This window comes from Sceloporus undulatus, chromosome 6 (assembly GCF_019175285.1).
Source record: "Sceloporus undulatus isolate JIND9_A2432 ecotype Alabama chromosome 6, SceUnd_v1.1, whole genome shotgun sequence".
NCBI lineage: Eukaryota > Metazoa > Chordata > Lepidosauria > Squamata > Phrynosomatidae > Sceloporus > Sceloporus undulatus.
In genome coordinates, this window is record NC_056527.1 from 83,384,203 (window position 1) to 83,456,291 (window position 72,089).

Sequence of the window (72,089 nt, forward strand, 5' to 3'; positions counted from 1 at the left end):
CACCAAGATGCTTTCAGTCTTTAACCAGATTTGCCTCATTCAAAAAGAAACTGTTTCTTAAGCACCCATTGATTTTAGCCCCTTCAGCTGTGATGGGGAGGAAAATCTCCTTTCCAGGTGCTAGCAGTCTCTTCTATTCAAGACATGCAAGAAAATTTCCTAGCTATTTTATCATTATTAGCTTAAAGCAAGAAAACTTAGCTTAAAGTAATAGCCCTCCTGGGCTATTAACATTTTTTTTTTTTGTCATATCCAAGGCTTGGAGGAGGTTTTACTTTATGCCAGAAACTGTGTTAATCTCACCTGGCGTACTCAAATTATTTCTTATCTTAAGAGAATGAGATTTGATGACATTCAGGGCACTGGGTTGCCCGTTACCTTTAACATATATTCTGTTATAGTATATACAGATTTCCCAGGTGATAAGATTTAAACATTTATCACTGCTTTTTTGACAAAAAAATTGGCCAGGCAGCTCAACATTTCTTACTCTGACTGGCAGCAGCTCACCACAGTTTCAGGCAAAGTGAAGCCTTTTCCAATTGTGTTATCTGGGATCCTTCAGCAGTAGGTTGAACCTACAGGCTGCTCCACATGTAAATCCCATGCCGTGCTACAGAGCTTGAACTACTTCAACAGTCATGGATATTTGAAACATGATCTCTACATGCTTTTTCTTTGCTTTCTCCCTTTTTAGGAGGCTATGTCTGAAGCCACGTCAGCAACATAGAAAACTTCATCTGTCAGGGGCACTGGATGCATCTAAGAAAGACCAGGCTACCTCCATGTCCCAGATCAACCTGATCTGCACGAGCCACATGGAGACAGCTTCATCCAATGGTGACACAGATGTACACACTCCCATTCTCAAATCGGCCTTCTCCTCATCCCGGGAGTTTGAGAGCTCCCGTGAAGAATTCTTCAGGCAAGTAACAAACCAGAAGGGGCGTCATGCCAGCAAGACCTCCACAGCAGACACACTGAGCCAACGAGGAGGCACAAAGGAAGACTACCCTCGAGGCATGGAAGGCTACTCACTCAAGACAGCTCGCTCCATGGATGCCCCTGGCACGCTGGAGCCTCCTCTCCTGGAGGACTACAAGCGCAGCTATTCACATCAACGTGTCGAGGAGAAGAACAATGAGGCACAACGCAAGCAGGCCCGCAATGACAGTAAGGCCTACCTGCAGGAGCCCCCATCACCACCGCCTCTCCCACCTCCCTTTGACCACTATGTGGGTCACAAAGGGGAGCCCAAGCCCCCCGACTTCATGATGTCACAGTCAGTAGACCACCTTGCCCGTCCCACCTCACTGAGCCAACCTGGGCAACTCATCTTCTGTGGTTCTATTGACCACATGAAGGACAGTATGTACCGAAATGTCATGCCAACCCTTGTCATTCCGGCTCACTACATGCGCCTGGCACCATCTGAACAGCCTCCAGGAGGCTCTGAAAACCAGTCTGACATGGACCCAGCTGGCATGGGACTCCCTCATCAATTTGGACCTCAGGAGCAGCGGCAGCAGCAGCAACTCCTCCAGCAGCAGCTGCAACACCCACAGTTCCAGCTCCAGCAACACCAAGTAGAAGATGGTGATGGGAAAGGTTGGGGCCCCCACACACAGTCAGTCAGTGGCTCAGTCACCATCCCAGTGCTGCTGAATGAGTCCACCATGGCCCAGTTGAATGGTGAGCTGCAGGCACTGACTGAGAAGAAGCTAATAGAGCTTGGGGTGAAGCAGCACCCACGGGCCTGGTTTGTGTCACTGGATGGGCGCTCCTCCCAAGTCCGCCATTCTTACATTGATCTCCAGGGCAATGAGAGGAACCGGAGCAACGATGCCAGCCTGGACTCGGGCGTGGATGTAAATGAAGCCAAGCCACCTAAGCGCCTGAAGGAGGAGCGCCTGGCCCCTTCTATGGGCCCCACTTACTCCAAGCTCGTCTTTGCTGATGCTGACACAGAGCAGAGCAGCAGCGAGAGCCGCACCGCCATTTGCTCTCCAGAGGACAACTCGCTGACACCTCTGTTGGATGAGAATACTGACCACCGTGCTGCGACTATTCCTCGGCGTGGGCGCAGCCGTGGCAACAGCTCACGCAGCAGCAACAGCAACAGTGAACTCCGCCGTGACTCCATGACCAGCCCAGAAGATGACAGCAATGAACCCTCTGAAGGGACTGATGACCAGGGGGACAAGAAGAGCCCCTGGCAGAAACGTGAGGAGCGGCCACTCATGGTTTTCAATGTGAAGTAGCTGACAGGAGGATGGGGTCCATCCTCATGGCACAATGGGACAATGGGGCATGGGAGGAGTAGAAGTCACCAGGACCATGGAGAGCATTATTCCATGTGTGTCTAGCACAGTTTCCTATTCTCTCCATCTATAATCAAGTGCTTGGCAGAACAGAAACCCTGGATGTCTGACAACAAAAATAAATGGGACATATAGCAAGAGGCAGAGTGCAGTCAAGCTGTGCTCCATTCTTTTCCCAGCATGCCCTATGATCACTCCAGATGCCTGCCTTGTCCTGGGAATGTTATGAAGTGCCATGAAAGCAGCCTAAGAAGGTCCTTTTCCAACACCAACCACTGTGAACCAGGCAGTATGGGCCTCCAGGAACTGCAGAGGCTGCGATAATGGCAACGGATGTTTCACAGTTCTGTAACTCTCTGTCAGTCTCTAGGAGGAGGACAAGCCTTGTCCTGTATGGTTCCAGTTCTATTTGAAGAATCCCGTCCAACTTGGCATTGCCAGAACTAGCATTGGCCCTATGCCCTAACACATTGGGAGTTGAGGTGAAATGGAAGGCATTTAGTGGAACACTTTAGCCCCACCTTGCACTTGTGGGTGAGGAGGGCAGCTTTGTACAGTTCCTTTTAAAAATTCAGTCCTGTGGATTTTCCAAGCCGTAGCATGGTTTGGGGGGAGGAAGGGGCAGGTGCCCAAGGGCTCCAGGCTGATGCCCGTCTTTACCTGTCGTGCCTGAGTGCCCCAACAACCTGGGTTACAGTACAGAGCCCAGATGAGTGGGGAGGGGGGAGGGTTGGGGTGCAGGGGCACTGGTGTGACTAACTGTACATATGTGTGTGCATGCGTGTATGTTGGGGGGTGGGAGTCTGAGCCATGGTGTGTGTGTGTGCGTGGGGGTAGGTGTGTCAGTTGTGTCTGACCTCACTGCCAAATGAACTCCCAGCGGAGTCATCTCTGTGCTCCCTGCTTCCCCTTTTTTCCTTGTGCCTGCAACTCCTCTGTCTCCTCCAAGTGCCTTCCATCCTCAGTATCTCCCTCCTACCCTCCCCATCCAGGCAGCTGTGCATGAAACCTTGGATGCCCATAGAGGGATGCAGACATGCCATCTGCTCAGAACTGTTCAGATCTTCCTTTCTGTTTAATCCCTTGCCTATTCAGCAATGAGTACTTGGGAGCCTGAGGAGAGGGAGGGAGGGAGGGAAGAGTGGAACTGAAGGAAGTGGTAGCCGTTATCACATCCCGTACTTGTAAGCCCAGCTGTGCCAACTGGCTAAGCCACTGACAGAGACATTCTGGGGACCTGCCCTACCCTGGAACATGGTAGTGACGAGTATCCCAGATGGAGATCTTCAGGACCAAATATTGGGGAGAGGGTTTGTCTGATGGTGGTCTTGAAGTGTGTGTCGGCAGTGATGATCTATATCACATTTCATGCATTGGAGGAGAGGGGTATTTGAGGTGCCTCTTGAAAAGTTCCAAATGGACCCAAGGAGAACATTTGTGAAAGCTAGTGATGCTACTCTGAGAAGGAAAAAAGAGGCCACAACCCTGCCACACACACAGCTTTTGGTCAGCCAAACAAGATGGGAATAAACAGGCATTAGGGCCTTTATGGGTTTTTTTTTTCAAAGGAAGGTGGGCTTTGGATGGGACTCTTTTTCTCTAACTCAGCACTACACCACTTGAAGATAATAAATATACTTTCCAGTGGGGATGAGGAGAGTGGGGGTGAGGTGTGTTACGTTGTAGGCTCTGTACCTGCAGTGGATAGGTTCCATCTTTTCTTGTCCTCTTTCCTGCCACCCACTCAATTGTCTCCCTTCCTCAAGCTGCTGGGGTTTGCTCTTAGCATGCTCTTGCCAGAAGTCTGAATGTGATCGCTTACAGAGAACTTCATCCCATTCATTCAATCACCCCATATGTTCTGACTCCCCACTCTTTTTATTGCTCTGCCCATTGCTCAGTTTCCCTACATTTTCCCTCTCCCTCTTGTGGGCTCCTCCCATACTCATAAAATTAGGTTATGGATTGCAGGGTGTCTACTCTTTGTTTACTTCAGTGGTTACAAACACTGTTCTTAAACACCTAGGCTTCAGGTGCATTTGGGAGTGGGGGACCAGAGAGGCACTTCACATATGCTCAGAAGCACTGTTCTTTGTTCACCTGTTCAGGGCTGAGCCTTAGCAATGAAAACAGGTCCTGGGGCTGAGCCCTAACTCAAATGAAGTCCTTCTCCCACTGTAGCCCCATTTTTCAGTTTGACAGTTGTTGGCCTGGGGCACGTTTTCTCTAATTTTCTTTCTAGATAGTGCCCACTTTTGTCTTCTCCCTCATCGTTTTTGAATCCTTTTAAGGTTTTTGTAAGATTCTCTCTTTCGCAGTCCCCCTTTTCTTGTCAATCAGCAGCATTATATATAATCAATACCTGTGGAACTTCCTGCTACTTCATGTGATTGATGGCAAGATCAAGGTTCTCCAGAGATGGGACCAGCAGCCATCAACTTACACAAGATGAAGTTTCCTGCATGGAAGTCTTGTCAAAAACTGCAGAAATTCTGTGTGTGGTTTGTATGTAACTTGTGTGTCTCTTTCTCAAACTGTCCATGTAATGACTTCCGTGTGGAAAAATTTATCTTTTATAAATCAGCTCTCAGCCTTTTCCATCTGCAGAGGGAGTGACATGGGATGACTTGGAACATACTCCAAGGTAGACTGGCTGCTTCCACATCAAGCTAATCTCTTGACAATATCTTTGAGGAGTGAGAGTATCCCATACCTGTGTGTGAACTGTCAGGCCAGCAAGGGAAAGCAACAGTGGTCTTTTACTGAGATGTGGGGTAATTAATGCACAAAGAGAATCCACTGAAAGAGTCCATAATGAATATTTTCCACTTTGCAGGGGTTGTGTTAGAGCTTTATCCATTGGCCAAACAAAAAGCTGTTTCACATTTGTATCCATCACTGCAAGTGTATTGCATGTTTGAGTGTCCACTATCATAGTTTTGAAGAGGACAGTGGCATTATCTTTTCCACATTATAGGTCATGGCTGAGTAGAAATTAGTGTGCATTCAGTCTCTGATCTGTACCAGCAAACTGAGCTAAAGTTGCCATAATGTGAGGTATCTTTTAGAACAATACACATCTGGGGGAAATTAACCCCATGCAAAGATGGCACTCTAGTCAAACATACAGGTAGTTTTAAGAAAAGGCAGTGGGAAGCCACCCACCACAATCAAGATCCCAGAACAAGATACCTCTTCTTCTTTCCCCATCCAGTGCACAATGCTGTTTTCTACTACTTTTTATAGCTGAAATAAAACCTTGCACAAAAGGGAGGGGGCTAAGCAGAGGTGCTCTCTGACAGTGATGCATCTTTAGCTGTGTGGAATGCCTTTGCTTTCTTCAGTAACCTCAAACTTTCTGTCAAATATTTTGAGGAGTTTTTTTTTTAAAACCAAACAAATTAGATAAAAAATGTTGGGCAAACTTGGCAAAACTGGACACTTGGTGGCTACTGTTGGTGAAACCTTCTGCTTGTTCTTTAGAATGGTATTAATATATAAACCCTCTGAATTTATCAAAGAGGCATTGCTATGTGATGGTTTCCTTTTCCAGGTCAGCATATCCCTTCTCAGCTTGGTTGATTCTGGCTAAATTGAGGGCAAGGGATTTCCTAGACACCCAATTTGGTACAAGAAACAACCACACAGATCTCTTTGAAGGACGTACAGGTCTGATGTTTCACCTCATTTATGACCAAACTCTTCACCGATGAAGCAACAGGGTAGAGGTCAACAATTCCAGTCTTTTCTGGTAGGGAGATAGTGTGTAAGGGCTGTACACTGCCAGGGGGTGTAAACAACCTATCAAGGAAAAATAAGCTCAACTTGCAGTCATTGTCCCCACAGCTATACTTAATATGTTATAAAATGCTTGCATTGAAAATGAGGACCCTGTTCAAAGTTGAAAGCGCAAATGTTTTTGCTTGTGCAAGAGTCAGAGTACTTTCCGGTCTGCGCAGTATGGTCCTGATGGTATACTATTGTATGGAGAAAGAAAGGGTAAAATTAGATTGCTCCTTCAGGACTTGGTTCTGAGCCACAGGCTGAGCAGCTGCGATGATGCAGGTTGTTAAAACATCCTAGAATCATAGAGACCACAAAGGCCATCCAGTTCTATCCCTTGCCATGCCAGAACTGCACCTCGACAGACGGCCATCCTGTCTGTTTAAAAACCTCCAAAGAAGAAGACTCCACCACTCTCCAAGAGAGTTTGGTCCACTGTCAAACAGCTCTTACTGTCAAGAGTATCCTCCTAATGTTTAGGTGGAATCTCTTTTCTTGTGGCTTGCATCCATTGCTCTGGGTGCTATTCTCTGGAGCTGCAGAAAACAAGCTTGCTCCATTCTCAATATGACACCCCTTCAAATACTTAAACATGGCTGTCAGATCATGCCTTAATCATCTCTTCTTCAGGCTAAACATACCCAGCTTCCTAAGTCTCCTCTTAAGGCATGGTTTTCAGATCCTGCTAAAAGAGTGAAGGGTTGAGGAGAGGAAACGGGGTAATTCACAATGAGCTAAAAATCAGTGCAGTTGCTGTCAGGGAAAAGAAAGGAGCCAAAGGTCAGGAGGAACCACATGGAAGTTAGGAGCAGCAGAGAGCAAAGGTGGCCGAGGAACAGTTTGATAGTGTACTTATGTGGTCTTGTGACAGCAGTGTAATGAGGTAAGCATGGCTGAGTTTTCCCCATGACTACACGATAATACAAGGCTGCAGATCTTTAATACTTGGCTGCAGATCTTTAATTCAAATGCATACTTTAAAACACAACTGTTAGGTACCAGCCTTGAAACAATGAAGCCATAGGGAATAGAAGGAGAAATTGGGACCCATATTCCAAAGACCTCTTCTCATTGTAGTCAAACCAATGGAAATCCAGCCACTAAGAAAATGGAAACAACGTGTGTGCAGGAATCTCAAATGTCAAACAAATTTGCAGTTTAAAAAAACAATAACATAAAAGCTGTGGAGACAAGAAAAATGAGAACTGAATGGCTGATGTTGAAACTCTTGGCCTAACTCCAACTGCTAGCTCCAACCGGAGTGTGTGTGAATGTATGTATGTGCCTTCAAGTTGCTTTTTATGATGACCCTATAAATTTCATAGGGGTTTCTTTGATGGGAATACTCAGAAGTTGTTTTGCCAGTTCTTCCTTCTGAAATATAGCCTACACCACCTGGTATTTGTTGGTTGTCTCCCATCTTAAGTACTAGCCAGACTTTACCCTGCTTAGCTTTTAAGATTAGACAGAATCTGATGCCTTTAAGGTACCGGTATTTAATAATATAATTTAGGCCTCCCAACTACAGCAGATCCACAGAATCAAATTCTGAATAGTAAATCAACACTTAACAGAAATCCCATTGATTCAACTAGAGCTAGCAATTGGATTTAGACCAGAGTTTGATTCTGTATCCGATTACAGTGTTAAGATGAAAAGTGGGAGCGGGCTGCAGACATACAGATTGGACTTTGTCACAAGGGTGGGAGAACATGTGGCTCTGCAGATGTTAAACTATGACAACTATTAGCCGTAGCCTGAAGTAAGATATAGTAGATATGGTTTGGCAACATCTGGTGGATCATATGTTCCCCATCCCCCACTAGAAGATACAGAGATGGTTTCAATTTAAGTGAAACCTGGTAGAATGTGATTTGACTGTCTGCAGCCTCTCCCACGTGACTAATCAGATGCAGACTTCGTGGCTTAATACCAGGCATCCCTCCCAACCACCTCTTTTTTGCTTTCTTTACCATCTAGTCAAGGAGAAAGCAAAGTGTGGCTCTGTCGATGTTGTGGGATTAAAACTCTTAGGAATAGCCCATGGTAAGGAATGCTGGGAGGTACACTCCAACAACATATGGAAGGCCACACTTTGTCCACAGTAATTGAACTTGATGGATGAGTTCTGCAGTGGTTTAAACGGCATTTCGTGAATGCCAAACTGGTCTGGTATTTTCGGTGACACAAGCAAAGTACTTGCTGGTATTTCTCAGATATGCAGAAAAAGACTAGTTTTTACAAATAAAATTGTCCTAACAAGGAACATAGGAAACTATGAGTCAAATAAATCACTGGTGTGTTTAAACAAGGAACTTCAAATCACTGGACCACTTAAATTTGGGCAGGGAAATTGTGGCTCTCCTGTTAAGGAAGGAACAGAAGGGAAAGAGTGGCTGATAATTCAAACCATGAAGTTTGCATCTGAGTACACTCAGGTTGGAGGGACTGTAGATAAGTCAATCAAGCTCTGCCAGGCTCAGTTTAAAACTGGGGAGGGGAATAGGATCATTTGACGGGAGGGCGCAAACAAGGCTATATCCACACATCAGGAATAATCCAGTTTAACACCACTTTAACTGACATGGCTCAAGTTTTATCCGTGAGCCGCCTTGGGTCCCTCTGGGGAGAAAGACGGTATATATAGATGCTATTCAGTTCTAGGAGTAGTAGTTTGGTGGAGCAACCACCAAATTACCATTCCTAAAATTGCATAGCATTGAGCCACGGCACCTGAAATGGTGTCAAATTGGATTATTTCTGCCATATGGATGCAACCTGAGTCTCCCATGGGAAGGAGTTCCACAACTTGGAAACAGCCACAGAGGAGGCTGTTTCCCATGCCTTCACCAAATGTACCTGTGACGGCAGTGGGATGGATGGAAAGACCTTCCCCCAAAGATCTTAAAATCTGGGCAGGTTTGATATCTTGTCCATGGCAGACAGAGCTAATGGGAATTGCACAGCAAGCACATCAGGAAGGCCACACCTCCCCCATCCCATACCTAACTCCAAACTGACTAGCAGTGGCTGGCCTCCCCAAAGCAGGAGTTTTCTCCTCACCTACCTGGGGCTTCTTAGTAACTCCCAGGACCTACCAGATATGGAGGGAGTCAGGGATGGTGTAGTGGTTTGAGTGTTGGACTATGACTGGAGTCTGGAGACCAGCATTTAAATCCCTGCTTGGCCATGAAAACCCGCTGGGTCACCTTGGCCAAGTCACACTCTCAGCTTCAGAGGATGCCAAGGGCAAAGCCCCTTTGAAGAAACCTACCAAGAAAATCCTGTGATGGGTCATCTTAGGGGTTGCCATAAGTCAGAAACAACTTCAAGTCAAATAACACCCCTGCAGGCATGGATGTACAACCTTATGAGGTTAAGGTATTTCCCTATCTGACCTGTATGGAGATGCTGGGTAAGAAAAGTTCCCTTTTCCATGCTAACACCAAACATTTTCCCTAACCTGATGTAGGGGCTGTGCACACTGACCATAAAGGTGGCGGAGTCAGGGTGTGGCGTCCATATGATGCATGCAACAACTCCCTCCCGGGGTGGTGTGATGCCAAGTGTTGCTTCACACAGTGCATGGCATCACAGCACTCCACTGGCACTGTGTCATGTCAATGCGAGTGGAAGATTGTCAACCATTTATATAAGAAGAGGCTCATTCCTTACTCTCAAACCCTCTGAAAATCTTCATGGTAGTTTGTTTTGTAATAAAAACTGCACACCACCATGATGCCCCTCTGGTCATAAAAGGGTGTCATAAAGCTGCACTGCCACTGCTATGGCACCCCTTGGAGGGCGCAAACAGAAACCATTTTGATGGCTCCTTTTTGTGCTATCCAAAGGCGGGATCAGGGCCCTGGTGTGAGGTTGCTGCTGTCCTAATCTGGCCGTATAGCCCCACAGTCAATTCCTGAAAGCTTATTGGAACAGGAATGTTTCCACTTGCCTGCAAAAGGACAGCAAGAAAAGCACTTTCCTAGCAGACTTAGAATGGAAGTTTCAAAGTCTAGGAGCAGCTACCAAAAAGGTCCTGTCCCTTGTTCCTATCAAGCAAGATTGGGAAGGTAGAGGAAGAGAATCATCACCGTCACTGACACCAGAGCTCTCTGAGAAAGAATGGTGATTAACTCACAAAACTACAAATCCCAGAATTCCATAGCATTGAGCCATGGCAATTAGTGGTGTCAAACTGCATTAATGCTGCAGTGTAGATGCAGCCTGAAAGAAAATTTCCCAGCAGTCCCCCCAAATCTGGAAGGGGCAGCCAGGTGGCAGGAGCACCCCAACGGTGGCCACAGCAGGTAGAGGGCCCAGCTGGGTGACATCTCCTCCTCTGAGGTGTCACCTGGTGTCCACACTCCCCACACCTCTCTGGTGATGCCCCATGTGAGGACAAACAACAACACATTTCTGCACACAGGAAGCTACTGCAGTGGGGAAAATAAATCTATACACCATTTGTGAACCAGCCTTGTAATATAGTGAAGTGGCTTTCCAGCCTCACCAAAGGTGTGTCCCCCCTTCCACACCTCCCAAGCATTAGTACAGATTGTGGTAAACCAGACTTTGGCTTTCTCCATCTCACTCATCCTCTGGTCAGATCTGGCCTGATGTGTCAGAAACAGGATAAAAAAATGAAAGCAGACAGATGCCATTCTGATACAGATCAAGAACTTCTTACCCAGCACCTTGCCCATTTGTGCCACCATGCTGCTCCATCTCACCATGCCCACTCCTTGGATGCTAAGCTCTGCCTCCTGTATCTCCGGGTGCATCTACACTGAAGAAATAATGCAGTTTGACACCACTTTACTGAGTTTACTCACATTGACTTGAGCTGCGGTAGTGTTATAAGCAGGGGGGACAACTCAGATATCCATCCCCAACACTACTACCCTGAGCGTACCTGGACTCCAGGTTTTCACCCTGAATCTGTGTGCCAAGATTGTTATCATTGGCCAAGGAGATTCCCTTCCTCCATAACAAAACAGCCCATCAGTCTGTACCAGGAGCACAGAAGAACAACTTTATTGATATGATTACAAAATGCATAAGCTTGCAAGGTGATGTTACAGATGATTAAAAAACCCATGCATACATTACAGAGGGTCCCATGACTTCATTTGGTGCATGTGTCTACTTGGTGTTAATTTTTAACTAACATTTATCTAAGAGAGATAGCTTTCATACTGGAGACTGCAGTCTTCCTCTTCAGTAGTCCAGCAGCTGCAATTGTATCTCTGTCAGCATCCCTGTTCAAGGTTGTTTCCCAATGACTAGGACTGTAATATGGCTTTATTTTGGTTTGTTAGTAGATTCATGTTAGGAAACAGAGAAAAACAAGGTTGGGGTTCTGGGGGAGCATCCTAGTATTGAGATTTTGTGGGAAGTTTGGGATCCACAGGAAAGCCAAAAATCTCAGCCCCTCAGTAATAAGCCATGACATTGTAATAGCAGATTACATTGCAGGGTTCTGCTTCAGTGGTGGGACTGAGAGATTCTGGTAGTACTTTCTAGCAGCCCTGATTTTCCATTGTTTTATAATACCGATGGAATGAATAGGCATGTTCTCACCACTGATCTCAATACTTTCAGATAAACTCTGCTGCAGTGATGGGGAGTCATAGACCTCCAGATATTATTTAGATGACCATTCCCACAAACTTTGGCGATTGGCAAGGCTGGTTCAGGCTTCTGGAAGCAGAAATACAAAATATGTGGAGCCGTACTACTTACAATTGTGGCTGGACTGCTACTGGCCTGTGAACATTGCCAAACCAATAAGAATTCTGCGCGGCCAAAGGAGATCTACACTGCAGTATTAATGCCTTTCACACCACTAACTGCCATGGCTCAATGCTATGGACTCCTGGAATTTATAGCTTTGTGAGATAATAAGCCTTCTTTCACAGAAAGCTCAGGTGCCTCCTGCAAACTACAAATCCCAGGATTCCATAGGATGGAGCCACGGCAGTTAAAGTGGTGTCAACCTGCACTAATTCTGCAGTGTGGCAACAGCTTATGTCTCCAAATTTCTAGCATTGCTGAGACATTGAAAATATTTCATACCTTAAACTCTTGCATTTGCTGTTTGCATTCCTTTGTGAACTTTGCCTGCCTCTTTTCTTTGGATGCCTAAACGTCATTTCTAAATGGAGTTTTAAGTGACTGCAATGCTAGAGATTTAGGGACTGAAGGAAATGTTCTTGGGAAGGGCAACATTTTTATTTAGAGGGGCAATGTCCCCATTTTTGCCTGCTCATAATTACACCTCTGTTGTAGCCAACAAGCATAGATATACAGTAGTCCTGGATTAAGGCACATATGTGTGTGTGTGTGTCTGTGTAAAAATGAAGAGACAGAGAGAAAAGAAAAGATGGATAACAGGAAAATACAGGACTGCAAAGGGAAAACAATGCCGTATATTCCCTTGTAAAATTATATGAAGGAAACTGGACAACGATAAAAGTCTTGTCTTAATACAGTGGGCCTTGCTTTATCCGGAGGATCCGTTTCGGACCCTCCCCCCCCCCCCAGCATAAAGCAAATAATGCATAAGCTTGAGCCCCATTATATCCTATGTGGCTATACCTCTGTGAAAAATATTAACAAAATGTTAGTAATAGTAATAGTAAGAAGGTTAGGTTAGGAAGCTGGCAGCATGAGCTTCTGTAGACTTCAGTCTACTTATTCAAAGCATCTGAGGAAGAAGACTGAAGTCTAGGAAACTCGTGCTGCCAACTTCTTTCTTTCAGTTAGTTTCAAAGGTACTACAAGGTCTTTCTAAAAATAATAATACCAAATCCATCTGAGGAAGTAGACTGAAGTCTAGGAAAGTGCATGCTGCCAACTTCTTTCAGTTAGTCTCAAAGGTGCTACACATACATGATGATGATGATGATGATGATGATGATGATGATAATAGCAACTGAGGAAGTAGACTGAAGTCTAGGAAAGTTCATGCTGCCAACTTCTTCCTTGCAGTGAGTCTCAAAGGTGCTACAAGGTCTCTCTACAGTCTAGAATACATACTGATTCTACAGAATAACGTGGCTATATCTTTGAGTAACAGTAATAATAGTTGTTGTTGTTGTTGCTGTTGCTGTTACTTACCTCCTTCTCCCTATGGATCAAGGCGGGGAACAACAGACAAACAACATCACTTAAAAACACATCAATGAATGAATGAATTATGCTCTCTCTCTCTCTCTCTCTCTCTCTGTGTGTGTGTATACACACACATACATACACGCCCTCTAGTGGTCAGCAGGTGCATGACCACCTGTTGTCCTTAAAATGTTCCTTGTCAAGAAGGCAAGAGAATGAAAGAAATGGTGTATCAGAAAGAGGAACAAAGGATTGCACAGTGTCACTCTTGTTATATTTAAAGAGCTGTCAAAATGTTAGGGGAGGGTCACTTGCTTCCAGTGCATGCTTTGGTGTGATGTATGTTTATGGCTGCAAGCACGCAGTTATGAAGGCTATTTCAGAGTCAATGACAGCCAAGGCTGCAAGTGAGGCTAATATACACTAAAATAAGCTACTTTGGCTATGATCTGAACCAGAGGAAAAACAAATATCGGGTGTATCCCCTGCCTAGGGAATATAGTGATGAAACCAAAACTACTCCACCCCTATTTTGACTTGACCTTCTGCAAGCAGAATTGTTTTGACCTTGGAAAAGTAGAATTAAGTTACATAAGTAAGTGGTGGAAAGGCAGATAAGTAATGAAATTATCAGAACACTTTGCACTTGGTAATGCACTTTTATTGTGTAGTCCTGTGGTTCCCCTAATTTTACAAGGGAAGGAGCAGCTGCAAGCTCTCTGATGCTTTCCCAGTATTTGCATATTTTTTTCTTTCCAGAGAATATCCATTAAGGGAGGATGACAGCATGACTACTAAGAACTGTTCCTATTGATGCCCCTGAGTCTCCAGGATTAGATGAAAAGTGTGTGGATGTTACTGCAGAGCCACTGTCTGTAATTTCTGATAATTCTTGGAGAATGGTTGAGTTGCTGGGTGAATAAAGAAGGGCACATACTGTTCCTCTCTTCAAAAAGTGGGGAAAGGTAGGTTTGTAAAGCCACAGACATAATGCTGATATAAGGTATGTTGATATAAAGCATAGGTATAGAAAAGAAACAATTGGTCCATGAATCTCTTTTCTAGGAGGCACTGAGTTTATCAAAACTATGCAAGAACCAACCTCCTCTTTTTTTAGCCAGGCTATAACACTGGGCCAAAAATGCACAAGCTTTCTCGCTCCACATTTGCAGCTTTGACTTTTGCACATCTGATTATTCAGATTTTATTTGTGTGTTCTCTTTAGGAACATCTAAGTCCTCCAGCACAATTCTGTGGTCAACTTTAACCAAAAGTCACACTGAAGGACCTAGAGATTCCTAGAGAGAACACTCCACTAGGCATATGTAGCTCATCCAGCGCAATTCTATGGTCCATGTCTGAGACGTTGACTACAGAGTTGCACTGGAGGATCTAGAAATTTCTAGAGAGGTGTTCTCTCAAGTAAAAACATAGTGTTTTTGTTATTTGTGTTTTTTTCCACATTCATGGGGATCCTGTGTCCCTAATCCCAGAGAATGTGGAGGGTTGAGTGCACTGGATCAGCTTTCCATGAAATCTTTATTGTTGCTGTGTGTCTTCAAGTTGTTTCTGATTTATGCCAATACTATGGTGACCCTATGTTTGGGTTTTCTGGGGCTGAGAGTGTGTGACTCATCCAAGGTCACCCAGTAAGTTTCCGTGGCCAAGTACAGTGTCTAGATCAGGCGAAATAATTGTTTAAATATTTTAGTTCCACTTCAGGCCTTATTGGAAGTGAAGTCAAAGGCTCCCCCCCCCCGCATGTGCAACAGAAAACTTTTATTAGCATTTATACAAACAAGTCTAGAGGTTATAGAAACCTGCATTTACCTTACAATATTTAAGACAGTGCAAACAAATGCTATTTATTGGCAACTTGCAAAGGTGTTTGTAACATCAAGCCGTCAAAGGCTTTCACGGACGGCATCCATAGTTTTTTCTGGGCTATTCGGGCTATGAGGCCATGTTCTAGAAGAATTTTCTTTAGGCTGAAAAACCCACACAAAATGTATTGGAAGTATTGTGTCCCATTCTGGATGTCACATTTTAAAGAAGGATATCAACAACTTGGCGTTCAGAGAAAATTGACCAGAAGGTGAGGGGTACCACATTCAATGAGGAATGGTTAAAAGAGTTGGTATAGGAAAAGGAGAGATTTAACTAAGAAAATTCATAATGACATCAATCATCACCCCACTCATAAACATTTTGCCTGTCATTGCTGTGGAGGTACAGCCATTCTGAACTACAGTGCCTGATATCCCAGTTCCTCAGTTTAAATAATGGATATGTTTGGCTTGGAAAATTTAATGAAATGTATGATAGAGGTCTTCAAACATACGAATGACTGTTGCAGAACAAGATGGAACAGACATGTCCTCTGTTGCTTTTGAGAATGGAACTAGAACTAGTGACTGGAAATGTCAAGGAAAGAGATTTAAGATAAGTATCAGGGGAGCCTTTCTAAGGGCAGAATCTGTTAGACCAAAGGTGGCAATTGTGGTCTTCCTAATGTTTTTGGCCTACAACTCCCATCAGATTTTGGCCTTGCCAGCAATAATGAGGTGTTATGACAACTAAACTCCAGCCATCTTAACAGGCAGTGGCTTAGGAGGAGGCGAGTTCTTCTTTGCTGGAGGTGCATGAACTCCTTGAAAGGGAAACTGCAATTGCCTCCAGCATTACAAACCCTGCACTGAACAGAACCCTGGATTAGATGATAAACCTTTTTTCAATATTGTTATCTGTTTATAATGTATTTTTGAGTGCTCAATTTGTTCCATGGCAATTTCTTCTAATGCTTTTGAATGGGCATTTGTGTTTCATGTCATTGAATTAATGTGTTTTGAAAGTCTATTAGAAAACTTTAATCCCCTTTGCACTCTTTGCAGGATTTCATTCCATCGCATATTAAAACATAGAAATGTCAAAGCAAGTTGTGAAAAAAATAACACAACATTCCTATAGATTCAGCATAAAAAAGTTTTGATAACCCAGTTTTGCAAATAAATCATAATTGTATTTGTAATAATAAATAAAAAGTTTCAATACCAGCTGCTTTCTTTTCAAAACCAGCTGTCTTTTGACTTTCAAAACACTCTATCTTCTTGGCAAAGCTAAGAAACATTATCTTTTACGTTGACCATGTTGGCTGTCAAAAGTCCAGATGTTGCAATCCAAGAAAATAATTTTTCCAGTTTCCATTGTTACTGTTGTTTTGCGGTCTTTGGTGAGAAAAGGTTACTATACGTTTCTCTCTCTCTCTCACACACACACACACACCTATTAAAACAAAACAAATAGAGGCCTGATAAATGAAAACTCTTATCAAGTAATTTGGCAACTAACTTAATCCTATGTTTGAGGAGTAGCTTTAAATTGAGATTGCAAGGAAGGCAAATATTTCTTCACAAGCTTAAAAAAACTGGGGCAGGGAAGAATCAGGGAAATCCAAAAAATCTGGCCAAATGGTGGAGCCATGTTGGCTGCTACTGCTGATTTCTGCTTTCCCCATCAGCTGTTCCCAAACATGGATAACATTTGTTTTTGCGTTCATCCACTCAAAGGTGTTATTTGATTTTTGATCGCTCTCCATTTTCTTTTTTTTCTTTTTTTTTCCTTTATTTATTTATTTGCTCAAGACTTAGCAAAAATTCATAACCTCCGAAATATATTTGTACAAAGATTTCCAGCGTCTTGAACTTAATCTTTTTCTTTTTCCCCCCTCTCCATAAATAAACTCACCCTATGCCCACCCCCTCTGCTATACAATGTTTTCTTGAGCATTAATTTCTTATCAAGCAATGCTGAAAAAAAATAACCCTCTTTTAACATTGTCTTTATCGATCTGTGTGATTTGACTATTATCCACGACTCTGTTCTCCGTAAACATTTCCCTTCCAACCGGAGATATATACTTAGTATACTGGAACGATATACATTACAATCCTGATAACATGTCCCATATATAATCTTTACACAAAAGTTTTATAATCAATAATCATAGTCCGTATCCACTAACTTACTTGTATTTACCTACAAACTCATACAGTTTTTCCCAGTCATTTTCCCAATCTTGAGACCATCTATCACTTCTTAACAAAGTTAGTTTATCTAGCTGAGCCATACTTAACCATTTTTTCCAGCCATTCCAGCATTGTAGGGATATTCTTATCTTTCCATTTCCGGGCATAACATAATCTCGCTGCCGTATAAGCATATAATAGAAATTTCAAGTATCTACGTTCTTGTTTTTCTACAATAATATTCAAAAGATAACTCTCTGGTTTAAATTTAATCTTAATTTGTAAAATTTTTTGTGTTAAATCATGGACTTCTTTCCAGAATTTATTAACTGATGGACATGTCCACCAAACATGATATAATGTAGCCTGCTTACTTTGACATTTCCAGCAATTACTCTCCATTTTCAAAGAAAGCACCCCAGCATCCAAAACTGGGGATGCTGCCATACTGCAGAATTAACACAGTTTGACACCACTTTAACTGCACTGGCTCAGTGGTACTGGGATTTGTAGTTAGTTGTGGCCCCAGAGATTTCTGACGGAGAAGGTGAAATGTCTTCCAGAACTACAAATCCATAATTCCATAGCACTGAGCCATGGCCATTAAAGTGGTATTGAACTACATTATTTCTGCAGTGCATTGATGCAGCCATGGGATTCCATGGAATGTTGCCATTAAGTTCAAGTGGAATCATAGAACTAGAATTACAAAATAACTAGAAGTGCAAAAAAAATTATAAGTAAAGTAATGGGTCAAATATAACATACTGTATTGACCATACGCCAATACTGAAAGCAGACGAAGCGCCATACAATAAGTATTAAAAAAAGCAGCTTTGAGCCATGGCAATTAAGCGGTGTCAAAGTGCATTAACAGCAGTGTAGGGCTGCATACACACTGCAGAAATAATCCAGTTTGACACCTCTTTAACTGCCTTGACTTAGTGCTATGGAATTCTGGGATTTGTAGTTTGTTATGGCACCAGAGCTCTCTGACAGAGAAGGCTAAATGTCTCACAAAGCAACAAAACTAGAGTCTAATCCGCACTGCAGATATAACCCAGTTTGAGACCATTTTAACTGCCTTGGCTCAATGCTATCAAATTCTGGGATTTGTAGCTTTGTGAGACATCAGAGAGGCCTGGTGCCACAACAAATGACAAATCCCAGGATTCCATAGCATTGAGCCTTGGCGGTTAAAGCAGTGTCAAACTGGATTATTTCTCCAGTGTAGATGCAGCCAAAACTTGCTAAAGCTTGGAATGTTGCTTTTCTAATTTAGGAGCCACAAATGGCTATTGATTGAGTGACTAACTGATGGAAGAAGAGTCTGGGAAATTGGTGTTTTTTTTGGGGGGGGGGGAACCACAACAATCCCATTTGAACAAAATGTCAATTTACACACTTTCAAAAACACATGTATGTATTTATTTAGTTATCTAGTACCACTTCCGGGTCGAAGCCCAAGAAAAAACTACTTCCGGGTCGAGAGGCGTCACGCGCACGGGTCACGTGCCGCGAAGCACCTTCGACCTGGGCCGGGTCACGCGCGCCTTCGAACACATTGAGCAAGAGCGAGCAGTCATATGACCACCGCCGAGGCCGACTGTGGTGGGCGTGACCTAGGGAGGCCCGCGGAACAAACCGACCAATGAGTTACAAAAGGGAACCCTTTTCACCGCCCACGCCACGCCCCTTTTGGAGGAAGCGGCCAATCAGGTTGCGGCAAGGAGAGTACTTTAAACCCAGCGATGCTGTTCAGGGCTTTGCTTGCCTGGCTGAGAAGGAAGCAGCTGCTGAAGGTGGTAAGTTCTGCCTGGTGCTGAATCCGCACTGGGCAAATAAACCGGTTTGAGACCACTTCCATTGCCATGGCTTCATGCTCTGGAATTCTGGGAAGTGTAGTTTGTTTAAACAATATTTTATTTTATAATAAATAACTATAGTATAAATTATAATATAAAATTCTATTTTATAATATATGTACTATAAACATATTATAAATTACACTATACTATATATATATATATATATATACACAAATTATAATATAAAATATGTAATAAAAATAATATTGTTTTTAGAATAAAATATAATTAAAATTAAAAATAATTCTTTTAAAAAATGGCAGTTCAGGTGGTCTCAAACTGGATTATTTCCCCATTGTGGATGCAGCCTGCACCCATTTATGGGCCTTGCTTTGAAATAGGGAAATATGGCTTGGGGTGTGGTGGTTTGTGTTTGACTAGGACCCTTGGGACCAGGGTTCGAATCCCACCTCAGCCATGGAAACCCACTGGTCAAGTCACACTCTCTCAGCCTTGGGACGGCAATGGCAAACCCTCTCTTGCCGAGAAGACCCTGTGATAATTTCACCGTAAATCAGAAATGACTTGGAGGCACCAAACACAACATCCCACATGGAATACGGCTGCAAACATACCACACAAAGTGCATTTGTGTTTACACTGGTGTTTTTAGCTTCTGACTTGCTCTACCTTTTTCTTGAAACATCTTCCATTTTGAGGAGCCTTGTCCTCCTCTGAGGTCAGGACATCTAGGTCCAAAACACATTACAGAAATAATCCAGTTTAAGACTGCTTTGCCTGCCCTGGTTCAGTGCTAGGGAGTTCTGGGAAATGTAGTTTTGCGAGACATTTAGCCTTCTCTATCAGAGAGCTATGGTGCCACAATAAACTACAACCTCCTAGCATTGAGCCAGGGCAGTTAAAGCAGTCTCAAACTGGATTATTTCTGCAGTGTGTTTTGGACCCTAGTCACCTTACTCTAGTTTAGTATTCTGCCTCCAACCTGGGATTACCTGGAAGTTGGAGAGAGGGAAAGCAGCTGGAGTTATGGTTGTGTGCCTTCAAGTCGATTTATGGCGACTCCAAGGCAAACCTACATGGCTCCATGTTCTAGATTTCAGGGAAGTGTGTATTTCCTCTATAGAAAATTTGCCATTGCTGTCCTCTGAGGCTGAGAGAGTGTGACTTGGCCAAGGTCCTGCAGTGGATTTCCATGGCAGAGCAAGGAACTGAATCCTGGTCTCCAGAGCCACAAACCAACACTCAAGTCACTAAGCCATGCTGGCTCTTATTCTGTTATTCTACGCAATGTTATTTTAAAACAATTAGGGTGACAGGCCTCAGCCTCAGGGGGAAGGCAATGGAAAACCTCCTCTGAACAAACCTTGCCAAGAAAACCTCATGATAGGTTTGCCTTAGGGTTGCCATACGTCGGAAACAACTTGAAAGCACAGAACAACAACTAAGCGACCGTACTGTTATGTGCAGAGTAATTTTCCTATCAGGCTGTTGAATAGTTCTGCGTTAGGCAAAATTTTTACATGATTTCAGCTGCTTTCTGTGACTTCCTCAAATTGCACAAGAGAGTTACACCAAGACTGTTCCTTCTGTACTTACTCATACATTGCCCCTCAGAGCTAAAAATCTGTTCCCCTTCCCTTTTTCTCCATCCTATCGAAGTGGCCTGCCGGTCTGGATTACTTGTGAGTTATGTGTTGTTTCTTCCTTATACCTGTGTGTACCTGATTTACCTTCAGTGTTTTCAGTGTAGCCTCCTTTTTCAAAACATTCTGCATTAATTGTATCTGTCTCTGTCCATGTGTGTGTTGTGTATATTTGAGTTGTTTCCGACTTATGGCGACCCTAAGGTCCAAAACACACTGCAGAAACAATCCAGTTTGAGACCACTTTAACTGTCGCGGCTCAGTGTTAGAGAATCCTGGGAATTGCAGTTTATTATGGCGCCAGAGCTCTCTATGACAGAGAAGGCTAAATGTCTCACAAAACTACAATCCCCAGAATTCCCTAGCTTTGAGCCACGGCAGTTAAAGTGGTCTCAAACTGGATCTATCATGGGGTTTTCTTGGCACGATTTGTTCAGAGGAGTTTTGCCTTTGACTTCCCCTGAGGCTGAGAGCATGTGACCAAGGTCACCCAATGGGTTTCATGGCCAAGCTGTGAATCGAACCCTGGTCTCTTGAGTCATAATCCAACACTCATGCCACTTCAGGTCTCTGATTGTGTCTCTTTGTCCATTTTTCACATGCAGGCCATTTTGCATAAAGAACCTACCAATTCCTCTTTCCCCCCCTGACATAATTGGTCTTCTACAGGCTTTGGCTTATCATAGGGCAAACTCGTGACTTCGTGGGATTCATCAGGCGGCGAAGGAGGAGGAAGGGAGGCAGAATGGGACAAGCTGTGAACTAACTTGGCTATTTCATTCCAGGGGACACATGCCCTAATAGGTGTTACATACCGAATATTTCTTTGAATATGTGTGGATTAAATCATGTAAGAGGAAGAAGCGACTGCTTCATATATTATGCTTCAAGTGCGTAACCCACAGTTGTGAAAAACATTAATAACAGGAGCAGAGAAGTGTGTGGTCTTCCAGATGTTGAGCTGTGCATCTCTTATTAGCTCCAGACAGTGGAGAAGGCTGTTGGGAGCTGCACTCTAGCATTATCTTTAGGGCCACAAGCTGGCCACGCCTGCTTTATTGGAACCGGCCCAAATGCTGCAAAAATGTGTGAAATGGTTTTTGTTTATTAGCTGATAACTATTTTTACTGTCTAGAACTTTTCAACAGGCTATTCAATGGTAAAAAATATTAGGTGGGAAAAGAAAAAACAGAACAGAGAAGAGTCCAGAATACCTGGCTGCATTTTTGGACTTAGGGATTTCTTCCTCTCCCTCGATTCTTTGTACCTTGCATCTCTTATCTTTATGTCAGGTGACCCACTGGTTTAGTCCCGTGGATGACAGAGAGGAGAAGAAAGTCCAGCTCCTGGAAGCAAAATATTTTTCCCACCCTCCTTCTATGGCTTGGTATTTTGCTTAGGTAGTGAATTTGTACTCTAGAATCCTGACTGATAGCTAGGTTTTTCTGATGAGGCACACATTCACAGCCAGATATTTGTCTACTCTACTCTGTTTGTTTGTTTAGTTTATATCCCACTTTTCTTCCAAGATGGGGTCCAAGGTAGCTTGCATTATGAGCTGCAATACAGTTAAAACAGTGGATAGTACAAATGTTTTTAAAGAACTGAATAGCAATATTTAAACCATTAATTTAAAACACTTTTTAAAAGGCTGGTTTAATTATAGACACACACGCATGTATGTAATATAGAGAGAGCAAGAGTAGCATAGTGGTTTGATCATTGGACTGTGACTCTGATCAGTCACGAAACCCACTGGGTGACCTTGGGCAAGTCACATTCTCTCAGCCTCAAGGGAACGCAATGTTGAACGTCCTCTGAACAAATCTTGCCAAGAAAATCCCATGATAGGTTTGCCTCCAGAAACGGACTTGAAGGCACATAACACAACACAATATAGAACATGCCCCAATTAAAATACCTTCTTCAAGGGAGAGTTCTGTGTTCACTGAAACTGCTTGTGATTGGGGGAAGGTATATCAGAACTATAATGAGAGGTTACCCTCCCCCTCCCCACTTTTATGGTTCAGTTTTCCTCAAAGAAGACTCAGGGACAAAAGCTTTAAGGAAAAGAATGGAACTAGGAAGTGTTAAGGACAGGAGAATAAATAGGACTCCTTGGCTTCTAGAATCCTACCTTTACAGGAGAGCCTAATTACCTTAAAGGCACCAGATCCTGTCTGATCTTGGTCAGCCCTGGCTGGTACTTGAATGGGAGACTCCAAAGGAATACCAGATTCTGTAGCCTATATTTCAGAAGAATTAACTGCAAAAATCAAAAATTCATGCCAAAGAAAACCCTATGAAATTCAATGGGTTGCCATAAGACAGGGCACACACACACTTTACCGGGGGCCTCTTGACTTTTCAGTCTCTTAACTGCTTCACTTTGCAGTCACTTGCGCATCGCTCATCTGTCACAGCTTCATCTCCAGCTTCTTTTCAGGCTAGACACCTTTAAAAAAACCATTTTTATTGCTACAGTTTTATGGCTGGCTCATGCTGGCCCCAGTTTAAGGACAGCCAAAAAGGCACGCTCGCCATTCTCTTTTTCCGTGGTACACATAAGGAACTGCTTGTTTTTCAGAGCAAATGAAAAACAGCAGCTGTCCCCTCAGGAGGAAGCCACCACCATGGCAAAGCTGGGAAGGGCACACTCACTCCTCCTCACACTTCAGCAGGATTGCCCAACCGAGTGTCACCCATCTTCTGAGTTGTCACCCGCTGTGGGCCACAACCCCAGTACTGTACTCCTATAGTGATGCCACTGAAAAAAGGGTACAATGTTCCCTTGGTTAAAAGTGCTTTCTTCAACATCAAGTCATTTTCTAAAAGCTGACCTGAATGGGAGTTTTGTCCACCACCAGAAGGATAGTTGGGAGGGTACTGTCCCAGCTTTCCTTGTGCAAGGAGTTCCTAAGGCTAGCAGCCACTTGGGGGGGGCCAGACAAACTGTCTGTGCTTTGCCAGACAGAATGGCAGAACCTTCTTGCTGGAGATGCAAAGGGTGAGCATAGATGTTCACAGTGGATACCAGTCAGCAATTTGGCAATAATGCCAATAAGCTCACGTTTCCAGTTCTACCCAGGTGATGGTGTAACCATGCTGGTTGGTGCTGACTCCTTTGATTTTCTGCTTGAAGTTGATGAGCCTCTGGTTGTGCAAATGCAAAGTCAGCACAGCAGGACATCTTCCTGAGACGAGTCTGGCCTCCCTTCTTTTCTTTTTGAATTTCTTCTCTTCACCCTTCCCCAGTTTCTTCAATGCAGTGGGTGGTCTGGACTCCAGTAGCCTATCCCTTTTTCTCTAATTTGAATTTGGATTTAATACATGGAGTGGGGGAGCAGCAATGGTGGAAGCAGTTTGTATGCCCTTCTTACAGGCTTATTTGTTTTAGTGGTGATCCAGAGTGGTGTTCAGGTGCTACACTAGCATTCAATTAAAACCAAGGGTTACTACTTGCTCAGGGTTCCTGAGCTCTTTTAACTGAGAACCAAGGAGTACAAATAAGATACAGGAAGCCAAATTCAGCCTTTTACATGCAAATGTTTCTGTGTTGCCAGCAAATATGTGTGTGCACACTTTCCATGTTTTAACTTCCCTATGTGAAGCTGCATGTGATTTATTTTTCTAAAACTGAATTTTAAAAAAACAAACAGGCGGGGCATTGCTTATTCTTCAATTTGTCTTGAAGTTAAGAGATTTGGAAAGGTAAATCACTGTAACTGGAAAGGTATGTTCTCTGCAACAGTGATTTTCAGTATTTGATTCTCTAAAGGTTTTTGGACTTCAGTTCTGAGGGCCAAACACCAGGGATTCTGAGGGGTGAAATACTAAGAGCCTTGACAGACCTGCCATTAAGGCCAGCCTGGGGGCAGAGTCGCATCCATATGATGCATGCCCTGACTCCAACCCTAGATCAGCATGATGCCATGCGCCACATCACATGGCACACAGCATCATGGCACTTCTCTGGCTCTGCATCTACATGACGCAGCGCCAAAGGAGTGCAGAAAAGCCACACGCCAGTGGCTATGGTGCGCTTGCCAGGACACAAAAAGGAGCTGCTTTTTGCAGCTCCTTTTTATGCTGAGGAAAGGTGAGATTGGAGCCGCAGCATGTAGTTGCCAGGGCCCTGGTCTGGCACTAAAAGGGTTGGCTACAGGCCTCCCCTTCGTCTGTACAGCTCCTAAGACATTTGGAGAAGTAAAGTCCAAAAAGCGCTGCTCTGAAAAACAAGTAGTTCCTTATGTTTACCATGGAAAGACACCACCCAAAAGCACAAGAGCAGTGTCTTAACTTTTAAATGAGGCAATTGTAGAATACGCACAGCTGTAGCATACCTTGTTTTTAAGTCTTGGTTTCATCACTTTGACATGTGACATATACCAAGGAAAGCTGATGAGCCAAGAAAATTTGGGGATAATGGGTGGGATCCTACAGTGTACGAGTGCAGCATAGTGTTTTTCCTGTACGCTTCTTCATCCTTCCCCCCTCAAAATTTCAAGCACCAGAGTAGGGTGCTACAGTAATTTACTGTCTGGGGAAGGGTGGGAGATGTCCATTCAGCCGTCTGCTGAGAGAGTTGACTTAGTCCTCCCAGATTTTCAGCCAGAGGGCTGGGAGGGCAATCACTTCTCCTGACTGCAGTGAGATGTTGCTTGGCTGCCTCCTGACCCCATTCCTACCCCAGTGTCAAGCCAAGGAGGATATGTAGTTCAGAAATCCAGGCTTCAGTAGTTTAAACTCAGGAAATTTTAAAGAAACTATAGATCCTATCCAATGATGTGCATTGTCAGAACTGACCAGCTTCATAGTTGAGGGAGGCTTAATTCTTATTTGATATAACTAATACATCTCTTCTCTTTCCCGTACCACCTCCTTTGTTGTTACAGAAACAAACTTTGTCACAGAAACAACCTTGAATTGTCTTGCTCACGCTTGCCTCCCTTCCAGTATTATCTCATTACCATGATTGAGATTTCCATGACTTACCAGTGCCATTTCTACTATACAGCCCATCCCACCTAATTCCCAACATTTTGACAGGCAACTTGCCTATGCAACTCTTGACATCCTAACTAGTAGTAGTGTGTGCTTTAAAGCTGCCTTCAGAGATTTGAAAGCTGCCTTACTGAATGGAGAGGAGTGTTTAGCAAGGAGGTATTGAGAATCTCCTCCTGCAACTTCCATAAAAGAACATACACTCATATATGCTTATGGGAGTACATGTCACCAGGGCAGCCAAGGCATCGCATCTTGTAGCAGCGGAGTGATTTGGATGACCACCTAGAAATCCATTCCCACTCAAATGAAGAGGTCTGTGCTGTCTGTTTGCTCTGACTTTCTTTTTCTCTCAAAAGGTTTCGTTTCATTTGAAGCCACTGGAGTGTGGAGGGGTGGTAATGGGGAAAGAGGATGCAAAATACTGGGAGGGTTTTTATACTCTGTTCTGCTTTGAGTTCTGTTTCAGTTTCTAGTTCCTCTTCCATTCCAACAGTTCTGCTTCTGAAAAGCCTTGTATTTTTTCCTGCTGGAGAAGGGAAACGGAGTCTTTTCACTTTTTTTACCAAGGGCTGGGTATGGAGCCGCTTGTTTGCTGGAAAGTGTCTAGTGGCCACACGTACACACACATTCTCCAGAAGCTGCAGTGCTAGGGAATGTTTCCTTGTCAGATGGCCATTTCTTGTGGACAGAGAAGAGAAGCACCATGGAAATGTAACTGGAAGCGGTTGCTGGTTCCCAGTTATTTATCCCCATAGAAGTCTGAAACGGGTGAATGAATAGTCCCAATGAGAAACTCATGTTTACATGTCCCTGTGTCCCAAAATAACTCATGTTCCTCCATGATGACGAGATGGTCCCCTTCAAGATTCACAAGAATGTTCTACAGTCAGAATGATTTTTTCTGGAGTGTTTAGTACCTATTGATCCCAGATGACTCAAATAAGAAACACCAAACTAAGCTTTAGGGTACGACAAAATATATACCTGCACCTCCAACACAATGTCTTCTGTGACGTAGCCCAGCATTGCGTCTATCCCAATGTTAGGTTTGTGTTTAAGCTATTGCCATGCTGATAACAGCAGAAATTGGAAGCATTGTTTGGGACTACATTTTCCAGAATCCTCAGTTGTCATAGTAGTTTGTGATACCTCCTGGGGAGTTCTGGGAGCTGTGGTCCAAAAGTGAATTTTAGTAAACTCCTCTGAAAGCATTGTATGTAGAAATCAGATGAGGAACTACAAGTATGAACTCCACATCAAGCTTTGGGCTACTTCAAATCATGTGAGGACAGAACCAAGACTCTTGTAATACAATGTTGTCTTGCATTGTATGTGTGTAAACAAGGGTTTTAGATCACATCCCTACTTGTTAACATTTTTCATATGCAGTCCTCCTCCGTTTTTGTGGATTTCGAGTCTACAGTCTTGGTCTTTCACAGAGCGGCAAGTGGGGAGGGTTAAAATGGCATGTGTCTCATGTGCGGCCATTCAGATCAATGGGGCTTGAATATGTGTGAATGGATACCCTGCGAAAATGGAGGGACAGCTGTATTAGCTTTCATTGGCCTGGAGGGTACTGCATCTGACAGTATCTTGAGTGGAGAAAACAAACTATTGAGGTGATTTTAGTGTGTGAGCCTCTTGAGGGTGACATTCCCTTGATCCTGGTAGTGTATGATAGAGATGTGGACCATGTGGCCTTCTAGTTATTGATAGACTGCAGTTCCCATTAGCTTTTGCTACCATAGCCAGTGGTGATGAATCATGGGAGCTGTAATTCAACAATGTGAGAAGAGTCACACGTTTTCCATCCTTGGTGTATGGTTTATGGTCACCCCAGTCTTTCTCACTCATTTCTGCAGATACTGGCCCTTACTGGCAAAAGCAATGTTTTGTTAAGAAATGGACCACTGAGCTGGACATGGCACTATGGTATTGTGTAGAGGATAATTTTATGATAGTGTGGGTCTTTCATTTGAGGTGGTCCAACATTTATTGTGACATGGATACCCACAGATACTTGTTCATTTATAAGTAAATTGGGAATTATTGTTGCAGCCCTGACACATTTGATACTATCTCATTTAAAACCAAAATGTTGATTCAGAATTAATGTTGGAGTGTGCAAGATACTCTCCTGCAAATGTGAGTGTATGACCTATGGTGACCAAAGCTAAATTTGAGGAACACACTCCTAACTTGCTTAACTTGTAAATTATTTCAGGGTCAAACTTTTCAAGAGTGTATTTGCTTGTAGATAATTCTTGTGGGTCTCAGAGAGGATACTTTCCCAATCATGGAGATATTTTATATAACCCAGAGGTTATTTGCCGTTTTAAAGGCATTTAACTCACATTCCTTATTGATGGTACACATTCAGCTCACTGATTAAAATAAGAAACTTGGAACAAAGTTGAACCTCATACTTCAGAAAAGATAATCACAGAGCAAATGCTGCTGCACGGGTTGAGCCAGATTGCACTCTCACAAGAACAGATTGTGGGTTTTCAGAAGGTTTGCCCTAATTTTGCATGGGTGCTATATTACTTCATAGTTTATTTCTTGGCCAGCTTTCAGCCTAACAAGGGCTCCAATTGTTTCAAAAAGGTAAAACTCTAAAGACAAGTTCAAACAATGTGTCTTTCAAGGAACTGAAAGAGAGACATATCAGTCTCTTTCTTTTTACAAATCCATGAGAAAGAGAGTGAAAAGGAAATAGTAGTGTTTAGAAAAGTTACTTTTTGGATGACAGCTACTAGAATTCCTCTGTTAGCATTGCTTGGTTGGCTGGGGGACTCTGGGAGTTGTACATCAAATAAATAACTTTTCCAAGCTCTGAGAGAGGTTGGATAGGGGTTCTGGAATATTTGTGATACCAGCCCTGGAAGCAGTTTTGTTTTTTAAGCCTTCCACAGATGTATCTGTTAAATATTTACTTTTATCTGGTTCTAATTTATTGTATGTATATATGTATGCGTGCGTGTGCTTTTAAACTGCCTCGGGAACTTTGGGCAATCTGAATGTATAATAACTCAGTTACATAAATGATAGTAGGCATTTCAGAAGTCAAGTTATTCCAATCCTGGCAGGGAAGGCCACATGCAACCTGGGCACTTTCTCCTGCACAGCTGCTGTCTCCATTTTGGACCAAGGCAGCTGTCACAGAGGAATTTCCCTCTTTGAGACTTCCCCCCACATGGTACTCTTTTACTGATTTTGGGACTGTCCCATGAGGCTTTCAGAGTCTGTTCACCCAACTGATCACCCAGCTCAGATACATAATGATCCTGTTGCTGCATTGCTTCACTTGATGGATGCCTTTTGGTATCACTCCACCTTGAATCGCAGGCATTTCACAGAACAGCAGAGTAAACTTCACTTGTAACTGACTGCTATGTCTTGTCCTTTTTGGATCCTTCTCATTCCAGGTTTACATTCAAGATGTGGGGACCATTGATAGTGTGTCTAGTGTTAGGTGGGACGGTGTTTTCTCTTCGGTGCCCAGATGGAAACCGGTGTGAAGGATCCTCCATTTGTTGTCAGCGCCCAGGAGAGAGTGGATATGCCTGCTGCGACAAATCTCAGGTAGGCACTTTTACTGGATGGCATGTCTTCTGGTTTAAGCATTTCTTACAGACACTATAAATAAATATCCAATTTCTGAAAAGGTAACAGCTGCTTTTTCCTTCTAATAAATGCACTTTAAAAGAAAAAAGATTTATTTTAGAAAACATTATTTTCTAAAATATTAAATTTAATAATAATAATAAAATTTATTTATTTTTTCCCGCCTCTCCCAGGTGGATCGAGGCGGGATTACAACCCAGTATACATACATACATACATATATATATATATATATACACACACACACACACACACACACACACATACACACAATAAAAGTACAACAATAAGATATGTAGCATTTAACAATTAAAACAATTTACAGCTGGCCTGCCATATCCAGAGAATCTTTATCCACGGATTCAACCATACACAGCTTGAAAATATTTCAAAAAGATACAAGTTCCAATAAGCGAACGTTGATTTTGCTATTTTATATAAGACACTATTTCACTATACCATTGTATATAATGGGACTTCAGCATCACAGATTTTGGTATCCACAGAAGGTCCTGGAACAAAATCCCAGTGGATGCCAAGGACCTGAACTCTTTGTATGTTTTTTCTTAACTTACACATTCTTGCAACTTACTCTACCTTTAGTAAGCAAAAAATGAAATTACATTTCCATTTGCACAATGTTTTGAAGATCCTCCACCCCACTTTGAGTTTTGTGTGGAAAATAATTTCAGAACTGAGAGCACTCACCAACAATTACTATTTTGTGGACCTGTTGTGATGTAGAGCAGGTGGGCATACCAGGTCACAGTAGAATGTCACAGTGGAAGCAGACTCCCCAGCAGAGATGATACAAATCAATGATTTTTATTAAAGTAGTATATCTTACGTCAGGTGTTGTGGTTGTCATTCACTATATGAGAGGTGTTGGGGTCTTAAAGTTTGTTTGGATCTTGGAACTTTTATCAGTTTGGATTACAAATCCCAGAATTTCAGTAGGCATGCTAGCTGGGGAGTCTGGGGTTTGTACTCTAAAAAAGAAGCTGTATCAAGTTCTATTTTGGGAGAGGGCTTAAGACAAAAAGAGTTGTCACTTATGCTCATGCTCCCCTCCCCCCCTTTTTGTTTCACAGTTTGTGGGAGCCTCCCAGCTCATGCTTCCCCCAGACAGTGTGAATGAGCTCTCCAGGACTGTGTGTCCTGATGGTAGCATTTGCCCAGCGGACCATTCCTGTTTGCATACAGTGGATGCTACCTTTGCCTGCTGTCCCTGGAAAGAGGTGAGCCATGGGATGGGTGAGAAGAGATGATACAAGGTACAGGCGCCTCCTGGGATTGCCTAATCATTGTCAGGTTCTTTGGAATAGTTAATAGAAGGTGACTTGCCAAGTTCTTTGAAATGTCTCCTCCCTTTGTATCCAGTTCCACTTTGCTGTGTGTCAGAACTAAATATTAGATAGATATTCTAACATGCATCAGTTTTAAAATATTTTCTTTCACTCTGATCATAACACTAAGTTGGATAGGGATTGAGATGTTGTACATGCCAGAAAGACACATACCCAGAATATTGAAATGAGCCACTCTCAATTGTGAAAATTACAGAAACATCATCGTAAGTGTTTCCTATACCCAAAACTGCCACTTTGCTCAGCTGATCTCTGTCTGAATAGTTGCGGTGAAGGGTGGCCAATATTTTTAATGGATCCTTGTTCTTTTTTTTTTTTTTAATCCCTGCTTTAAGTACAGTTGGGTCAGTAAGTAATTTGTGCTTATTTTCATGTGACAAGCTATTCCTTCTGGATTCTCTAGGCTGTGCTGCCCCAGCCCTTTGGAATACGCTGCCCACTGAGCTCCGCTCGTCCACCACCCTGGCCCAATTTAGGAAGGACCTTAAAACCTTCCTATTCAAGCAGGCATTCCCCGATTAACTATCCTGTGGGCCTCCCTCCTCTTCCGTGGCCATGAGGATGGGCTAACGGGGCCTTTGTTATTGTTTTTAGATTTGTATTGTGGATGTTTTATGTTTTTAACCTGTATTTGTTGCACTTGTTGCATATTGTAAGCCGCCCTGATCTTTTTGGAAGGGCGGGATATAAATAAAGATTTTATTTATTTATTTATTTGAAAGACCCTAGAAATAGCCAGGCAGTTTCCCCTGATCCTTCTCATAGGCTGCACTGCAATCCCAAATCTTCCATTTTCCTCTATAGCTGCCTTCAAAATGGTAAAACGAAAGTGACAGAATTGAGAGTGACTGCAGAGGAAAGTGTAGGTATTTGGGGAGAGTATGGGGTTCAGGGGTGTTTGTGGGTGTGAGGTGGGATGTTCTCATTATTTTCATTACATTGGAGGGCTTTCTGTGTTGTTTTGGGGGGAAATTGCCCCAAGTCATGCCATTTTAAAAAATGGTAGGAATTGGGGGTTTATGGAGGATTATGGGAGGCTTTAGAGGCTGCAAAAGTGGGTCCCAGAGGCTCCATTCAGCCTGCAAACTACACTATGCCCACCCCTGATTTGTTGGCAATGAATAACAGAACTGAGAAAACTTACTGGGGGAGAGGAATAACTCCTAGAATTCCTCAACCCGTATAGCCACTCCACAATCATAATTTTACTGAGTTCTGAATGAAGGGGAGAGGCCCTTGTTATGGAATTGGAACAAGATGCCTTGGCAATTTAACCAGAACACTGTAACCATGCATTGTAGATGAGAAAAAGAATCTCTGAGCATGTGAAAAAATGCCTACCATACAATTGAAGAACCTCAACAAGCTCACATGCCATCACATTGACCTATATAGCTCATATCTAGGACTAATCACTCTGTAGAATTTAAGACACTCCTGAAAGAGTGTGTGGCACCACCACACACAACTTTTCCAGCCTGCCTCTCAAATATGTAATCCAGTAATCCCCAACCCAGCATCATCCAGATATATTGAACAGCAATTTTGGCTAAAGATAGTGGGAATTGTAGTTAACACACCCAGTGGGTGCCAGGTTGGGGAAAGCTGGTATTGTCTCTTTTGTGGGGGAGGGTCTGTGGAGGCCCCTATAAATGTTTCTCCCCATCAGCACCTTTTAAACCACCTGTTCTGTCAGGGTACTCCATGGAGGACTGGACATTTTTGGCACCATAGTGCAACCTGGTGGTCACCATTTTGGGAGAACAGAAGTGATAATGCATGACATCATAACGTGGTCACCTTTTGGGTTGTTCTAGAGAATTTGTGATGGGGCTGTTTTGAGATTGTACAATCAAAACATTGTACAGCTCCACAAAGAGGTGTTTAAATGATTTTGAGAAAGTTATTTTTTTCTCCAAAAAACACATTTTTTTTCAGTTTTTGTGTGTGTGGTGGTTCTGAGGTTTTTGTTTTCTTTCGTTTTTGTCAAAAAAAATTGGTGGGTGCCATAGCTTTTAAAGGATTTGTGGGAGTTGCAAAAGTCACATTGGACCACCACCATATAACCCATGGGCTGCAAATTTCCCAGGTTTGTGCAATCTTTTGAGTGTCATTTATCTGATGCTTGCCTTGTCTCACAGGCCATCTCCTGTGCTGACGGACACCATTGTTGCCCCCTGGGCTCTCACTGCAGTGCTGATGGACACTCTTGTGTACAGAGCGAAGGTATGTTGGGACACCACAATGGAAGAGAGCAAATTGAGGATAACAATTATGCATATAAAGCTTCACAATAAAAATGCTATTGTTTACCCCAAATGAATTCCCTTCTGGGTAAGATTGGCTAGAAACCATAGCAAAAGCTTACCCAAAAGGTCTTCAGAACGAAAGATCTTAAATACTACCAATCAGGCAAAACTAGCCTTCTCTAGGTAAAACATCGGATAAAACAGGCTCAGCCACTTAGGGCAGGTGTTTTTTCCCAAAGCTTGAAAAAGTTATTTTTTGGGACTCTAAACTTTCCCACCCCCCATCTCCAGATAGCATAACTTTGTTGGCCTGGAGATTCTGGTATTTTCCAAAGAAAGAAGATGTGAGAGGGTGCAGATCTTGTGGCAGGAAGAATAGGATTTCTGCTTCATGTGACGAGAGACACTGCCTAAATCAGGCAACCTGGTGAATCTAGCTCATGTAGAACTTTCAGGGCCAGCCCTACTGTTTGCCAAAATGAGGCAATCACTTCAGAAGGTGCTGAGAAGTAGCTGCCTGGGTTTGGAGAGTGGAGCTATGTGTCATCCAACCTGTCCAGCACTCTGCTGTCTTCAGGTTGGCTTTGGAGAATGATTCTGCTGTAGCACAGTAGCCTTTTTTATATGGATTGTTGGGGGGGGGGGGGGCGACGGCATCTCACTGTTCGCTTCAAGTTGCAAAATGTTTCTGGGTGGCCCTGGAAGCAAATGGGCAGCCAATGCATTCCTTGTAGGGATCAGTATTATGCAGTCCTTTGTGCTTGGGTGTATTCTCTCTTTCTTTTTCTCTCCCCCATAGCAAAATTAAGAATGTTTTTAGATGTATATTATTTTGATACAGGTTGAGTCTCCCTTATCTGAAATGCTTAGGACCAGAAGTGTTTTGGATTACAGAGTTTTTGAGATTTTGGAATATTTGCATATATATAATGTGATATCTTGGGAGATGGGAACCAAGTCTAAACATGAAATTCATTTGTGTTTTGTATACACCTTATACACATAGCCTGAGGGTAATTTTATAAGCAATATTTTAAACAAATTTTGTGCATAAAACAAAGTTTGTGACCCAACATCTAACCATTGGAAAGCAAAAGTGTCAGTTTCTCAACTACTCATGTGAGTAATTTTGGAATATGTTGGATTTCGGATAAGGGACACCCAATCTGTATGTTGCAGTGTGCAACATATCATAGTGCTGCTGATCTGAAAGAGAGTGTTAGTTTTAAATTCCCTTCCACTAGATGGAAAAATGCCCCCAGGGAGATATGTGATTGTGGTGCCTATTTCACAGGCTGCAAGCAGAGAAGGTGATATCACCAGAGTGTTCAGGAATTTTCAAAATATTTGGTAGCATTTCTTATTTTAACAGTGGGCATTTTTTGTTTGTTTGTTTGAACTTCTAGTGGTAACCCTTCCTGCCTCAGTCAGTGCCGTTCAGTGCCCAGACCATGAATACGAGTGCCCAGATGATGCCACGTGTTGCCAGATGCTTGACGGATCCTGGGGCTGTTGCCCAATGCCAGAGGTACAGGAAGCGATTGTGCAAAGGATGTACACATAAATCATGTGGCCTAAGAGTGTTTTTAATGTGTGTTGTGCTTTTACCTTTTTAGTTATACTTTTAGTGTTTTTTATTTGTTTTAACTTTATGCTTTTAAATAAAACAATTGCTTTATTAACTTTTATATAATAAGAATTCAGCCACATTTTTGTTTTGATTTGTCATAATCAAGCTTGGGTCCCATTCGGGAAGACTGGCAGGATATAAATTACAGTTGGCCCTCCACATTTGCAGATTTTATTATTCATGGATTTGATTAATATGTTCTCTCTAGGAATCTCTAGGAAATTACCCAGAAGCTACCTTCAGCTTACTACTTGTACCATGTGTCCTTGGTATTCACTGAAATTTGGTTCTAGTACACTCTGTGGATATCAAAATCTGTGGGTGCTCAAGTTCAGTTAAATATATTGACATATGAAAATGGTGTTCCTTTTTAAAATGGCAAAATCAAGATTTGCTTTTTGGAATGTATATATTTTTTAATATTTTCAAACTGTGGATGGTTGATTCTGTGGATAAAGATGGCTGACTGTGTGTACACACACACACACACACACAGAGAGAGAGAGAGAGAGAGAGAGGGAGAGAGAGAAGCCTCTTCCAGGGCTAAAATGGCACAAGTAGACAAAAATGTGGCAAAAATGTCCCACTCCTAGAGGATGTTTGGGAGCATAGAGAAGTAAAAAATTTTGGACTGGGTGCAGCCTCCAGTGTTTTCTGGAAGCCAGTTTAATCTCCTAACCACCCATTGTTGTCCTCCCATGAAATAATAAGAAAAATAAAGCCTTCTTCAGGGTACCTGCCATCCTTCACCACACTAGTATTTCGGTGGTGGAGCACATGCCATCCAGAGTACACAGTTGAAGGCTAGATCTTCCCTAGCTCTGTGTAAAAGGAAAAGATATTCCACCTCGACATTAGGACTTCCTGACAGTAAGGGCTGTTCGACAGTGGAACACACTCCCTCAGAGTGTACTGGAGTCTCCTTCCTTGAAGGTCTTTAAACAGAGGCTTGATGGCCATAAGTCGGGGATGCTTTGACTGAGAGTTCCTGTATGACAGGGGGTTGAACTGGATGACTCTTGTGGTCTTTTCCAAGTCTGTGATTCTATGATAGGTTCATATCTTGAAAGAGATGTTATGAGCCAACTCACATTCTCTGCCATTAGCACCGAGTCAGTCAAGGAGGCCCAAATCTCGTTTTCCTAAAGGAGAGCTTCCTGGATAAGAAAAAGCCTGTTGCCCAGTGGCACAGGAGCAGTGGAGGTAGATGTGTGTTAAGAACTCTCTGCTAAGAGTTCTGATACAACATTTAAAGAGACCTGCAAGCCCAGCCACATCCTGTAAGGCAACTGTGACCTTCACCCTAAGGTAGCATTGTCTGGATGTGTCAGTTCTATGTGTCTCATCCCAGTCAACTGGATGATGGATGTTATAGTGGTTACAGATAAAAAGAGTAGAAGGGCTGAGAATTTTTGCCCATTGATAGACTAATGTGTTGAGAACAAAAATGATATAATTATATACAAAAGAAAATATGAATTCTGAACGGTACAATTGATATGTAAAAGATTTTGTATGTGAGCTCCCAACCACAGGAAATCTTTCTTGGACACCACTTCCACAATGTTTCAGAGATTCACTAGATGTTTCGTGCATGTTGTGAAATATGTGGTATTGCAGCAATAAAGGGCTACAGATGTACATGACCTATAGTTGTTGTTGCTCTGTTTGTAATTTCAAATGCATTGTCGAAATGGCTTACACTAATTTATTTAAAATATCATTGAAAAAACTCATATACCATGAAATGAACTCAAAACTTCAAAAGCAGCATGAAAATAAGGCAGGTAACACAAATAGGTTTCTCCGGAATTTGCATTTAGTGTGCTCACAGAGAGAGGGAGACATTTGTTATTTGATGTAGAGGCACAGAGATTGGTGAGATGGCATACCTAAGTCTACCATTTTTTCCTAGGCATCCTGTTGTTCTGACAAGATCCACTGCTGTCCTCATGGCACATCTTGTGATCTGGCACATGAACGGTGCTTCTCAGCCTCCCAGGAGTGGGCTCTTTCAAAGAAGTTCCCAGCAAAGAAAAAAGCCCTGGTGTTAAGTACGGAACACATTAAGCAGAGGTTGAATAGCTGTCTCTTCAGAATGGTTTCATTCTTGATTCAGTCCCTTCCAGCTCTATGATTCAGTGGGAATGATATAGAATTTGAAGTTGTTATCTGTAAGGATGGCCCTAACAAGAGGCAGAGTGAGGCAGCTGCATGTAGCAGATTTGGGATATGATTAAAGGGCAAATAACTTTCGTCCGTCCGTCCGTCCGTCCGTCCATCCATCCATCCATCCATCCATCCATCCATCCATTTCTATTTCAGTTATTTCTGTTGCCAAGGCATTTGTTCGACTTTGTATTTCCAGTATCAAAATACTTTGAATACCTTTGGCAGCCAGGCACCTTGACTTGAAGTGAGGAGGTGGGAGGCATTTTCTACTCTGTCTCATGGAGCAAAATGTCTCCAGATAGCCCTGATAGGCTCCATTTAATGCACACAGGATGACTGTAAGTGGTGGTCAGCTGTTCAGTTAGCTACTCTTTGCAGATACTCCACAATTCTCATCACTTCCTTTACATGTTTCTTATTCATTTCCACTCACTGCACAGGTCTGGCTGAAAAAAATATCTGTCCAGGTAAACGGTCTAGCTGTCCTGATGTTGCCACCTGCTGCCTTCTTCCAACCGGCCAGTATGGCTGCTGCCCTTTACAGAATGTAAGTATAGAGATATGGTTAGGCAGTGGAAAGCTTACCCATCCAATCCAGGAACAGGAATTTCCTGTAGAAGATTGAAGCATTTTTTTTTTGGGGGGGGGGTACAACTTTCAAGGCCATGCTGCATAGGAATGATTCCAAGGTTTGGTTTTCTGTATGCTACTGTTCATTTACTTTCCTTAGGCTTAAGGGAAGAGCCTGACAGAATCTCTTTTGCTGATCATTGGGGCCAAGGAAACAGAATTAAAGCCCTTGGTTTATCCCTTGAAATGAACATCCAGACTGTTTAATACAAGAGAGGCCTCTATTGAAGCCAGTGTTATTGCTTTATGCAGAGCACAGAGGTTTCAGAAGTTCTCTTATTTTTGACATGTGGGAGTGAATCATTTCATGGCCTTTAGCTCTTGCTAAATTGAAAAAGTATCATGTCTATTCTACCAAACAACAGTTTTAGACAGAGCATGGAAAAACAATCTTTTTAAAAGATTGCAACTCAGACATGTTACAATTTCTGTTAAATTTAACTAAAATCTATATGGCTACTTGGCTTCACATTCAATAGGCTTACATCAAACAGATCAATTTATGAATTTATTATTATGAATTCAAATTCTAACAGATTAACCTTGTGGCTGGGGATGATGTCATTTGTTGTCCATTGTATCTGGAAGAAGGATGTTTCAGCCTCTGCTTTCGTGGCAGAATGCATGCATTTTGCCCAGTGGGTTATTTTAGTTCTCTGTGATCAGCTTACACTCTCTATTCTGATTTTTGGTTTTTCTATTTGATTTGTACGTGTTTATAATTATTGTATTTTATGAGGACTGTATTTTAATTTTCTCAAATACTTCAATTTTTTGTTGGCCATAGAATCCAGATTATTGGGTGACTAACAAATATAATAAATAAGGTTTGTTTGAGACCACCTTCTTACCTGCCATGTTTGGTTGAGACAGCTCCTTACTGGCTCCAATTCCCATCACCTTTCATCTTTCTCCTTTTCAGGCTGTGTGCTGCAGCGACCACCTTCACTGTTGTCCGCAGGGCACCACATGTGACCTGTCACATTCCAAATGTATAATGACTTCGCGCTGGTCATGGCCCATCACCCGCCTCTCTGTGGACCTCCAAAAAGGTGAGGAGAACTTGCTGCTGGATAAGAGGGACATGATGAGAGGGACCCTGTAGAATGAGGATGCCAGAAGAAGCCCCTTTTTTGATACTGGTGGGCTAGTAACAAGGTCTGAGGTAGAGGAGCCAATAGTGTTAATCCTTCTTCCCCCCACCCCTAGGTGCAAGTGTACAGTAGCCTAGAACAGCCATATTATTTTAGTACCTGAGAAGGGTACTAAAATCCTATAAGCACCTCTACTTTTCCATGGTAGAAAAAGTGCACTGGTTACTGTTGAAAGAGTTGTAAAATGCAATAAATTTATTCAGTGGAAGCCATATATGACCAAGAAATCCCCCCCCCCCAAAAAAAAAAGCATTTGACTTACAGGTTGTATGTTCCCTAGTCGGATGCAGACTGAGGACATCTTCCTCCAAGATCCACTGGGGTCTTCTGTAGGTCTCAGCAGAAGAAGTCATCAGTCTGTGTCTGGCTATGGGAACACAGCCAGAAGCTTCTCCAGGCCTCTCTGCCCTCCACCAGCAATAGAATGGTTGGGAGAGGACTATCAGAAGAACATGATAAGTCCTGCATAGGGCTTTGGTCATTGTGGAGGAACAAAATACTATCCTCCTAAATGGCCAGAAAAGCACATACGTGAGCATAAGGTAGAGCTGCATACTGCATATTGTCACTAACAGGATGCTGGGCTACATGTGTATACACACACTTCTGCTCCCTGTTTCATGCAGTGCTCCTTAAGAACAAACTTCATTAATTTACATACTACAACATTAGTAGTTGGCACAGTCATCAGCCATGCTGCGTATGGTCTTTCATTTCCTTGGTTAGTTTGAAATTGTCTGGAATTCAGTAGCTCTGATCCCTAACTGGAGACAGATGAAACCAATGAAATTATGGATCTGAGACTCTGCATGAAACAGAGTATGCCCATAATTCCCATCTTCTCTTTGCATACTTCTGCAAACTTTGGATACTTTGATAATTTTCTTGGTTGTAAACCATGAGTAAACACATGTATCCATAGAAAAGTAAAGGCAAAATGCTTAAATATTAGGGATGTGAAGAAGTCTCACTAAATTAATTATTCTGAGGTGCTGGCTATCACAAGAGGTACGTATGGCCACCAACTTGGACTGGTTTGAATGGAGATTAAAAGCATCTGTGGAAGTCTCATTGCTTCTAACCATGATAGCTGTATATTATCTCCAGTAAGCAGGAGGGTGCTGTTGTGTTCATGTTCTACTTGAGGACTTGTTGTAAGTCTCTGGTTAGCCACTTTGGGAGGAGGAATTCTGGGTCCTTTGGTCTGATCCAGTCCTGTTCTTTTTATATCTCTGCAGCTCATGACGTTCAGTGTGATTTAGAGTACAGCTGCCCAACTGGGAACACTTGCTGCAAAACAGCCTCAGGCGAATGGGGGTGCTGCCCCCTTGAAGAGGTGAGAAGGGTTGTACCCCTCATTATGGGGGGGGGGGGGGGTGTCATTCATCTGTGGTTGGAAGATGTGGCTATTATCCCTTGTGCCCAGGAACTTGTACAACCATAGAGTTGGAAGAGACCACAAGGGCCATCCAGTCCAAACCTCTGCCATGCCAGGAACATAAAATCAAAGCACCCCTGACAGATGTCCATCCAGCCTTTGTTTAAAAACCTCCAAAGAAGGAGACTCCACCATTCTCCATGTTCCATCACTGAACAGCTCTTACTGTCAGGAGTGTTGAGGTAGAATATTTTTCCCTGTAGTTTGAATCCATTGCTTTGGGTTCTGGAGCAGCAGAAAACAAGCCTGCTCCATCCTCAATATAACACCCCTTCAAATATTTAAACATGGCTATCATATCACTTCTTAATATTCTCTTTTTCAACTGGCAGAGGTTTGGTGGTGAAACACTTGTTTTGCATGGCATACAGTCCCACGCTGTTGAAAAGGATCTCTTTCAGCAGGGAAGAAAGGATCTTCACCAGGGGGAGGGTATGGGACTGTGTAAAGGATTTACACCCCAAACCCTCTCCGGGCCAAATGACAACAAGGACACAGCCATGCCTCCAATATGATTGGGTAGAGCTAGAAACCCAGATTCATCCTACTACCTTCCCTGCACAGGTGAGGGGGAGAAAAGTATTTGCAAACACTAAAAGCTTGGCCAGATTTGCTCTTCCTCCCACAGAGAGGAGGAAAGCCAGGAAGGGAGTTTCTTATGTCTTGGGTGTGATCACAGATGGCATAGATTTCCTTTCTACTGGTCTCCAGAGGTGAAGAAAGCTCTGAGGAGCTGATGAAGGCCACAGGAAAGAAATACCCCTCATTCAATTTTTACCAAAAAACTTTGGAAAGTGCCTGACAGTCAGAGTAGATGTTACTGTGGCAGATGGATGCCCGCATACATTTCATTGAAAGGTAGCCCTTTGTATCCAGATTGTTTCATGCTGCTGAGCTTAACTGCCCACTCTGTGTATGCCTTTTCCAGGCTGTGTGCTGCACAGACCACATCCACTGCTGCCCAAATGGTTACCAATGTGACCTGGAAGAGGGCATCTGCATGAAAGAAGGCAGAAGTATCCCATGGCTTGCAAAGACAAATGCAAGATCTGCAGCAGCCTCTACTGGTATGGTAGTGCCATGTGATACCCAGACTACCTGCCCAGATGGCCAAACCTGTTGCCGCTTACTATCAGGTGCCTGGGGCTGCTGCCCAGTACCACAGGTGAGAGGAAGGGTTACATTAACCTTGTATGTCTTAAATTTTGTATGTTGTATTTTAAAAAACTTTTTACTACTTTAATTGGTTTTTTAACGTGTTGTTTTATTATCTGTGTATCTATATATTGATTGATAGATAGATCGATAGATAGATATAGTGAGCCACCTTGGGTCGCAACTTGGGAGAAAGTTGGGATAAAAATAAAATAAATGAATATTCTCTATGATGGGGATTCTTTATTTGGCTAGTCAGTTACTATTGCATTTCTAGACTTCCTCCTCCTCCTTCTTCAATCCAGACCTGAGAAAGGGGAAGGGTTGTCAAACCTAGCTGGTTTGGATGTGAGCTCAAGGTCACAGTTTTGCCATCTGTAAAATGGAAATGATTACAGCTTACACACCCAAGCCTTTTATAATTCTTCCTTTGCCTTCCAAATTTCTTCCTTGGATTGATTGCCCAACTCTGCAAATCTGGGAGTTAGCATATTCTTTCAGTGTTGAAGCATCCAATGGTTGGGGGGGAAAGACATGGTGTAATGTGGGTTCAGTTCAGTCCATTTACATGTTAGTGTTGCTCTTTTGAATAGAATCCTCCTTTTTTGGTATATTATTACAGATCCCAAACTTGATGCTGTTGCATCTAATTCAGATATCTGGTACTGGTTTGGGGTGTGGCTTTGGAGATGGTAATTCATAATGGCTACTTCTTGGCCAGATAAATAATTTCATGACTTCCAAAAGATGCCTCACGTGTGATCTGAGGAAGTTCTCTTCTGTTTTATTTTGATCTGGGTCAGCAGTTCTCAACTCAGTACCCTTCAGGCCTGTTAGACTACACCTCTAATCATCCCCAGACAGCATAGATAAAGGGATAGGGCAAGTGGTGGAAATTTCCAATTAGTTTCCCTCAATGCGCTGCCCTTCAGATATTGCAGATTACAGTTCCCATCATACCTACCCACAACACATCTAAAGAACACCACACTAGGGAAGGCTGACCCAGGATTGCTATCAGCGCCCTCTTTCTTTGGGTATCCAGGAATCCCAGAATTGGAAAGAAGAGATTGGGGTCATTGGTTGAATCCCCAACCAGAATTCCATTATGTTTTCTTTGATGGAGCTCTGGTCTCGCCAGTAAGAATAGGCATAGTATTCCCTCCACTTGCCCAGTACACTTAACATTTCCTTCTGGCTTCCCTTTCACTCTCCAGGCTGTATGCTGTCCAGACCACATCCACTGCTGTCCTAATGGCTACTCTTGTGATCAGTCGACGGGTTCTTGCTTCAAGAGGGGAGACTACCTCCCTTGGCTGGAAAAGAAACCTGCAATCCTAGGCGTTGCCTCTGAGAGCCGGGATGTCCGATGTGATGATGAGACAAGCTGTGCAGATGGGCAGACATGCTGCAAGACGACGACGGGCGAGTGGGGCTGTTGCCCTTTACCAGAGGTTGGCATGCATGTGTTTTTGAAAACCTGAGCTTTCAGAAGTTATTTTTAAATTGGCAACTTGCAGAATCCTCCAACCATCATGGTTATTGGACATTTTATCTGGGGGATTCTGGGAGTTTTTATGCAAAAATATTTTGCAAGCTCTAAATTTGTTTGGTTTCTTTGATGGGTTGACTTACTGTGTTGTTTCCTTTGAGCAGCTAAGACAGAACACTTTTGGAAGACCCTGCTTTTGTAATCTTCTACTGAAGAAGTTAGTTCCTCCAGGGTGTAGGTCTGTCAGCTTTTCTTCAGTAGATCAGTCAACTGCTGCTTCAGTTCTCGGGTGGGCAGCGTTAGACCTTTCTACTGTTTCTGATTTGAATCCCAATATCCATCAGCTTGAGCCAGACTTCAAAATGATAACTATGCGGCTGTGCAGACCACCCCTAAGCGGCAGCCTGCAGCCACCTTCAGGTGTGCTGGATCAGGGCCGCAGCAACTACACATCGTGGCCCCAGGGCACAAAAAGGAGCCGCAAGAAGTGGCTTCTTTTTGCGTCCTGGAAAGGATGCGATAGCTGCAGCTTGAAATCACTCCTTTGGGACTGCATCATGACACAGCACCAGAGGAGTGTCGTAATGCCACGCACGATGTGGAATGGCGTGCGGCATCATAGTGACCTGGAGGCAGAGCTGGGACATGCGTCATGTGGACACAACACCCAGGCTCTGCTCCCAGGCTGGCCTTAATGGCCGGTTTTCACAGGGAGTATGGTAGCCAGAACCTGAGTGTGCCAAATATTGTTGAAGTCCACTCCACAGTGATTTAAAGCAGGGGATTTAGCATAATGGTTCCTACCATGTAGAATAGTCTTCTCTTTGATATTAGACATGTCCCACTTCTTAATTTTAGGTAATTGTTGAAGACTATTTTTGTAAGTCTTCCAAGTTTTAGTTCAGCTTTTCCATCCATCATATGAATAATTTAGATGTTGTGTCTCAATTTAACTTGTTGTTGTTGTTGTACTTTGAAATTTGCAAGACATATTCAGTTTAAGGCTTTCATGGCCTTTCATGTCAGGAATAAACTCTTCTAGAACATGGCCAGATAGCCCAGAAAAACCCACAAAAAACCCTTACTCACATTACAAATATTTATGGAGCACCAGAACTGAATGAAGCACTCAGTCTTCCATCTGTGCAGAAACCCACTGCCAGCTACTCAAATTTTTCTTCATTTTGACAGTTTACTTCAAGGCAGACAGGAGGGGCAGCAATTTGTTACTGCTATTGTTAGGAGCCAGAAATCTTTGCCCTTCTACTGTAGACATCCCTGGAGATCCACTAGATCTTGATTAACTGGACTTTCCATCGTGTCCTGGGGACCAGCCTTTGAGAACTAATTGCTCCTAGGGAAAGTGCTTTTAATAACGTGTTCTATTGTGCATATTGCTGCTGTTTTTAGTGGGTATGTTTTAAATTGCTTTTAATTCTATTTATAATTCAAATATATTTAAATTTTTGTTATGGCTTAATGATATGGCTTTTTTTCTATTCTTGTTTTACCTTTCTAGGACTCCTTGAGTTCTAGGGTTGGGAAAATGATATAAATTACTGTATTAACTACAGTTGGCCCTCTGTATTCATGGATTCAAGGATCCACGGCTTGAAAATATTCAAAAATACATACATTCTAAAAAGCAAACCTTGATTTTGCCATTTTATATAAGACACACCACTCTATTATATCATTGTTTTTAATAGGACTTGAGCATCCACGGATTTTGGTATCCACAGAGATTCCTGGAACCAAACCACAGTGATATCAGGGGCTCACTGTACTACTACTATTACTACTACTACTACTGACTAGTGGGAAGCAGTCTAAAATAGTAGACCTGAGAGCAGAATTTGGAAAAGTAACTTTAGGAGACTTTAATGTCCCAACTAGCTACAGCCATGTCAGTGGCCTTGCTGACTGGGTGATTTTGGGAATTCTAGTGAAGGCTGTGTGGGTAGTGGAGGCAGTTTATTTGTTAAAGGTTGTTTTGCTGCTAGTAATTTCTCTAAGGTCAGCTTTACTGACCTAACTGAGAATTCAGTCTCTGATGCTGCTAACATTTGTTGGGTTTCCTCACAAGAAGGCTGTGAAATGTTTTGCCTTTGAGGGATTCTACAATTCAAATTCCCTGGGAGTTCAGTAGTAGAACAGAATCAGAGCTCAGATTTTTTTGACCCTGAAACCAAAGTTTCTCTTTCCACTGCATTGTGCTGTCTCTTTGTCCACCATTTCCCCCCAAGATTTGGAAAAACAGCTGCTTTGGACTACAGTTCCAATAACCTGTTGTCGACACAGCCATGCTGGTTGAGAGCTTCTGGGAACTATAGTCCTAGAAGAGTAATCTTTCAAAGCTATGCACTCTACAAGGGGAAGGTCGTTCTTGGTTGTAGGAATTATTTTCCAAATGCTTTGCTGAAGAGCAGGATTTGTTGAACAGCTGTCTAGAGAAAGATGTGTGGGAGAGGAGTGTGTTTGAACTGTACAAGTAGCTAGATGGACCAAACTACAGGCCCACCTCCACCACAGACACATACAAAAATCATTTCCTTAAACCAGAAGGCAGTGAAGTTTTGGACTTCTGGCCTCTTGAGGCATTCTTGAACAACCCATGGCTTGTTTTTTCTCCATAGGCTGTCTGCTGTGCTGACAGTGTGCATTGCTGCCCTAATGGCTACTCTTGTGATGTTGCACATGGCTCCTGCATCAAAAGTGAGGGCTCTTCTCGGCAGCACTTCATGATTCTCAATCTAGGAAGACAGGTTAGGGATGTGAAATGCGATGACCAAACAAGCTGCTCAGATGGGCAGACATGCTGCCGGTTGGCATCAGGCGAGTGGGGATGCTGCCCTTTCCCCAAGGTAAGCAGGTTTCAGGAAGGGGAAGTGGAGGGACTTTTCAAAAGAAGGTATGGTGGAGGGAACCTGGTATCCTCCAGATGTTTAGAACTACTAGTCCAAATCCTTCCCATGCTTCTCAGCCAGCAGAGCCAGGGTCTGGAATTGTGGAAGCTGTAGGCCAGTGGATGCTAACTAGGCCAAAAGATGTTTCATTTTCTCTGCTAGGAATGTATTAATATTGTTATTTAATGTTTTTGCCAATTGAATTTGACTTAGTTTTGGAGGTGTTAATAATTAATTTTATTACTTTGTGTGGACTAGTTTGAGCAGTCATTTTATGGAAATTTGTTTTTTAAGTCCAAAACATCTGGAGGATGCCAGATTGTCTTCCTCTGGACTAGTCTGTTAAGAACAACTGACTGAGATTGAAACCTTGTATGCCCTCATTTTTTCTACTACAGTGAAATCTCACAGTGCAGTCCTTAATTTGTAATCAATTGGGTCACTGCCACTAGGCAGGTAATTTTTTTCAGTCAGCCAAATGTTAACAGCTGTCCAGTTGTGTAGAGAAAGAGTCAGTTAGTATTCTTGATCTTGTCACTTTTTATAAAAACTCAGCAGCATGTGGCTGGAAAAAGATATGAAAATTGAAAATGGATTCAGGGAATAGATTTTCTTTGTTGTTAACCTGTGTGCTTCTGCACTGTATTTAGCCTTTGGGAATCTATCTTTTGTGAGCCTTTCCATGGAGGGGGTGCAACCCAGACTAAGGACTCCCAGACCAAAACCTCCTGGGGATTGAATTAGATCACTGGCTAGGGATAGTCTGAGAAGATTTGTTTAGGGGTCCAATTCTACCACTGGCTGTGAGGAGAAGTTTGATCACCATCAGTGAAAGGACTGGAATGCTTCTCTGTTGTTTACCACCTGTACCACTCATCATTTACTACCAATAAAACTTACAGCAGTAGGATGTGTTCAGTACTGGAAAGACTCTTGGGGAGGCCTGCAACCTACACCCAGTTCCAGCACAAAAGACCTTATTGTGGTTGAATAAGCAGTGGTTGGTTAATTGCTAAAATGAAAATGTGAATCTACCAGAACTCTGTCTCTCTTGCAGGCTGTCTGTTGTGCAGACCATGTGCATTGCTGTCCCAATGGCTACACTTGTGACCCATCCAGGGGCACCTGTTTGGAGTCACAGCATTCCCTGCCCTGGGCACCCAAACTACCTGCCCAGATGCTGCAAAGCCAAGGCATTCCCTGCAATGACACTGTCAGCTGTGAGGAAGGCCAGACGTGCTGCAAGAGTGTGTCAGGTGCTTGGAGCTGCTGCCAATTGCCCAACGTGAGTGCAGCTCTGGTTTCACACATGTGTTGCAGGTAGCACAGAATATAGATCTGGCACTGTACCTCTATTCCAGACTTCAGAGATCTTCCTAGGCATTGTCCAACCATTTTCAAAGTTGTTATGGGAACCTTAACCATGTGAGAGTTCATAAACTATAAGCTGAGATGATGATTTGTGTGCCCAGTACCAAATTCCTATGCTTGTGTGTTGTACCCAAAGTATGGTTTGAAAACACTGGGCTCTCCAGAGATGGTTGAACAGGAACTCCCATCAGCTCTAACCAGTATAACTAATGGAAAGGAATGATGGGAGTTGCAGTTCTACAACATCTGTTCCCATAGTCAGCTGCAGATTAATGATGTCATCCCTAGATCTGGTAGGGTTCTCTGGAAATCTCAGTGGATTATGTAATCATTCTGCTAAATGCTGAGGGGGATGTTTGTCATTGCAGAGGGAAGAAGAGAATACCAATCTCTGCAGTGACAAAAACGGCATACTTAGACATATGTTGAATTTACATCAGCATATATCACTAATTGGATGCCAGCCACTAGCTATTCTTTACCTAGGTCAGCAGTAGCTGTATCCATGACTAGATCCTGAACTAAGATTGATCTCTCCTGGTTTCCACAGGCTGTTTGCTGTGAGGATCACCAACACTGTTGTCCCTCTGGCTACACCTGCAATGTGGCAGCTCAGACTTGTGAGAAACAGGAGAAGCCCAAGCCTCTGGCTTCAGGGGGCCTTCAGATGTCTTCACAAGTTTCCACCTCCAGCCTGGATGTGTCCTGTGGTGACCAACACTACTGTCGTGATGGACAGTCCTGCTGTAAGGCCCAGTCAGGCGGGTGGGCTTGTTGCCCCTATAAAAAGGTTAGTGCCCAGGCCAGGGAGTATGGCGTTTCAGTGTTTGTGAAGGGAGGAAAAGCTTTCAAGTCATCTTAATTTAGAAGAGGGTTGGGACACCCAGCGATCCCCCTGCCCATTCCACACATTTTAATTTTCTTATGTACAAATCATCATTGTGAAAGTAACTGTAAAAAAATAGATAATAAGAATTACAAATAATTGCAAAATGAGGGACATGGGAATATGAGTACCCAGATTGTTGGGGGCAATTAGCTTACAGTTGTAAACTGCTTAGACACTGTTAGTTCAGTATGGAGCGGTATATAAATGAAGCTGTTTATTTATATTGGTAGCTCAAAGGGAGTGAAACAGTAACACAGGAATGAAAGCCCTTTGCCCCCCCCCCCCGCCAGCTGTTCTTGGACTCCCAGTTCCCATCAGTCCCAGCCAGTCTGCCTAGTGTTGAGGGATGATGGGAGATGTAGTGAATCAACCTTTGAAGAGCTACAGATTCCCCATACCACCCAAAGGAAAAGGGAAATAATGTGATGAAAAATGTTGGAGGAGGTATACAAAAGTTGATTTCTGCAAACTTGAACCCTAACCCAGCAGGGCTAGAAATTAAAGGTGGCATTAGTCTGGTCTTGTGCTGCTATAAGTGGGCTTCTGCCTTTACGAAAGAACTTCATTTGTTCAAATAAAGTATTTGATCAGGTACAAAATAATGACATGGTGGGCCATTTTCTCCTTGTGGTGTGGATACACTCTAATTGTATCCACGCTACAAAGAGAAAATCATATGAATGCCCCTGATTGCCATGGCTCTATCCTTTAACTTTCATGTCTCCTCTCTTTTCTCCCACTCTGTCCCTTTGCAGGGATCCTGTTGCCGTGACAGACGGCACTGCTGTCCACCAGGCTTCTATTGCTCTCCTTCAGGATTTGAGTGCTACAGGAAGTGGGCCCCCCGTTGGGACATTGGTGCCTTCTCTTCTCCTTCTGCCCAAGCACGCCTGTTCCTTTGAAGTGCCTTTTGGCATGGACTTGCCCCATGCATGGGGGCTAGAGTGAGCTCAGCTTCTTTCAGGGAAGGGCTTTTCTGCCAAGTTGCTCATTGGCCCTGATGGATCCCTGTTTTTTTTAATACTTGCTGCCTCTGTGGGTGGAAGAGGCCTTCTTTTGCTCCTATTTTCTGGTATTGCCTGAACAACAAGCCCACCCACCTGTGGCCAGTTCTGGCCTTCTAGAATCCTATGGTTCACTACAGTGGCCTCCTAGAATCTTGGAGTTGACATCTTCGCTTTTTTCCTCAGATGATTTCTGGGGCTTGATGTCTGTCATTAATGTTTTTTATTTGTATTATGTATGTTTTATTTTGTTTACTTTCATGCACTTTCTGAAAATAATGGTAATCTTGACACTGGCTTGGCAGCTGCATTTTTTCTGCCATAACCTAGGTGAGTAACATCCCATATATCCTGTTTTGAAGGTGTTGCTCCCTCTCTGGTGGGTAAAAGCCAGCTTCTCTGTCCTTGCTGTTGTATGCACAGTTTGTGGGGATGAGTAGAGATCCATAAGTCTCTAGATCATGTTCCCAAGGCATCTTGAACCACTGGAAACTTAAGATGGGTGCAGAGACATTCCTGTCTTTCCCCATCTTGAGATCTTACAATATTTCCCACTTGTCTTTTTCAGTTTACAGCCTTACATCCCATCCTTTTTTTTTATTGCTGCAAGTATGTACAAGTTTGGTGCTGGAATAAATTGGAATAAACTATGTGTGGGTGCCCCCCCCCCCCCCCCAGTATAGGTCTTGATTTTGCCACCTGAGGACCTGGGGGAAGTCCTCTTATAGTCCAGGTATTAATACTTGCCCTGTGACTTTCCACATCCTTCTTGCAAAGTAGGCACAATCAGTGCTTGTGCTCTCTTACTCTATTCTTCTATTTCTTTCTCCTGTGCTAATCAGAGAGTCTCCACTCATTGGCGACAAAATGATTTATTTCATTGTGTTTGCAGACTTTGATACTGTGGTTACAAATGCAAGACTGAAAAAATCCAATAAACTGGTTGATTTTAAAAGTTGACTGTGTGAAGTGATGGGTATAACTTGAGTCTCCTTGGGTTAAATGATCAAACACTAAGGCAGCAATTGTCATTGAGCTCTCCCAGGAATAAAAAAGGGTGCCCACAATGTATTCTGTGCAAACTTTCTTGGAAGTTACACTGAATACATGGAGGCCACTTTGCATGCACAGTGTGTTTGTAATAATCTTCATATATAAGGGTTATTGAATGATAATTGATTAGGAGAAGAAACACTCCCCCAACTGTGCCAGACACCGGATTTTGTACACCTCAGGCTTGGTAGGTACGCATATCCCTGTATGATCAGGGTTGAACCAGATGGCCCTTGCAGTCTCTTCCAGCTCTTATTCTAAGATGAAAAGATGGTGGGACATAAATTAGTTTATTATTTTTTAACCTCACCACCATCCAGTAAAATTTAATTGTGAATGTGGCTTTCATTGCTCATCTGTAGGGTAGTGATGGATAGTTCCGTGTTCAAGTTATTTCACTTTTGAGCGAAGTTGACCACTTTTCCAATGTTCTAGAAAGGGATTGGTTCTCCAACCAAGAACCTTTTTCTTTTCTTAAGGTGGCCCTGTAAATTAATATATTCTTCCTGCACCTTATGGGGTGAAAAAACACACACTTTAAAATCAGTATCAAAAGTGTTAAGTGGCAATTCCGGTCATCCTCAGGCAGAGTGATGGGAATTGCAGTTTGATGTGTCGAGAAGGATGGGGAAGGCTGCTCTTAAAAGGACATTTTGAAGCAGTTGACAGAAATAAAGGGAATTAAATCAGTCTTTAAAATACGTTCAGTCCACTGCCAGCCACTGGGGGGGGGATGCTCTGGCCTCCCTCAAACGTTAAAAGACCGGCACCAAAGTCCACCTTTCCTCCCTCCATGTGTGGGGGGGCTTTTCTCTCAGCCTCACAAAGTTCCTTTCGGAGTATTTTTGGAGCTGTTTTGGGGATGAAGCAGCCCTCCCCACAGAGACATACACACACTGCCTCCCTCCTCTTCTCAGCCTTTTTCTGCTCTTTCCCTTTGCAAAACTCATCCTCTCCAACTGGAGGGAAGGGATTGGCCAGGGCTCTCTCTTTCTCTCTCGTGACCCTGTCACAGGGTTTTCTTGGCAGGTTTGTTCAGATGGGGTTTGCCATTGCCATTTTCTGAGGAGGCTGAGAGAGTGTAACTTGCACCAGATCACCCAGTGGGATTCGATCCCTGCCTTCTAGAGGCATAGATCAATGCTCAAACCAAGTACAAGGTTGCTTTGGACTGGTTTTGAATTGGTGAATTGCCTAAATAACATGAAATAAAGGGCAGTGAATGAACAAATAACATGAAACTAAGCAAAACCAAGGGAACCGGAAGCAAGTGTAAAAAGGTCATGACCCAATTCTGCCCTCACTGCACATGTGCAGGGATGCTAATTCGAATCAATGGATTTGCACTACTTTGGCTTTGGGATGGGCGCTGTGTTTTGTGGTGTGATAACCATCCACATACTTGTGTTCATTTCCCAATTGGCCTTATTTTCTTTCGAAATTGAGAGACATTCCTCCCATGTGATAACATCCATAGCTGCGTTAGTCTGGAAAATCCATATGCACAAGGATCTTATCTTTGAAATTGGGTGAAAGATGTTGCAGCATAAGCATCTGAAGAAGTAGAACAAGCTTATACTGTGCTCATTTAGTCTTAAAAGTGTTGCCACAGAATGTATTCACCATGCAGGGGGAAATCTAAATTCTCCAGTGGCTGCTTGTTCTTTTAAAATAAGTCCTCATGTGGTAAGATAATGGTACTGCCACAGTAAAAACTACTCTACTGTAGCAGAAAGAATAATGAGGTTTTCCCCATTCAACCACAGGGTGGTATAAGTTAAGCAGCCACAGAAACACATAAAAAGGGCATAATTTCTGTTACTATGTGCATATATTAACAATGGAAGATCTCAAGCAAGACTTTCAAAACCAAAACAAAAAGGGAATGAGTGAAGGAAGCAGAAGGGCCAGAGAAGGGCCTGATACCAACTTATTCATTCATTTTGTGAATTTCCAACTACTACTTGTTTATTGTTAAACTGCAAGATCTGAAGAACTGCCATCTGGACAAAAATCAAAGCCTACTTTTAAAAAATGATTTTTGAGGCAAACCCAGAAAGCAGTGGGATAGCCAAAGGGATGAGATCCCAGTAGACCACTGCAACACCACAACCCTACCCTTCAGGTTTTATCTGCTGGTTCACAGAGATCCCGTGTAGACAAAACCCAAGAGATGAACACCTTCTCCCCTGCCCCATCTTCCCAGCCAGCATATAGTCCAAAATGGAACATTTCCAGCTCTGGTGATGTTTTAGTCCTTGTGGGATTCTTCAAGTCATGACCAATTTGTTTCAATAGCTGTATACAGCTAAAGACCTCTCAACCACTTTATCCCTGCAACATACCAGCCCCCTGAAAATGTTACACAGAGGATTACTGTGGTGCAGAGGAAGGGAATTCCCCCAAACCAAGCAAAGGCACATGCTTCCATGCGAGAAATAGGACCTTGAATCCAAACTAGGATGGTTCCCACCATTTCTTGGATTTTGTCACCATCTGATTTCACTACAATTTTTCCCATCTACAACATTGGCCTGAATCCTATTGATACTCCCAGCTAAAGCAGATCTAGAGGATCAGTTTACTCACTATTTAACACTTTGATTCACCGGATCTACTCTAATTGGGACTAACCATCAGAATTCAGGCCTGTGTGTATGTGTGTGTATGTATGTGTTTGTGAGGGCCAGCCTGGTGTAGTGGCTTGAGTGTTAGATTAGGACTCTGGCAGAGTTCAAATCCCTGCTCAATCATGGAAATATTCTGGGACCCTGGAAAAGTCACAGTCTCTCATCCTCAGAAGAAGGCAATGGCAGCCCTCCTCCGAATAAATCTGGTCAGGAAAACTCCATTATAGGGTCACATTGGGGTTGCGGTAATGACTTGAAATCACACAACTGATATGCATATGTACATATGTATATGTGTATCACCCAACTCTGATGCGTCTGATGGAGTGGACTGTAATATGTGAAACCTTATGTGTCATGGTAAATATAATGTAATAAATAAGTTTTTCCCACACTTGGCTTTTTCTTGACATCCTGGAAATCCTTAGAGGTTTATTGTGAAAACTTTTATTCCCCCCCCCCCCCACTGTCTTTGATATCAGAAGGCCCGTATATTTTAAAGGCAGCAAATGCAATTTGAAATCACTGAAAATGTTTTGTTTGTCTTTGCCCTGAGATAAGAGTGTTCTAGAACAGACTCCTTCTTCTCCCCATCGCCACCAAATCCATACAAAGGCACTTCTAAGGGGTCAGTAGCTCTTGCTTATTAAAGTGATAAACCTCATCCGCTTTCTCTGTCCCCTTCAGCCTTTCACCCTTGGTGCAGGGATTGGGTTGACTTTGCAAGACGGTTTTGGAGATAAGGAGTGATAGAAAAAGGCGAGCGGGGCCTTTTGGAAACTGTCACGCCATCAAATGAAAAAGGCGGATGTGCATGTGTGATGGGATGCTTGCGGCTCAGAAGACTGGATGGAGCCATCTGACAAAAGCAAGAAAAAAGATCAGCACCTTCAGGTTATTTGATGAGGTCCCTTATATTATAGGGAGAGCCATTTCCAGCTTCTAGAATCCTCTAACCAGCATGGTTTTTTGGAGAACTGTGACCCCAAAGTAACCATTCCAAGTTTCTGGGATCTGTTCACACTATACAATTATAGCAGTATGATCCCAATTAAACAGATATAGATCCATCCTATGGATTATGGGCATTACAGCTTGGGAGGGGTATGTAGAACGCTCAGCCAGAGAGTTCTAGTGCTTCACCAAACTACAAATCTTAGAACTCCATAGAATATTGCCATAGTAGTAAAAGTGGAATCATAGCACTATAAGTGTGAAAGGTCCCTGGTTTTGTATTTAGAAAAAGTCACGTCATATTTATGACTGTATCCTTTTAAGCTGTTTTCAATAAATACCTAAGAATATAATATGACATGACAAACTTGCATTTACCAGCATATATGACATGCAAGAACACTTATTAAGATACAGTATTGTGAAGGGCTTGCAGCTAACTAGTTTATTAGTGTACTCTTAAGGGGGATGAACAGAACAAAGGCTTGAAAATACTCATGGGAATTATTCGGTTCCTTTTCAACAACTGTATGTAGGGATTTCCTAAATTTCAGAATAGCACTGGAATTAATGAAAGGCAGTGGGATTGTTTGTCAGTCTGAAGTTTTCCTCTGTAACATTTACTGTGAATCACACAGAAAAACTTTTGCACAGATGGATGGCTTGCAGGGTGACCCAAGAGCTGGAAAGATCTCATCTGAGATATTCTCACTGCATGCAGCCTCCATGAAATCTCTGAGCCTCAGCTCCTATCAGCAGTATGAGGTAGGCACTTAACATAATGTATAAAGGCCTTTCTTTCAGAGTTATCATAAGGCAGGGGTGGTGAACTAAAATGGCTCTGGGAGTTTACTCCACCCGCTGCCTTTTGTGGCCTGGATGATGTCTCTAGGATAGTGTGGGAATCACAAGGCCCTCCAGATGTTGTTGGATTGCAACTCTGGTCAGCCCCTGCCAGCACAGACAGAAGGTTGGAATGCTGGGGATTGCTGTTCAACAATATTGGGGGCTGCATGGGAATCCCCCAGCTTGATCTAGGGACTTGGGCTAGATTGAGCTTCTTTTACCCATCTAGGAACCAAGTATTGCTTTTACAGTCTCTTCCCCACATTGAAAAGGAAGGTGAAACCACATAAAGGGATCCTCGCTATGCCCAGTTATTCTGGCCTCAAAACAGAATCCGTGGATGGTTTTAAGCCAATCTGGTAAGTGTTCAGGTGAAAATTGGCATTAAAAGGGTCTGAGGGCTTTGGGGGAAGCTTCAGTGACCACATTTTGAGGTCCTACATGTTGCCTATAGGTCACATTTTCCCCATCCTGTTATAAGGCAACAGAAGAAAGGGGTCTTCAGACAGCCTTTTGGACCATGCAGACACAGCCAAAGGATGTGCAAAGGTGAGGCAAGGGAGAGATGCAGATAAGGGATTGAAAAAAGAGATGCAGATAAGGGAGAGAGGCATCATGAAGGCACAAGACGAAACAAAAGAGAGGAATGGAGGCAAGAGAGAGAGAAAAGTGCAATGGGAGGGTGCAAGGAATAAGAGAAATAGGCCTCCGGGGAGTAAAGTGCAAGGGAAGGAAGTGTGGTTTGTAAATTTGTCCTCATGTTCCATTTAATTTTGCACGTGAATGCTAAAAAAACAACAAAGAAGGCAGGAAGGAAGCCCAGATTTGGAAGGCTGGAATATGGCAACCCTGTCAAAAAGGAAGGCAGAGACCACTGATAGAGTAGAAAAGAGAGAGAACAATGAATAAAATAAAATAAAATGAACTCAAGCTATAATCAATTTGGGAATGTCCTTGCACAAGGATGATAAAACTCTCAGCATGATTCATCTGTTTCCAAGCCAGAAAACATCCCCTTTCTCTGTATTTGTCCCTAATGTTTTGTGTCTAATGCCGGCATTCGCTCTGTGCCCAGAAGCATCACAAACTGCTGCCCGCCCAGGCTGGTTCCACATTACTTACCATCTCAACGCTTGTGAGATTTGGCTTCCAACCAGCAAATTTCCCCCCTCCAGTCTTGAATGCCTTTTCGTTAGCATTACATTGACCTTCCATTTTTGCACACAATTTGCATCGCAAAGTATACCACCAATGTATTTCCAGGCCTTAATTTAAGGATGGTCTGACCCACTTCAGAGCTTAGTTTCTCAATGTCCAGCATAAAAATTAAATAATAAAAGAGTGCACTTCTGAGCACATGGCGAATATCTTTGGATTTTCAAGGATGGTATTGAGGAGAGATAACATGCTTCACAAGTTATATTTAAGATAGGCTGGCCTGGTTACCTATGGTAAGTAAGGTAAGTAAGATGTTTGGGCAAGAATGTATTGACATAGGCAGAAAGCTGACCTCTCTTTGCAATATTGGCACTCCTGTCCTCCTCTTCCCCTGTCCTCCCCCCCTTACTATTCTCAAGCGGCCTGATTCATTTTATACACACACACACACACACACACACACACACACACACACACACACATATATATAAAGTAATATTGCTATTGCTGCATACATGTGTTTTTAAAAGTAAAGATAAAATAAAATGAAAGGCATGTTGGGCAGGGCATAGGGCAGGGAGGTGGGGTTAAGGAAAAGTCCAGAAGAGAGCCCAATTGTGAAGACATTCAATAATGGTTGCTCATGAAACTGGTATGTTTCAGTTTTCATTAATCAGGGCTAGTATGATAATGTCCTAAGTCACTTTGTCATCAGTAGCAATGCTCCGGTCATACAGACTCAAAGCTGTGGCTTCCTTAATTGAGTCTATCCATTTAAGTATTCTGTTAGTAGATTTTAACAGGTTCTCCACCTGGCAATACTTCTTAGTAAAAAGAATGGAAGCCAGTTTGGGATGATGAGTGGCAACAGAAACTTTTCTAGGTGTTAAAATTATCTTTAAAAAAGGTCCAGATTCTTGTAGCTGCTGAGCATCGGCAACTAAAGTTGTCTTAAAACCGAAGTAATCAACCCCTTCCCCATTTGTATCCAAACTCTTAGCATCACTAGTAATATTTACAAGCCCCATCAAGCTTCTCCAAGCTACAGAAAAGTTGGGATGAGTTTCATTGCCACCTGTGTGTTTTTACTTTTTGGAACTTTAGAATGAATACATGTTAGGAAATGGGAGATGAATTTATTCCCACAAATACTGAAAACTGAAAAGGTTCAGTTAGCAAAATCATTCTTAATCGGCTATTTAATCCTTAGTTTTCAAAATGGAATATGGGATTAGCAGAGAATGGTATGGATGTTGCCATTGTTTACCCTTAGGAGCATGCTTTATTTATTGGGACTTTCAAAAGTGCTTTTTATGTCATTTTAAAATTGCCTGTCCCCCAACCTGGACCACCCTGCCATGAAATTAACTACAAAGGCCATATATGACAGTTGCCTGGTTTATGGTTGGAGAATACTTCTGGAAGATATCAGGCTGGGAAAGGCAGTCCTAAAGCATAGAAGCTTATCTTACAACCTATTCAATTAAATTTTGTCATGGATCTGCATCTTTTTTCTACACTGCCAGCCCCACACTTGCGTTTCTCTCTATGGACAAGCAGTACTCAGCCCTCCACAGATTCTTTATCCACGGATTCAACCATCCATGGGTTGGAAATATTAAAAAAAATACATCCTAAAGCAAACCCTGATTTTACCATTTTACATAAGGGACACTATTTTACTGTATTGTTGTATACGATGGGACTTGAGCATCCACAGATTTTGGTATCCTTGGGTGTGTGTGTGTTTGTGTGTCTTGGAACCAAACCCCACCAGATATCAAGGGCCCACTGTAGTTCTGGAGATGGGAAAGGAAGATCTAATCCTCCTTCCATACTACTATAAGGTATCAGAGTAAGTCATTTAATGCTTCCTCTGCTGTTCATTTCCCATCAGCCCAAATCTTCAGTGCACAACCATCCTGTTTCATATTGCTCTCAGCATTATAATCGAAACTCACCGTCTGCCTCTTCTGTTTTACACACAGACGTACCCCTACCTGTATGCTGTGCCATCATAAGCATCACAGGCCCCATCAGGCAGTTTGTTTTTTTAAAATGTACTTGTCTTTTAAAATCAATCTGATATCTGTAGTCCTGCATGTGAAGGCATTATTGTCTTATTCTGCATCACCCACTTTCTTTTAAAGTGATTCTAAACTCTTGGAACAGGAAAGCATCTAATTCCAACCTGACTTTAATACCCAAAGCTAGATGCAAAGTTCACATTCTATTACCAAAAGGGAAAAAGAAAAACATTATGCACCTTGGAAAGCCATACCTTACGGATGGATATCCTGTCCCATAATGTTACACTTCAAGTATTCAGTAGTGAAGAAAATGTATTCTGCACATGACATTTTCTTGAGGAGACATTGGGGGCAAAACCCTCCTTCTATGGGAGCCTTGATTCTCTGGAGGGGAGAATGCAATTCTAGGTGAAAGAAAGAGATCAAGGCCTTCTCCCTTCCTCTGATACAAAAATGCATGGAGAGGGGTAACATTTCATAAGCTTTCTATGTGATAGTTCCTCAGCTTGAAGAGGACATTGGCTTCACTCGAAGCAAGACATGTTCCATTTCAAAGTAAGTTGGACCCGACTTCTTGCAGCTAAAATGAATATGAAACAAGTATAAAAGCAAATATTCTGAGCTGAAGTCACTTTGTATTTGGGGGTGGAGGAATGAACTGTCGGTCATAATAGAAAGGGATTTTTTTCCAATGTGAAGTATATTTGTAACTTGATGCAAATTACTGTCTTGGGAAAGAGCAAAGAAGCCTGAGGTGCTTGTATTAACATGCAGTCTAAACAGCCCAAAAAGTTGCCCTGTGATGCAGTAACTTGCATACTAGACAAGTGATTTTCAGACTGCCTTCCTTCAGGGAATCTTCTCTCGTCTGTCAAAGAATAAATATGACTATGCTGCAAGAATCTGCAGTTTGTTCTAAAAGGGGACTAAGCAGGGCACAGGCTGGTCTGCTTGGCTTTCTCACGTGAAGTGGATGCATGTCCAAGCACACACTTAAACTGCCCACCGCTGAACATTTCGCTAAGCATGGTTATGACGGGCAAGGTGTCTTTCAGCTTCTTTGCTGTTAAAAGATTTTCAGAATTTGGGAAGAACCTTGTAATGCCAGGAATAAACTCTTCTAGAACATGGCCACATAGCCCCCCAAAACCTACAAAAAACTAACCTTGGCATTGTCCAGATCTTTGTAAATCCATCCATTAAAAAAAAAGTCTTAGTATGTGTCCCAAACCACAAGTTGCTTTACTTGTTCATAAAGCCTTCATACAAAGTATTGCTATTAATTGTTGTCAGTCAACTTAATGACCCTATGAATCCCCTTTTAACAACCCTGCTGAGATAAAGCAAACAGGCATGTGGCTTCCTTGCTTGAATCTAGCCACATGCAATGTGGTCTCACTCCTTCCCTGTTCCTCCCACTTTACCAAGCATAATTGTGATTTTTAAAGAATCACGATATGGCTAAAATATGACAGCCTACAGTCACATCTACATGGACCATTAAAACCAGTTTCTCTCCATCCATGTGCAGACTGTCTTCATGAGGGCAGGCCAGATCCACATCAAAGCTGGGTCATTCCTCTCTTAGGACCTTATCACTAAATCATTAAAGTAGATTTAAATTAGAAAAAAACGCAAATGCGGGAATTTTTCATACGACGCTCCTGCAAACATGAATGCGAAAATAAAGCAAACGTAAAAGGGACAAAACCGGCAGCTTTTTACTTTCCGGGAAGTTCCTAAAATAAAAAGCTGCCCTTTTTGTCCCTTTTACATTTGCTTTGTTTTCGTGTTATTTCACGTTTGCAGGAAGGTCATGTGAAAAACTTCCTGCATTTGTGTTTTTTCCCCTAATTTAAATCTACTTTAAATCCTGTTTCTGAGCGGGATTTCCCGAGTGTGATAAGGTCCTTAAACTGGTTTAATTTAACTCACTTTTTTTGTGTTGGATCTTCTACAAAAATCCAGAGCACTCTATAGTGATGCCAGGTAGATATTTACACAGTGTCCCATTGTACTGCCACCAGTGGAGTGAGTTGCTTTCTCTGTGGTCACAACGAAGCACTCAACCATGTGAACAACACTGTGTAAACATCCATCCAGCATCTCTCTGCAGTGTGCAGGTAATGGGAGAATTCAGAGGAGCTTTGGGGCCAGAATGCTCTGGAAGAAGCCTGGAATATTCTGGCTGTGTAGACCTGCCCTACATTGTAGGATGCATTACCTATACATAAACCTGGTGCAGATGTTGCTACCTATTGGTGGAAGATATTTGGACTCTGGCATTGGGCTTCACTATATGATTCACATGGATATGCATGGCTAAGTCAGTTTCCATAGGTATTTCTGCACACACAGCAGACCCATAAAGATTAGTTATCTGATCCAAAATGGTATGGATAGGTTTGGCTATACTTTCGCCACCCAACAGAAACATACACTCATAAATTCTATACTAGCAGTCATTCCAAATGTAGTCCCAGCATACCCTTGGATAAGGGTCATAAAGGTTAGATGATCAGTTTACAGGCACCCTCCCCCATTACAGCACCAAGTTTTTAAGGTATTGGATAATTTTTACAGCCTAAATACGCTAAAGGCAACAGACCCCCTCTGATCTTGGGAGCTAAGCAGGATCAACCCGGGTTAGTACTTGGATGGGAGACCACTGAAAAATACTAGATCCAGTGGGCTATATTTCAAAGGAAGGAACTGGCAAAACAACCTCTGAGAATTCTTTGCCTAAGAAAACTCTATGACATTCATCGGATCACCATAAGTCAACAGGTGATTTGAAGGCACATATACACACATGACAATTTTATACCAGTGTATCAGCAAATCAAGATTAACTAAGTTAACATGATTGGATTCAACTGGTTTCATTAGAACATTCCTAGAAATGTCACCAAAACATGTGAAAGAGACTATTTTTCAAATTTCTCAACACATAATCCTGTCTCCCTTGCATACATAAACCACACTTGCGCAGCTGAAGCAGCATGTTCTTTCAGAACTCCTTCTCCTCTTTAAGATGCTGACTTTTAAAACTTAGAACAATTAAACCATGGTGATTTAATTGTTAAACATAAACAATTAATATGAGTATTTTTTAAAAATATATATATATCCAGAATACTTTCTTTGCATATGAGGCTGCTAGTCTGTTACCATCCTCCAGGCATGGATATTTATTCTAACATGTTGGGGTTCAAGAGAATCCTTGGCTTGTTCAGGACAATGGCCTGGTGCAGGCTCACTAAGAACCCCACTTGGAGCAGGAGCAGCCCAACAAACCAGGGAGCTTAGGGCTGTGTTTTGTTTATTGTGATACGACATAAAACAAGCCAAAGAACAGGCTCCCTACTAGATGTGTACATAATAAAAAATAAGTGGTGGATAGTTTGTTTATCTGTTCTAGTTGTTAAGGGTGGGTGGTTGGGTAGTGTGCAATGCCCAACACCAACCACAGATAGTCAGGTTCTGACAGATTTGCAGGTCATCAGGCTGTGCAAACTGAGTTGTATGTTTAGCCTCTTCAACTAACAGGGCACACTGGTAAGGTGCTCCTTCTGCAAACCCCCGACTAAACCTTGCACCAGCCTTTTCCAACCTACTATCCTTACATTTTTGAGCCTTTGGAAAAGCAGGGCAAAGGGGTATCTTAACAAAGAAAGCTCCAAATGGTTGGTTTTGAAACTCTAGACGATAGTTCGCTTCACTGAATACCCTTAGATGATGAATTCTAATTACTGTTTTCTCTTCCTCTCTAATTTGTGAACTGCCTCGAGTTATTTATTTTTAGACAGGCAAGTCTGACATTTTGGAATAAATCAAAGTCGGAATCTGAGGCTTGCCAGCCTGACTTCCACCTTAGAGGAAATCATAAAATAGTGAAGTGACACTTCAAGCTACCAGAGACAGGGAGAGCAGAAAGGGCCTGAATGCATCATAAATATTAGACAAAACTGGCATACACAGTACATTATCATCTCATCTCTGTTCTCGCTTGCCCTTGCCAAAAAGGCACTACCAAAGGCTCTAAACATTGCATTCTTTCTTGTCTAATTATCACATGAAATTGAATGCCAAAGCCCAACTAGTCTCTTGAGCAAAATACAAACTGAACACATTCTCACACCCCATTGCCTACTACACCTCGATTTTGTAGTGCCCTGAGCAAAAGAGGAAAATTATCTTTGGGAGACAGGATAGGCCATTTAATTAGTCCTCTAATGTTTGAAGGTGATAAATTTCCAGAGATTTAACAAAGCAATTCCTATTCAAAAGTATTATGGGGTGGGAAGGGTAGTATCTGTAATACTTCCAAAAATCCATAAAACTTGTTTTGTCCATGAAATCCAATGGAGCAGGGTAGAATTATGAACACTGAGGGGATTAAAAGCCATGCAATAGAGCCACTGTTGCCTTTAATTCTTTGAAGATCACTCTTCTCCACAACCCAAGCTGCTTCCATATCTGAAGAACTTATACCAGAGAAAAATAAACACACACACAGGATTGTAAGCTCTCTTTCCGCTACTCAAAAGGTTTCCAAATATTGGAATTCCAATAAATTGATTCACAGCATTGTATTCCCAGCCCCTGAGAAAAACCTAATTGGATCAAGTGAAAGCTCAATATTCAGATTCTATTTTGTGTAATATGGCCAAACAGTGCAACAGAATGGGGGCCTTATTTTAATCATTTCTGAAAATATTTTCTCCTATTTTATCATTTGATATAACAACCCAGAACTGATGTATGATTTCTTTTTTGTGGGTCCTGGATTGCTTATGTTTTTTTCTACCTGATTTGGCAGCCACCAGAGCTGCCATAAACCACCTTTTTTTCCAGAGGAGTGAGAGAAGGGAAAAAAAGAGACAAATAATGCTTCCGTAAGCATAATTCTCCTTTAAAACAAGATAGTTCACTAGTGTGCCTTGTTTTGACTAAAATAATTTTAAAATGAAAACAGAATTGTTCTTCCAGCCACTTGGGGGAGGTAGCCTGCAACGGATGTTGTGTGGAGGAGACTGATCTACCAAACATATCCACCACTAATTTAAAGAGAAGCTCCAAATGTTTAAATCCAGAATCTAACTTCACTGCCAACACCTTACAAGTGTTAAACCTTTTTAAGCCAATGGCGTTCATCCAACTAACAGAACGTGGCTTAGAGTGTATGTATGTAAATATGTAAATCAGTATAATAATGAATTATATTTAAGGGATCCATATGAATGAAACCAGTTCAAGTATACCCAAAAATTCTTTTGTTTAATTTGATTTTTGAAATACTGACTAGGCTACTAACTTCTAATACATCTGAAGTAGTTCTCCCTAGTTGTGGCTGTGTGTGTTTTTATTTTTTGCTTTTTGTCTATGAGAGACACCCAGTACCTATTTGCTATCTAAATTAAATTGTTAGAAAATTCAAAATGAGATCCACAGATCTACAAATATAATGTGGGAAAACCTCACTAAAAGACCCAATGTTATCTAATTTGTTCTTTTTAATATAAAAAGTATAACTGAGATATCCAATATACAAATACAAAAAATTGTGCATAATAAAATGTACCTTAATACTGTACATACAGTGTAAACCGTTCAACAAGAATGATTTTTTTTCCTAAAAAATAAACCTGGGTCTTCCCCTGACCTGGAAGAAACAAGAACACATGTTCTAGAAACATCAGAATCTGAGCATAAATGCTTCCCTTTCCATCTCCTTTTGGAGTGTCGTTCGGCAGCCCTTGGGGTCAAGCAGACAAACAGGAAAGAGTGGCCTGAAGCTGCTTTTTCCAAGAGCGGGGCGAATCCCTGCAGACTGCACAGCCCGTTTCCAAGGTGGCTGGAGTGCGCATGTCATGACATCAGGGCACAAAATCAAGCCGCGCCACTAGGTATTTTTAATCCCCCCCCATCCCTGCATACCATAACAGGAACAAAATGGTGGTGACTGCCATCCCATTGGATGGCCGTCCCTTTCAACCTCCATACAGTCACATATGGAGCTCTCCACTGGGACAGGGCATCAGAGCAGAGCTGTGCCTATGAAGTTGCTAGCAAGGTACAATCATGCCCCTCCCTTCACTCCATGCGCTTCCTGGACTGTTGGATTTGTATATGTTGTATTGACATCCATTAGATGTCATTAGACACTTTCGTGTCTTTCAATTGCTGCCCCCACCACTTGGGTATGATGGCTCTGTCCTTTTTAAACCCACACCTGAATTGGGGTGTTTACATGCAGGGGGTTAGGATACAATGCTCCTTTAGAACTGCCCTGGTGTCAGTGCGTTTACTGTATATGCAGGGCCGAAGGTGCGCACCTTCCAAGAAAGAACAGAAAAATTCAGCTTCTTTTTAGTCCGGGTTTTCCCCCCTTAGAGTGGCTGAGGCACAGTTTCCAGCTGCTTCGTGGGCATGCAACACCTAAATGCCCCCCTCCCCCCCCCCCAAGCAGCCTGAAACCTCTTCTTATGGCCCATCTATTTCAGGCCCTAATCTCCCTGAACTTAAACAAACCTAAATATTTATTCTATGGAAGTTTGTATGCAGCAGGTTTGTTAGTGATCATACCCTGCAAGGGGAAAACAATCAAGTCATTAAATCCCTGGCAAACAGCATCAAATCCAGACAGAGGTTTTTCCATCTCCTGATTTGCTACTGCCACTGCTTTTGTTCGAGCTGCCTTTGGGCTTCTTCTCCTTAGAGCACATAGGGTTGTTCTGATTATTGTATGCCTGGATGGCGAGGTCTAAGCGTTCCTGAGCGACTTTGATTTCTCGCTGGAGATTCTCCAACTCGGTGGGAATGTTCTCTTCGTTGCTCCCATATTGCTGTTCTTGTGCTATGTTGGCCTTGTTCTGCTTGTAGGCTATTTTGGCATTAGTCAGTTCTGTGTACTGTATCTGGTCGGGTTTCACTGCAATGTTATACCCTGGAGGAGCGGATGGTGTATTCCAAGTAAATGGGTAATTATAGGTCCCCGACTCCTCCAGCTCTTTCCGCTTATTGTTCAGCGTATCCCGGATAGTGCCAAAGCCCAAGTGAAGCATTTCCCAGATGTTCAGAAGTAAACACAAACAACTCACACCATACATGATAAGCAAGAAGATGGTTTTTTCTGTGGGCCTGGAAATGAAGCAGTCTATTTTGTGCGGACAAGGATGCCTGCTACAAATAAATTTGGAGCTGACCTCAAACCCATAGAGGAAATACTGTCCAATGAGGAAACCAATTTCAAACATAGTCCTGCTCAGGAGCTGTAGTATGTAAATCTTCATGAGTCCATCCTCCCGAATCCGCCTCCTGCCATCATGCTTCATTTTGGTTGGGGGTGGATTCTCCTTGTTCTCTCGTTCACTTTCTACCTCAATTTCGGGGTACATCATTGGGTCTTCCTCGTGGTCATCCTCTGCCTCTTCTAAACCCCTGTGCTGTTTCCAGCGCATTGGGAAAGGCCTGCTTCGGAACTTTCGCTCTGTGTCACCATGTTCCACCATCCGGGCAATTTTGTGAATGGCATAGCCCAGGTACATCACCGAGGGAGTGGAGACCAGGATGATCTGAAAAACCCAAAACCGCACATGAGAGAGAGGGGCAAAAGCATCATAGCAAACGTTCTCACAACCTGGCTGTTCTGTGTTGCAAACAAATTTGCTTTGCTCATCGTAATAGATGGATTCCCCTCCCACTGCAGTGAGGACAATGCGGAATACGATCAATACTGTCAACCAGATCTTCCCAACAAATGTGGAGTGGTTGTGGATTTCTTCTAATAGACGTGTCAAGAAACTCCAACTCATGGTGGTCAAAGACAGTTATCTAAGAACAAAAAGAAGAGGGGTAGGGGAAAGAATACAACTATAAGTTAACATGTGAACACTGCTAAAAAATAGAGGATATTTATCCTGTTTTGCTCTGAACAGACAATGAAAATAGATTGATGCAGGTTTATAGACTGAGGAAAAACATTCAAATGGGGTGTCAGACATTCCTGCCTCCTCATTCCCCTGGCAGCCCCTCACCCTCCTGAAAACACTACAAAACAACAGAGCCCCTGATTAATGGACACATTGTGATGTTGGTTGCTTAAACAAGCATTTGGAAATTAACTGAGTGTGTACTATATTCTTCATCATTATTGTTAAGTCTTTTAAATGATTTGAAATGATTGCAAATTATAGGTATTTTAACATAATAGCTTACTGAATTGCTTTTTAATCTTTTGTTTGATCAAGTTTTTAATTGCATCTTTGTTGTAAGCCACCACATGTCCTCTGTCGGGATAAAGGCAGGATATGAATTAAATGAATACATACACAGCTATATACACACACCTCCTTTGTGTGTTTTTATCTGAACCTATTTCAGTTTCATTCAGAGCTGCCTTTGCCCTTCTGTCCAGGAAGAACTTTAGGGTAGAAGTCAAATACTGTAAACGTAACCACTTAGCAATATAATCTTTATTACTCAGAAGGCAGCACCACTGAGTTCAATGGCATGTACTCTGAGGGTTGCTTCAAGAATAAGGGCTCTGAGAACTAACAGCAAAAAGAAACCACACTCTTAATTTTGTCTTTTATTCCTTAACAGTTTTTTTTTTCCTGGCAAAAAAAATGGAGAAAGTGTTGGGTGGAATCTGTAGCAAAAAGCTACGAACTAAAGACATTTGTGAAGGAAGAAGCGTGATTTCACAATAACATCTTAAAATATCCACATAAATATAAGAGTGCGCCCTTGCTTTCCAAATTTCAATGTCAGAGCTAGCATGGCATAATGGTTTGAGCATTGGATTATGGCTCTAGAGACTAGAGTTTGATTCCCAACTTGGTCATGAAACCCACTGGGTGACCTTTGGCAGTCACATGTTCTCAGACTCAAGGAAAGGTAATGGCAAACCTCCTCTGAACAAATCTTGCCAAGAAAACTTTCTTAGCGTCACATCATATGTAGGAAAGACTTGAAGGCAACAACGAACCAAAAGAACAATAGAAAAGAAACCAGTACAAAGAAAGTATCTAATTCTTATGAAGAAAATAAACATTACTGCCAAATAGCATATTCATGCTGTTGCTGTCCTTTGTGTGTATTTCATCTTGAATTCTTAAGGTCTATACAAATAAGGGGGGGGGGGAGTAGACTTGCATGTCTTTATGTATAAGTTCAGGTTTATTAACACAGGGCCAAGCAAATGTAGACATGCATGCCTATCTGTATAAGTTTATTAACACAGGACCAATGAAGACAGGCACAGCCTAAATACCCTAAGGCACCAGATCCCAGCTGATCTTGGTAGCTAAGCAGGGTCAACTCTGGTTGGTACTTTGATGGGACACCACCAACGAATGCCAGGTGCTGTAGACTATCGGTACAGACCTGTGGGAAGCGACATCTTTGGGCTGAAACTAGGGTTCAGGAACTCGCAGCGACCGCTCACTCCCAACCCCTAGCATGTAACAGTAGCACCATAATGGCAGCCTCCTGTCTACATGAGGGCCACCATCACGACGTACGTGATGTGCAGCATCCAGATGTCACTGAGCCACACTTGCATCATGGACACACCACAGTGCGCCAATAGCGCACTCATGGCATTCAGTGCATGCCTGATGGAGACCGCACCATTTGGCTGCTGCAGCCTCCGTCAGGAGCAAAAACGGGCAGCTCCAGCCCACCCTTTCAGGTCTGTCTGTCGAGCTCCTATATTTCAGAGGAAGAAACTGGCAAAATCACTTCCGAGTATTCCTTGCCTAAGAAAACCTATGAAATTGATGAAGTTGCCATAAGACCACAGGCGACATGAAGCCACATGCAAACACACAATACAGATAAGACAATAGATCGAGAGCTATGAGGAAGTTTAATCTAAAGTCAGGATTGGAATTTAAGGGAAAGATGATATAAATCCAACCCCATGTACTATTTTTCTGATAAAAATCTCCTGTCCACAATGTTAGGGAAAATATGCTTATAATAATCACCCAGGTTTCTCCTAGTGGGTCACAACAGCCACTAGAGGTGTGGAGGTTTTCCTCATAATGTGGAAGAAATAACTCTCTTCCTAAAGTCATGGACCCAAACAGGTTATCTGTGAAATCATGGATATATATATATTAATTAATTAATTTTAAAAAAACACAACTTGGAACATATTGGCTTTACCTTGTTTTCCACCAAGAGCCAGTATTCAGATCTGTATTGTTGCTGTACGAAATATATATTTAACTATTACTGCTAAGGATAAGTAACTAAGACTGAATCTGCACAGCAGAAATAATCTGGTTTGACACCACTTTATCTGCCATGGCTCAATGCTATGGAATTCTGTGCACTGTAGTTTTTTGTGACACCTGGTGCCACAACAAACTACAGTGCACAGAATTCCATAGCGCTGAGCCATGGTGGTTAAAGTGGTGCCAAACCAGATTATTTCTGCTGTGCGGATGCAATCTGTGGCAAGCTCTAGAATGGTGTAGGAGGCATAATCCACTGCAAGTTGATCTCTGAGAAAGAAGTGCTGACAAGAGTCAAGAGATAGAATTAGGAAGAGTTGTAAAACCGCCTTTTAAAATAGGCTTAAATTGTATTTATCGTGCAGGAAAAGTATACTAGAAGAAAGAGCACACAGACAATCCAAACATGGATATACACAGACTAATATTTTCCCACTCTGGGCTGTTATCTGCCATCAATTCATATTCCTTTAATTCTGACAAAGTCATATTACATTTTTAAAAAGTGAAGAAGACATAAGTATCTTGTTAGATACACTAACATGCCTTATTAGGAAAAAAGTTTTATTTGTGGGAGAAAATCCTTTCTGCCTTCCAAAACTATTTGAACAGTAGAACACAAACTGCCTCCAGACACTGGAATTTCCTTCCTTTGGGGCTTTTCCCTAAGGGCTTCATGTTCTGTTGCCAATTTTAGTTGTCTTCATAAATGAGGCTTCCTTAAACGGCTAAATTTAAAATCTATTCTAGGGATTTAGGATTCATTTTTATTTCCTTTCCCGAATTAGCAATAAGTTACATATGGCCAGAAATAATACACAAGACTTTCCATGGCACATACACACTTTCCCAAAGTGTGTATGTGTCTTGTGTGGAAAGGGTTTTAGGATGCATAACTCTTCTGAAAATAGTCTGAAAACCAGCCTGACCAAGCTTACACAAGTTTCAAGGTTTATGGCCAGCGTCACAAACTGCATCTTTCTGTATCTATTATGGATAGATAAAGATACAGATACATCTTTCTGGAATCTATTATGCTAAGATTCCACCCGCAAAACTATAGGAGCTAACATAAATCTTCATCATTAACACCATTACTAAATCTGAAGAAGTAAATGGAAATCCAAAAGGTTCACGTTAAAATAAATTAGTTCATCTTAAAGGTGTCAGTAGAGTCCTCATTTCAACCCTCCTTTGCCCCCGCTTCATCCTCACCATCTCAAGGCTGGTAGTGTGAGTCCAATACAAATACACAAAGGGTTGCAGACTTAATGAAATTAGATTGATACTTCTCCCCTTCCCTATGACTGAATACTCAGAAAAGGGCTAAGCACAAGAGAGATATGGGATAGTTTTGAGGGGTATCATTCCTACCCTTAACAGTAAAAGGACTATACGTTTTATTAAAATCAAGTTTTCTTCTTTATTTTTTCAGGCTGCACCAGGGAAGACTGATGGCTTATTGAGAAAGGAAAAAAAAACACCTGGGAATATTGAGATTTTCCTGTTCTTTCTGTTTTGATTTTACATGCATATTCATGGTTTTGCATCCTAATTATTTCTTGAAATACCCCAGGTTTTCCTCACACGACACTGATGTTCTTCCTCCTCACCCTCCCAAATGTCACATCTAAACACAAGCAATGTTTCAGAAACCTACCTTCACCAATTTCCACTGAGCCCTTTTAATTATTCAGGAGTTACAGGGTGTTTAAATAATCCGTTTTGACACCTTTTCAACTGCCATGGCTCAATGGTGTGGAATCCTGGAGATTGTACATTCTCCAGAATTCAATAGCATTGTGCCATGACAGTTAAAAAGTGGTATCAAACTGGATCCCCAGTGCATCCTCAGTGCAGAATGAATGCAGCTTGACACTGCTTTAACTGCCATGGCTCGGTGCTATGGAAATCTGGGAATTGTAGTGTTCTGAGACATTTAGCCTTCTCTGTCAGAGAGTTGTGGCGCCACATCAAACTACATTTCCCAGAATTCCCACAGCACCGGGCTTTGGCAGATAAAGTGGATTATTTCTGCAGTCCAGATTCAGCCATAGTCAATGTACTTTAGCAACATTACACTAGTAAACATTAGGATCATTTTCTTTTATTGCTAGCATTCCTTTTTCCATCACTTGATCTCTGTTGAGTCTGCTGTCCTGGGAACAGTCGCTATGTTTCTATGTTTCTTGTAGCAGCCATCTTAGCTTGTTCTGAGATAACATTGACAGCCATTAGAGAGGAAGTGCTAGGTTTTCCCTGGGAATATTTCGGGATGGAGAAAACATCACAGAGAAATCCAAATAGACAAACAAAAACATGGAAAGAACAGGAACAAAACCAGAGACTTTCCGTTTTTTCCGAGCTGTATGAATAGGCCCTGAGTTACTACCATGAGATTTTAATTGTCCCACTTGAATCCAACTTTTGGGAAAGGAACCTAACAGTATTACAAACTTCGCAGATCAAATTAGCCTAATCAACCTTGGTAAATGAAAATAAAGCAAATGGTAAAAAAAACAACCCACTCATTCATTCCATCCTTTAGTTCTGAAGTGCAGTAATATTTAAAGTGGTTGGAAGTGTAAAAAGGAGATGTGATTGGTTTGTCCAATAGAAGAGATTTTAGTTCCAAATTCATACAGAAGTACAAAATATTCTACAATTGAAATTCAAAAAGGATCCTAAAATATACCTTTTAGGGATAACAAATAAAGAAATGGAAAAGAAATATGGAAAAGTAATTTTGTATATGCTGACAGCAGCGAGGATAATATTTGCCAGCACTTGGAGAAAAGATAACGCACCTCCAATAACTGAATGGCACTGGAAGATACTCGACTATATAGAAATGGACAGGCTGACATGTCCAATCAGAAACAATTGGATTATGGTAATGGGTAAAATACAAGCTAGACTGTTATAATGTAGTTTGTGGTGTAATGTGATAAAAGAAGTAATTAAGAATTTAAAAATGGACACATATCAAGATATAAGAAATACAGTATGGGATAATTTATTACGAAGGGTACAATGATATTGTACCTTATAGATATAGATAAATCATATATCTATAAGGAAGTGTATATATACGAATATATAATGACAGATAAAATATACAACATAATATAGGAAAACATACTAAATTGATAATGTATAATCAAAAGTCAATAGTATGAACAAATAAAATTCAAGACTTTGATACTCAGAAGTCTGTTTTTAGTTAACTATTATATTGTATGCCTATGTGTTGTTGGTTTATTTTAACTTGTATGAAACCCAATAAAGATTTTAAAAAATATTTAAAGTAGTTGAAGTGTATGGACATACAACTGCATTTCATAGTCACTACCATTTTCTCCTTTTTTCCATTTTATTTGCTGATATAGATAAAATCTATTAATAAAATCTATTTTATTTTTCTAATTTAAAAGGTCATATGTTTTAATGTAAGCTGTGGTTTGTGCAGGTGTGTGTGTACACTGAACATGTTTCAACTATTTAAATTGTAAGAGTTTTTGTAAAAAGATTTTTGATGAAGACTTACAGTTTATCCCCAGCAAAATGCAAACTGGCCTTTAAAATTTTAATGCACATTTATTTTTTAAATTAAAAAAACAACAACAAAATACTAAAATCTCAGGGCCATTCAAAAATCTGACATCTTACTAGTGTGGATAAGAATCCAGGATGATGCATGTCCCCAAAAGTGAATTAAAGTTCCCTAGATGCACTAAATGAAAGGGTCTAATTTACATTTCACTAATTGTAGTGAAACTACTCTAGATAGGACTAGTGTTAGATTTAAACCAATGGAAAAGAAACAACTGGGCAGCATTAAAGGCTGTCTGCCTATTGTTGTTTCAAGTCAGGGATTTCCTGATCTATAGTTCAGTCACTTAGCTGCTACTATACAACAAAAGAAAGCTAAAACAGAATTTCAATCCCTATGTTTGTCATAATTTGATGCTACTACTGAGAATGGCAATGGCTTTTTTGAGGACAAGGAGAAGTAGGAGTAAACAGTGTATCTGCAGCTGCTTTCTGGCTCAGCTGCATGTGCTGTACTAAACAACATTTTGTTGCACTGCTGTTCAGAGGTCACCAGTCTCCTGAGAAAAATGAAGAGCCAATTTATACAATTATCAGGAACAATGATAAAAACAGCTTCTGGAATGTAGCACTTCAAATTTTATTTTGAGGGAAGGGTCATATTTGAATAATCTCAGACCAGTACAGAAGCACCCAGCTCACTCTTCTCTCCTAACATGCTATTTTGTTATATCCTCTGGTTCTATCTGCACTAACCAGTGGACACACTGGAAGTCTAGAGTTGCGTATCGCTGCCCAGAAGCTCAACCTA

At 42.2% G+C, this 72,089-nt stretch overlaps 3 protein-coding genes across 7 annotated transcripts in view; 2 read left to right on the forward strand and 1 right to left on the reverse strand.

Moving 5' to 3' along the window:
• Positions 1 to 4,904, forward strand: part of FAM171A2 (family with sequence similarity 171 member A2) — a 43,449-nt gene extending 38,545 nt beyond the window's left edge. Inside the window, exon 8 of the mRNA XM_042474717.1 lies at positions 698 to 4,904. Within this exon, the coding sequence (XP_042330651.1) occupies positions 698 to 2,261 (1,564 nt within the window). The 3' untranslated portion in view covers positions 2,262 to 4,904. The remainder of the gene's footprint in view (positions 1 to 697) is intronic.
• A 13,997-nt stretch (positions 4,905 to 18,901) lies between these two features.
• Positions 18,902 to 49,768, forward strand: GRN (granulin precursor). Of its 3 annotated transcripts, none has more exons than XM_042475043.1 (15): positions 18,902 to 19,050; positions 29,153 to 29,309; positions 30,443 to 30,589; positions 32,860 to 32,944; positions 34,374 to 34,495; positions 36,513 to 36,651; positions 37,210 to 37,316; positions 38,322 to 38,451; positions 39,792 to 39,889; positions 40,920 to 41,156; positions 42,364 to 42,600; positions 45,275 to 45,502; positions 46,602 to 46,829; positions 47,466 to 47,705; positions 48,560 to 49,768. In XM_042475043.1, exons 2-15 carry the CDS (start codon positions 29,166 to 29,168, stop codon positions 48,704 to 48,706), a joined length of 2,289 nt encoding a protein of 762 aa, XP_042330977.1. In that variant the 5' UTR covers positions 18,902 to 19,050; positions 29,153 to 29,165; the 3' UTR covers positions 48,707 to 49,768. The 3 variants fall into 3 exon arrangements, with proteins under 3 accessions (XP_042330977.1, XP_042330979.1, XP_042330978.1); XM_042475044.1 differs by lacking the exon at positions 18,902 to 19,050 and adding an exon at positions 20,650 to 20,756; XM_042475045.1 differs by lacking the exon at positions 45,275 to 45,502.
• Positions 49,769 to 62,980: 13,212 nt separating this feature from the next.
• Positions 62,981 to 72,089, reverse strand: part of GJC1 (gap junction protein gamma 1) — a 108,951-nt gene continuing 99,842 nt past the window's right edge. For all 3 annotated transcript variants that reach the window (XM_042477439.1, XM_042477436.1, XM_042477437.1), the window contains exon 2: positions 62,981 to 65,315. In XM_042477439.1, coding sequence (XP_042333373.1) covers positions 64,115 to 65,296 — 1,182 coding nt within the window. In that variant the 5' untranslated portion in view covers positions 65,297 to 65,315 and the 3' untranslated portion in view covers positions 62,981 to 64,114. The remainder of the gene's footprint in view (positions 65,316 to 72,089) is intronic.

Bases quoted from the DNA above. Each gene is read 5' to 3' on its own strand.
- GRN (XM_042475043.1), top strand. From the start codon at position 29,166: ATGTGGGGACCATTGATAGTGTGTCTAGTGTTAGGTGGGACGGTGTTT. The intron at 30,590-32,859 runs GTGAGCCATGGG...CTTGTCTCACAG, and splicing joins CCTGCTGTCCCTGGAAAGAG to GCCATCTCCTGTGCTGACGG. The intron at 37,317-38,321 runs GTAAGTATAGAG...TCTCCTTTTCAG, and splicing joins GCTGCTGCCCTTTACAGAAT to GCTGTGTGCTGCAGCGACCA.